Source organism: Bidens hawaiensis, unplaced genomic scaffold (assembly GCF_021521415.1).
Source record: "Bidens hawaiensis isolate Kalapana, Puna unplaced genomic scaffold, B.hawaiensis_p1.1 tig00001016_1, whole genome shotgun sequence".
In the NCBI taxonomy this organism is placed as follows: Eukaryota; Viridiplantae; Streptophyta; class Magnoliopsida; order Asterales; family Asteraceae; genus Bidens; species Bidens hawaiensis.
In genome coordinates, this window is record NW_027491059.1 from 3,849,091 (window position 1) to 3,913,973 (window position 64,883).

General features: G+C 36.3%; 6 protein-coding genes across 6 annotated transcripts; 2 read left to right on the forward strand and 4 right to left on the reverse strand.

Moving 5' to 3' along the window:
- Window positions 1–2,524: 2,524 nt before the first annotated feature.
- On the reverse strand, window positions 2,525–3,904 carry LOC143551869 (large ribosomal subunit protein uL30z-like). Its single transcript, XM_077042218.1, has 5 exons — window positions 3,701–3,904; window positions 3,466–3,563; window positions 3,248–3,385; window positions 3,059–3,161; window positions 2,525–2,825 (listed from the first exon to the last, which is right to left on the reverse strand). The coding sequence occupies exons 1-5, from the start codon at window positions 3,881–3,883 to the stop codon at window positions 2,610–2,612; spliced, it is 738 nt and encodes a 245-aa protein (XP_076898333.1). The 5' UTR covers window positions 3,884–3,904; the 3' UTR covers window positions 2,525–2,609.
- A 2,165-nt stretch (window positions 3,905–6,069) lies between these two features.
- On the reverse strand, window positions 6,070–8,265 carry LOC143551879 (uncharacterized). The gene is made up of 4 exons (XM_077042227.1): window positions 7,907–8,265; window positions 6,816–6,865; window positions 6,467–6,519; window positions 6,070–6,387 (listed from the first exon to the last, which is right to left on the reverse strand). The coding sequence occupies exons 1-4, from the start codon at window positions 8,137–8,139 to the stop codon at window positions 6,085–6,087; spliced, it is 639 nt and encodes a 212-aa protein (XP_076898342.1). The 5' UTR covers window positions 8,140–8,265; the 3' UTR covers window positions 6,070–6,084.
- A 19,733-nt stretch (window positions 8,266–27,998) lies between these two features.
- LOC143551890 (deSI-like protein At4g17486) lies at window positions 27,999–29,329 on the forward strand. The gene is made up of 3 exons (XM_077042236.1): window positions 27,999–28,220; window positions 28,544–28,831; window positions 28,970–29,329. The coding sequence occupies exons 1-3, from the start codon at window positions 28,085–28,087 to the stop codon at window positions 29,191–29,193; spliced, it is 648 nt and encodes a 215-aa protein (XP_076898351.1). The 5' UTR covers window positions 27,999–28,084; the 3' UTR covers window positions 29,194–29,329.
- A 2,283-nt stretch (window positions 29,330–31,612) lies between these two features.
- LOC143551901 (uncharacterized) lies at window positions 31,613–35,201 on the reverse strand. The gene is made up of 9 exons (XM_077042244.1): window positions 35,115–35,201; window positions 33,424–33,508; window positions 33,226–33,300; window positions 33,118–33,154; window positions 32,955–33,038; window positions 32,778–32,838; window positions 32,586–32,692; window positions 31,822–31,887; window positions 31,613–31,732 (listed from the first exon to the last, which is right to left on the reverse strand). The coding sequence occupies exons 1-9, from the start codon at window positions 35,194–35,196 to the stop codon at window positions 31,637–31,639; spliced, it is 693 nt and encodes a 230-aa protein (XP_076898359.1). The 5' UTR covers window positions 35,197–35,201; the 3' UTR covers window positions 31,613–31,636.
- Window positions 35,202–50,117: 14,916 nt separating this feature from the next.
- LOC143551910 (ethylene-responsive transcription factor ERF003-like) lies at window positions 50,118–51,460 on the forward strand. The gene is made up of 2 exons (XM_077042255.1): window positions 50,118–50,267; window positions 50,960–51,460. Exons 1-2 carry the CDS (start codon window positions 50,185–50,187, stop codon window positions 51,384–51,386), a joined length of 510 nt encoding a protein of 169 aa, XP_076898370.1. The 5' UTR covers window positions 50,118–50,184; the 3' UTR covers window positions 51,387–51,460.
- Window positions 51,461–52,223: 763 nt separating this feature from the next.
- Window positions 52,224–53,217, reverse strand: LOC143551984 (uncharacterized). Its single transcript, XM_077042310.1, has 2 exons — window positions 52,764–53,217; window positions 52,224–52,696 (listed from the first exon to the last, which is right to left on the reverse strand). The coding sequence occupies exons 1-2, from the start codon at window positions 53,215–53,217 to the stop codon at window positions 52,224–52,226; spliced, it is 927 nt and encodes a 308-aa protein (XP_076898425.1).
- Window positions 53,218–64,883: the final 11,666 nt, after the last annotated feature.

Consider the following 64,883-nt stretch of genomic DNA (forward strand, 5'->3'; position numbering starts at 1 on the left):
GGTTCGGTTTTTTTCGGCTTTTTAAAAATGGAAAACCGAACCAAAACCGAAAATTCGGTTTTTCAAAAAAACAAAAAATTAACCGTCGGTTAATGCTCCGGTTCGGTTTTTTTGGTTAATTCGGTTTCGGTTCGGTTAATTCGGTTTTCTACTCACCTTTAGTGGAGGGGCGACACCGGTGGAGGAGCGAGGGGTGGTGGCTAGGGTTGAGAGTCTGTAAAGAAGAACGGTGGTTTTTGAGGTTAGAAATCAGTTAAAAGAGATAAAAAGAGGCTGGGCCAAATCTGTAACAAGAAGAGCCCGTACAGATGTTTTTTAATGAAACATCCGCTTGAAAACAAACACTTTCCAGAAGCTCATGTCTGTGCGTGGCCTGTGCGACGCAGACATAAAAGCTTTAGCAGAGTTTTTTTCAGAAAATAAACACCACCTAAGATGTTGTGTCGTAATACGACCGGTATGACTTCTAACACAACGCATTATCAGCATAAGACTAGGTTGTTGTGGTGCGTGAGCCCTTTGGCGTGGCCACGTCATTAGCAAACACCATAACGATGTTTAGCAGAGCGGGGCACAGTGGGTGAGGTTCAAGCTGGCTAGCGCCCAAAATGCGAGCGTTGGACAAGAATTTTTTTTGGAAAACGTGCCATTTAACCGTTGATCGATATATATAAAAAATTCTTCCTTTCTATTTATTAACATATTCACCCATTTCTCTACAATTCATTTAAAACTTTTATAAAAACTTTCCCTTTTCACTCATTGTTACTCCAAAACATCAACCAAAAATAGAATGGAGTTCGTTTACTTCATCTGATTGTTCTGAAGAAGAAGACCTTATTTTCGAAGCGGGCAGGATAACGGTTAACATGTTGGTTGAGTGGTCTCAAATGCGACAAAGGCTAACAAGACAATCTCCTCTTCATCATGATCGAGCGGGCATTAACGAAACTTTGGTATTAGACTAGACGACCCGATGATCTTGTATTAGACTAGTATTATTTGTTGCTTATAATATTTATGCTTTTATGTAATATTAATTAGTTTACAAATTTAGATAGAAAAATGTTTAAAAACAGAAAATTCGTTGAAGCCCATGTTAACTTGAACCACAACAAGCTCAAGCCGATTTAACAGGGGCTTCGACGAGTGTACAATTAGCATACACTTAGCACTTCATGGCACAATATTACAGGATGAATCCGGGATGAGGCTTCAACGAGTGTACAGTTAGCATCCAGACAGCACTGTATAACACAAGATTGCCGGATGAGTCCGGGAAGAGGCTTCAGTGAGTGCGCAGTTAGCGTCTAGACAGCACTGTATGACACAATATTACAGGATGAATCCGGGAAGGGGCTTCAACGACAACACACAGTCTAACATCCGTCAATTTCGAAAAAAAACACAAGTCTATAACGCTTTATATATGCGCTAGTGCGCTACAGATACTGTTCATTGTTAGGTTTATGCAAAAGTGTTTATTCAACTCATCAGCTCATATGCTGTATACTAGCCCAAACATAAAACTAAAAACTAACCACATTATCGGATAGGACTTACAACATCCAAACCGTTAATTACCGACTATTTTATGTGTTGTTGGATGGTTAAACTTAAAGAACTATATAGTTCCTAAAGTAATATAATCGCAACATACATGAGGAAAAAGTAAACTTTTAAACAAGTGTTTTAGATTAGAATGTTCGAAGATCCATTTACATTTGTAAATATTAGATATTGATTCAACTCCTTTAATGACATAACCAAGGCGAGGGTTTACATCCTGCTTTTGCTAAGAGCAACTACAACATTCGACATATACCAAGGTTTGAATCCATGTGATAGTTGCAGACTTGAGGGAGGCAGACTCCATTATTGTAGAAAAAAGTTTGTGCAGCTAGTTCTGTTCGATCGAACTTGAGGTTGACGCATGTTGGATATCTTAAAAGGTTTCATTTATTGACAATCAACAAATCAAATCATATGTAACGTTCACTGTACCTTATGGTTTTCTTAATGGATTGTTTTTTTCTTTTTTTATGGTAAAAAAATACAACGATCATTTTGTAAAAAAATATATAATTCACAAAAAATCAAATACCTTTCCAACAGTCGGTCACATAAAAAAATAAAATACAAAAAAAAAAGGAAAAACAAAAACCTATAGAGACACACTTACCTAAAGTAACTTCTTCTACAAACATAAAAAATGAGCTCTAGTGAAGATGAAACCTCGCAATCCTTTTGTAGTTGCCTATAGACGACTTTTGACAGTTTTGGTAGTTGCGTGAGATGTTGTTGCATAAAGACTATCTAGTTGCTTATAGACGACTCACGACAGTTTTTTTTTTTTTTGTGTTGCTTAAAGGCGATTCACGGTAAAACGCATCACAATAATTGTCAAACATTAAGGCCAAAAATTAGCAGGGGAAAGGTAAACATACAAAATTTCTACCATCCAAATAACCAAGCAGGAAAACCCATAAACAAGAAAGAAAAAGAAAAAAGGTTCCATTGTTGAGTTCAAAATCCAAAATTCCAATCGGCTCACACTTGGTTTAGACAAACAACAAAAGATTGGACTATCTTATGTTTGGGCTACATAATCAATTCATCTTACTAATCAACTCATTTATCTGATCTTCACGGTTCCCAGAATCACCCCCAATCCTGAACGGCTTCTTCTTACCCTGCAACGCCTTTTCGGGCTTGTTCAAATTGAACGGACACAAAAAGTTGCAAACTTCCTTGAAATGCGGACCCACATTCGCAATCTCGTTCACAATGTCTTCGATACATATAATTTTGTGCTCACCAAGTGCCTGAAAAAACCATTAAGGTGAATACTAAATACATTTAAGAGAAATAGAAACAGGATGACATATAATATCTTTAGGAAAAACAGAAACATGGAGACGTATAATATCTAGTTCGGCCAAAAATGTTTCAGATCAATCCGACTCGTTTTGATCAACATGTAAATTACATTTTTGATCCATAACCAACCCACCGAACTCACTCGTTTTAACACCTATAATGAAAACATAAAATATACCTGTTCAATGATATTATTATCTGTCAAAGGGTACAACTGCCTGTTAATTTTTGCCAAACCCTTCTTGTATATCAGCTCATTCACACTCTTTAGATTTGGATACCTTTAAACAGCCAAATGAGAATGAAAACATTAAAGATGATCTTTAAACAGTATTAGGTGAAACCAAAAGATTATGTATGCTCTTACCCGTAAGTGACATACGGTTCAACTTTTTGTAAGATGCTCAGTGTTCTTTCATTTGCCTTGACAAAAACACCGGTGAACATTCGCCTTAGTCTCAGAGAGTACAAAAGCTTCCTTGTTTGAGGATGCATGTCGCTTTTACTATTAACAAAAGAGTAATATAAGAAACAGAAAAGAAAACAAAAAAAATAATAAGAAAGAAAAATATCACCAAAGCATACCCTTGTATACGTATAACGAAAAGAAGCTTTGATTGGGATAAATTAGATGTTTTTATTGGTCTTTTTGCCCGATGTTTCATTTTGATAAGATCAGCCTCCTGAATAAAAATTAAAAAAAAAACTGTTAGTTCTATAAAAGATAAGAAAACTTGGCACAAACAGGTGTAAAATAATGTTAGTTAACTTAATTAATCAAGGGTTAGCTCATTAATCACAAAATAAAATGTAGAATTACCCTGTCACGGTAATCTCTGATAAACTGTTCGGGTTTCTTGATAACAAAATTATCACTTTTCGATTTCTTAACCCGTTGTTCCAACTGCTCTCTTCTTCTAATTGCCCAGTCCTCATTGTTTTTTCTTTTCTTCAAAACAATCTCGGATACATAGTTAAGAGCCTGTGGTTCCTCATCAGCCATGATGGTTGATAATACCTAATAGAAGCACAAGTAAAGTAAGCTGCATTAGTACAATGAGTGGCATTACATTCGTCTATAATAAAGCGAATAACAATTACCAGATCGCCATAACATCCCAAATACATATAAAAATTTAGACATCAATGCATATGTCTAGCCTAATCATGAGCAAAATGTTTACAAGTCTCAAAACATCACCAACATTATTAATCACAATAAGCTAAAGTCTTTTAATCACCTCAAAACTAATGATGGTTAAAAAATTTATGCATATAGGAATGCAAACGAGCCGAGCTGCTCGCAAACTACTTGAGATCGGATCAATAAAAAGCTCAAAACAAGCCAAGCTTTTTTGAGCTCAAGCCGGGCCCAAGCCTCAAATTAAGCTCATGTAGTTATCGAGCCCGAGCTCGAGCCTTGTATGGGAAGCTCATTTAGGTTCATCAAGCGTTAACGAGCCTTGTGTACTTTAAGTTTTACCTCTTTTGGACTTTTGTTAACTAATTTCACATAGCACAGCCGAGCTCGAGGCAAGCCAAGCTTGGACCCAGTAAAGGCACTACACGAGCTCCTCGAACCGAGCTTAGGCGGCTTGTTTAAGGTCTTTCTCAAAATACATAAAAACAATTATAAAACGTATGTAGATTAATTATTAATAAATAATACATAGCTTGATAAATTGACTCACGAGCCAAGCTCGAGCTTTATAAAAAAAGCTTGAATCGAGCCGAGCTCGAGACGGAAGTCTCATAAGTCAAAACGAGCCGAGGTTCAAGCTCGAGCTCGGCTTATAACACAGTCGGAGCTAGGTCGTTTAGGTTCATCTAGATATCATCTATCTTTTATAAATATGCAGTTCATATATCAATTAAAATCACTATGGATTCCATCTATAATTAGTTGATATAATAATTACAACGTGTCGTCTCTCCTGTTATGTTATTTGGAAACTAGGGTTTCATAATACACAACAAAACAAATTTGAAGAAAGGAAGAAAACTTACTGACAAGTTGAAGATGAAGAAGCTGCGTCAACTGGAACAAGAAGAATAATGAGGGGAAAATTTAGGTTTTCTGAATTACACAACTCGGCCCATTATATGAATCGTCAGTTTGGATTATTTACAACTAACCGGCTAACCCTACCCGTTAGGTTTTTTAATTATTTTTTTTTTCTCCCAGTTGTATAACCAAACCGGTTAGGTTTTTGTGCTTGAAAACCAAGTGACCGTTGGCCATCAACCGGTTATTAAATTAACCAGTTTTCGAATAACCGGTTTGTGTAGAGGTGCACAAAAACCCGAACCCAGAAACCGACCCGAAAAAAATACCCAGAACCGGTTTTTTTTTGTACCCGGGTTTTTAATACCTAAACCCGTACCCGACTCTACCCGTAGAGTATGCATTTTAGTACCGGACCCGGACCAGATTTATACCCGGTAATACCGGAAAACCGAAACCGGGTTTTTCAAATGCCCAATCTATACCTGAAAAATACCCAAAAATACCCCTAAACATTGTAACACCTTGAAAGATATACAAGTGTATTATGCGGTTCTTGCAGTTTTTGATTAAAAAAAAAATGTTCTCATTTTAACACTCTTTGTACATTTATGTATTACAATGAATTAAGTCTTAAGGCAGATCATATAATAATCAGGGAGATTTATAATTTGGTACTCCTAGGATTTTGAACACTGCATTATCAAAATAGAAACTTTTGATGAAAAGACTTCACACGCTGAAAGACTTTTTAAGTTTGACATTACAACAATTTTATTTTGATTATGATTATTACTTCGTAAGCGTCTTGAGTCTTGAGCGTCGACAATCAACCATATCAACTCTAATATGATATATACGAGTACCGTAACAACAGAATTTTCTAAAACTAATACATTCCTGAAAGAGTATTGTCAGTCCACAAATCGTAACCATGACCGAGTGTCGGTTACAAATATTCTTCAAAAGGATAATAATTTCATATTTGATACCTCCAAAAAAATTCTTATACTAAAGCTTACCATTTTGACTAGTTATGTTACTCTCTGCGAGTAAAGAAAAACAGAATAATCATTCTATTAGTTACCCGAATTATAAATCTAGACAACCAAAATCACTGGTTCATTCTAACATTCTCCATCAAGCTAATCAAAAATTTTCTTCAAGATATCTAACTCATACCCGAGCCCATTTGCGGTTTACTTCTTATCACCGGTTGACCTGCCTTGTGTAGTGGTCTGACCAACATCCCATTGTGTTTCTTGTTTATTTTGGCTGTGTTCAACTGCAGGGCTAGTTACTTGCTGTTTTTTGTCATCTTCTTTTTGCTCTGAAACTTTCATGTTTCTTTGGTTTTTGGATTCTGTTACCATCTCCTTAACGGTTTTTTCCAAGCTGTCTAATCTCTCTTTTACCTCCATCAAGTGTGGATTAGATTTTAGTACTTCGTCTTCGGTCTCCTTTAACTTCTTGGCTTCTTCAATACGTCTCTTTTCCAGTTCCTGCAACATATTTTATGAGCAGATAAATAACCAAGATATATGTGAAGATTATTAAAGTATACGAGGAGAGTTTAGTTACCGCATCCATTTTCTTCATTTCATGACGAGCATATTGAGCAACCAAATAGACAGCTGTCACAAGAAAAAACTAGCCATTAGATGTGCTGGGTCGGGTTGACCCGAAACACCTTTTGCAAAAAGTTATATATTTTTTTATCGATAACTAGTGTCAGGTATGATTTATCTAATTTCAATCATAATCTAACTTTCTGAAGAAAATGATTTACAAGGTTCTAAAATTAAAAAAAAAAAAAAAAACTCATTGGATGAGTTTTGACTCGTTTTTTCCAGATTTGACCCGTTAGAGATAAAACAAAACTTGAAAGCTGATATATGTATGTGTTATGTGTAGAGAGACAGAGAGATACCGAGTGAAGGCAAGCAAACAAAGAAGAGCTGCACCAGATGAAAATCAAGCCTGTGAATCAGACACTGAAAAGTGTTAATTAAATCACTACGTTACATGTGCAACAAATTCATAAGACCAGATCAACAGATAGCATATGCTTTGATTATTGCCATTGTACTTTGTATAACAAGAATTTATATAGAGCATCCATAACTTTGTCTGCAGCAATTTTACATTTTTATTGATACAGGTGTTTGGTTCATGATCAATCTTGTAGATTGCTAAAAACCATTTGTAGGGTATGACCTTTTATATCATACACTTCAACCATTAGTGCTTAGTGGTTTTGAATCTTGCTTATATTTTAACTCCTAAGAGACTGACAATAAATGGCAAGAAACTAACACAGAAAGTATCATCAGTTGCATAACAGAAGCAGTCTAGTGATCCGCTTATTTTGTTAACTGAAATCTAGTGAGAAAAAATTACTACAGAAAAAGGGAATCTCTAACTAGTACACAATTACACATACATAAGCATGGAGGATGCAAAAAGAAAGTTTCAATTTTTTGTTCTAGCACTATTCATGTGAATAATATTCTTTTGAGTGGGAGGTATAATTAATGAATTTGCAATGTTTATATGTTAACGTGATTGGATTATCTGATATATGTTATACGTGTTTCATGCAACATTTTTTTATTTATACATTCTAAAATTCAAAACATTTATTAAAACAAAGAATTCTCATTTAAGCTTCAATACTTAGTCATATAAAAGATTAAGACGGTCCTTCATGGCATACAGAATTGAGAGTTTAGACAGCACACCAATCTTGATTCACATACACATACATACACATGGCTGATTAGTTTTATGTTTTTAGCTTGTAAATCAGCAGATATTCTTATGACTTTAGCAAATAGTCGACAGAAACGAGTGCCATGATAAAATGAAAAAAAAAAAAAACTGACATGCGTTGTTAGTTTCACGTATGCAATTGCATGCCAAGTGTTTGACAAAATGCCTAAACCAGATTCATACCACAACTTGGCCAAGAACTCAAGAACTGCCTAAAGTTAAAAAAAAAAAAAGAAGCAAAAATGATACCCGAATTTCTTCTTTTTAGGAGGAGTTGTGAAGAGAATCTTGGCAGCAGTCATGAAATCAAGTTTATCCAGGTCTCGATACGAGTCATGATGAGTTAAACTATCACTCTTTTCTCCATTATTATTCGGTTCAACAATAGGTTTTTTATCTGTAGATAAACATTTACCTCTTGGTTGCCTAAATCTCCCCAATGTCACTATCCCTATTCTCCTGCCAACCCTTCGCAGCATCATTTCAACAGCAGAAGATAAAGATAGATTGAACCAGAAGATTCAAAATTTTCTCCGTGCATTAACTCGTTCGTGCGTTAATTAATGACATCATCAACATAGACAAGCAACTTGTATGATTGTTGCTCTCTGCTGCAAACAAGGAATCAAGTCATTTGAGTACTGTTGTAGATCAACTGACAGGGGCATACATTGTGCTGTAAACCAACCTAACGTTCGATGAACTGTTCGTAAACTTTAAGAAGGAAGTTTGTTTATGCTCGTTTGTTTAATAAACAAACAAACATGAAAGAGGAATTTCCGATTTTGTTTGATTAACAAAATGAACGAACACAAACAGATGCCTTGTCCGTGAACGTTTGATAATGTTTGCATTTATGTCCATTTTTCTTCATTAAAAGTTTTTAATACTTTTTAAAGACTTTTCTAATCTTATCATATAAATCCAAGCAAAATTATTAACTATAAAACATATATAAAACAAATAAATATGAGTATTATGTGATTAACTAATATGTAAAATTAGCACATGACTACTAATAAAAAAAACACCATAACAAACTTGGTAGTCGGACCGAACCGTAGACACCGACCACTCTCAATTCGTCAAATCAAATAAAACACTGCTTTTGTTCATGAACCACTCCCGAGAAGTTCATTTCCTTTTGAAACGAACACGAACATGTAGGCCACTAAACGAACCGAACGCTCAGTGAACAGTCCATGAACCTTTCGTGTATTTAATAAACGAACGAACATGAACGCATGTTACATATTAATAGAAAATAGTTAAAATATTCTCTGGACAACTACTGAACGAACCGAACGGTCAGTGAACAGTTTCGTATATTTAATAAACGAACGAACATGAACAAAAAATTGGCGTTTGCTTAATTAAACGAACGAACATGAACACATGTTATCATATTAATAGAAAATAGTTAAAATATTATCTGGACAGCTACTGACCACAATAAACTTCGTTCGGTTAGCTGTTCGTGAAGCGTTCGGTTATCCGCTAAAACTTTAACGGACGAACATGAACAGATAACAAAATTACAGCACTGGTGCATATACGGCAACTCAAAGTGATATTTATTAAACAAATGTGAGCTAAATATAATGCGAATTAAATGATAAAAAACTTGAAACCCTAGCTTATAGGTACCAATTAGAAACGTGAATGAATGACCGAATTGAAAGCTTCAGTCTAAAATGAGGTAAATGATAAGTAATAACCTGATGAGTTTGAAGATATTAACGGCAATGGATTGCGTCTGGTACAAATCGGAAGTGATGAAGAAGATGATGATTCTGCGAGCAAAACCTAATTATTTCCCTAAATATTAGTAACAGTTAAATCTCAAATGTTTTTATTTACCAGCTTATTTCGTGCTTTTTCTAAAAACTCGAGTCCGGCCGGTGACAGGTGAGTTATTTTTCGAGTTCAAGGTTAGACTTGTGTTTGACTCGTTTATTATTTATTAATTAATTTATATATATATTTATTTAGTTTTATATGTTTTGAAATAATAAACCTTAAAAATAGGAAAATTATAGATAAATAATTTCACCTTTTGTGTATTGTCTGATAATAATTTCATCTTTAAAAATCACTAGCAACGGCCCACCTTTTAACTATTTTTGTCTCACTGGTCCTCCGTTAAAAAATACTTAACGTCGTTATGTTTTTTCCGTAGTTTCAAACCGATGTTTTAGGGCTTTTGATTAGAATAATGATATAAGTCGACTGATGTAAAACTTATCTCGAAACGGTAATTCAAATGGCTTGATTTTTGTTAATTGGAAATTCAAGCACTCGAATTGAAACATTGTTTCATCGTTTGGATCACCATTTCGAGATAAATTTTACATCGGTCGACTCGTGTCCTTCTTCCAATCAAAAGCCCTAAAACATCGATTTGAAACTAGGAAAAAACTTAACGACGTTAAGTATTTTTTAACGAATGACCATTGTGACAAAAATAGTTGAAATGTGGGACCATTGGTAGTGATTTTTAAAGGTTGGATTATTATCGGTCAATACACAAAATGTGGGATTATTTATTTCCAATTTTCCTTAAAAATATGTATAAGTTCAGCCCATGCTCGTGTAGTATCTTAAACGAGCCAAAGCACAACTCAAGCTTAATAGTGTCAGGTTTGAAGGAGGGTAGGGTGGTCGACGGCCACCGGCTCAGTCATCTGGTAGGCCAGAATTTCTTTTTTAAATTTGTATATATTTTTATGCAAAAAAAATATGTGTTTTTAATGTTTAAACTCAGTTACTCAAATAATTTAAGCTTATTTTAATAAAAAGAAATTGCATAACTCAAATCACAACCAAGTAAGCTCATTTAAAATTTAATTATTTAAACCCTAAAAAAGCACTTTTACTTAAGGCCCAATATTTTTTCCATCTTCGGCTCAAAATATTTTAACGAATCTCGAAGACGAAACTTTACCGTGTGGTGTGAAATTAATAAATAGAAGTTCATAATAGACAAATCTTAAAAGTACATAAGGCTCGAGCACGGGTTCGATAACTGAATGAGCTTTATTTCAGGCTCGAAAAGATCGGCTTATTTCGAGCCTTTTAACAATCGAATCTTGAGTAGCTTGTGAGCAAAATAAATGTGATGGTCACAAAGTGGCAAAACAAATATGTGATCTAATAATGAAGGGTAAGTTCAAAGTAGGGATGGGCTCGGGATGGTACCGGTACCGATCCCGAAATTCGGAAATAGTTGGTACCAGTACCAGTACCGAAATGTTCGGTTCGGTACCAATACGGTACCGGTATCGGTACGGTACCGTATTTCGTGAAAAATTCGGAAAATACCGATACCGTACTGATACCAAAAACTCAAAACTTGGTACCGACGATACCAAATCGGTATCAGTACGGTACCAGGTACCAACTGGTATCCGTACCGAAAACGATCATCCCTGGTTCAAAGTCAGAACAAATAACACAACCACTATGAAGGTGTGCGTAAGACTTATAGTAAAAGTACATTTCGAAAGCTTTGAATCTTCGAAGACAATGTGAATTTTGAATCATGGTTTTTAATATAAAATGTTATATCTTCGAAGACAATGTACTTTGCAGTAACGTTTTGAATGTTTACCATAAATGATGAAACACATGATTTGTAGAACAAGCATAATTTGCTAACACAATAACAAAATTACAAAGAATTTGAAGAGGTAAGTCCCAGTAGAGCCCAGTTGGACCCGCAGGACTCACCTTGAAGAGAGACGTCTGCGCAGAAACCAACTGGATCCGCAGGACCCACCATGCTCAGAGACGTGACGTCCTTACGCGCAGTATGCAAGCTATTCCCGCAGGAAATGCCTCCCAATGGTGCTCCGCCTGTTCCCGCAGCTGTGGATACAAGCCATCAGGGAAGGCCACCCGCGCAGCAAGGCTACACGCACAAGGCACTTAGCTCTCAAAATAATTCAGTAGTCACCTGAAGAAGGAATGAGCAAAGCCGGGAACAATCCCGCACAAAGGCGGGAGGGGGAATACTCCCGCCCAAATGAGCCAGTCCGTACGATACTGGAGGATCTTTTGTACTGTACCTGACGAGGTATGGGCAAAAGATCGGACCAGAGATACGACAGCTCATTGACAACAGTATGGCGAGCAGCATGCTCTTGTACTGTATGTCACTATTAGCCGCTGCCTACTCACCAACTCCTGTCATACCACGTGCATAGCCTACAGTTGGTGAAAAAGGAATAGTACACAGCAGGCCTGGTCACTGTCAGCCGCTGCCTACCCACCAACTACCAGCATGGCACGTGCGTAGGCCACAGTTGGTAGAACAGGAATACTATTCAGCCGGCTACACCTTCTTGGAAACCTACCTTCGGCTATAAATACCCCAAATGGTATGATCATCGGATCTTATCTTATCTCAAAGAACCATCTTTGCCGGATCTAACCCCTCGTGGGAAACATCTATTTAACCCCCAGATTATCCGTAATCTGCCCGGGGTCACTTAGTGTTTCTTCATAATTGAAGTGAGATTGTGAGAACATTGGAATATCAAGAAACATCACGTATGAACTATGAAGTAGAGAAACACAACCACCATTCACCAAAATGTAATGTATAACAAAGCCGTATACCAATCAGTACAAAATAAGCGATTGTTCAGTTTGGGCATTTATGCTTTAGTTTGACCAGTTTAAACAAAAAATAGACCAAACCACTAACTATACTTGTGAAAGCCGCCATATCTAAACATATTGAACATACATGAAAAGTTAATAGTTGATGGGCCAAAATCGCCAATACGTCAAACTACATGTTGGGCCAAAACAGACAATTTGGCAAACTAGACGCACCCCACATTGCTTATAGATCCATGCAGGTCGTATGACCTACTGACAAACCATAGATACGAAGATCGACCATTCTTGGTTTTAAAGAAAAACAAGAAAGAAACATATAGTATAAATGCATGAAACACATTTTAATCTTACCAAATCAAAATGCGAAGTGTAAATGTGTCGTACCTTTATAACCAATACAAGTACCAAAAGAAAAGAAAATCAACATAATTTAAAGGCGGATGTCGGATGTCAGATGATATCTGAAGAAACACTAACCGGACCCCCGACAGGTTACTGGTAACCTGGGGGTTGGAGAGATGTTTCCCACGAGGGGTTAGACCCTTGGAAGATGGTTCTTCTGATAACCTGCAAAACAGACACCGTGAGCTCGTCACTGAGAAGGGGGGGGTTCCTCCTTGTGACCACCCTCCGGCGTGAGAATCAGACTAGATTGCTCTTTAAATATAAAAGTATATTAAGAGATTGCTAGAGCAGATATCAGGTATATTATGATGATAATGTAATAAGATATGATAAGATGAGATGGTCATACCATTTGTGGTATTTATAGCCGAAGGTAGGTTTCCAAGGGGTTTAGCCGGCCCAACACGCTACCAACTGTAACCTATGCACGTGCCCTGCCTGTGAGTGGTGGATAGGTAGCGGCTGACACAGAGCAGGCGTGTCGTGCACTCTTCCTCTTCTGCCAACTACAGGCTAGGCACGTGGTATGGCAGGAGTTGGTGGGTAGGCGGCGGCTATTGGTCACAGTGCTGTGGCGTGCTGTCTGCCATGCTGCTGTCAGTGAGCTGTCGCATCTCTGATCAGATATTTTGCCCATACCTCGTCAGGTACAGTAAAAGATCCTTCAGTATACGGACTGGCTTATTTGGGCGGGAGTATTCCCCCTCCCGCCTCTGTGCGGGATTGCTCCCGGCTTGGCTCATTCCTTCAGGTGACACTGAACGATTGAGAGCTAAGTGCCTTGTGCGTGTAGCCATGCTGCGCGGGTGGCCTTCCCTAATGGCTTGTATCCGAGGCTGCGGGGACAGGCGGAGTCCTTCACCATTGGGAGGCATTTCCTGCGGGACCAGCTTGCGTACTGCGCGTAAGGACATCACGTCTCTGAGCATGGTTGGTCCTGCGGATCCAGTTGGTCTCTGCGCAGACGTCCCTGTTTAAGGTGAGTCTTGCGGGTCCAACTGGGCTCTGCTGGGACCTACCTCTTCAAGTCCCCCCAGTCCAATGTTCTTCTCATGAGTGTTTAATGAAGTGAGGTGAACTTTTGGACTTGAGCAAAGGGTTTTGAAAAGGGTTTTGTAAGGTTTTCCATGGGGATTCTTTCCGCGGAAGTCCTTGTCACTTGCAGAAATGCCCGAGTTTCCTGCTTGGTCTTTGGGTATGATGCGGGTAGGTCTGTAACCTCCTCGCAAGTCAGGAGCATTGAGTCCCAGTTGTATGTATTTTCCATGAGGTTTTGGTAGTTTTGAACATAGTGATCAATTATGTTAAGACCACCAATTCCATCCTGGAGCTTCAAACAACGTAGTTCTCGATGTTCCCGCTATGCGGGGATGCTATTTCCGTTTCCGCAAGCATTGCCCAGAAGATCCTTCTTGGTTTCAATTCCCAGCGGAGCGCTAGGTATGTGAAGGGTTTTGCCTTAACACTGTACCTGCGCTCGTCTTACGGTTACTTTACTCTCAAGGTATTCCTGGCGTCAATTCTCTGCAGGTGCTAAGTATGTGAAGGGTTTCGCCTTGACACTGTACCCGCACCTGTCTTACGGTTTCTTGGTTACCAAGGTATTCTTGGCTTCAATTCCCTGCGGGTGCTAGGTATGTGAAGGGTTTTGCCTTAACACTGTACCCGCATCCGTCTTATGGTTACTTGTTCGCCAAGGTTTTCTTGGCTTCAATTCCCTGCGGGTGCTAGGTATGTGAAGGGTTTTGCCTTTACACTGTACCCGCATCCGTCTTATGGTTACTTGTTCGCCAAGGTTTTCTTGGCTTCAATTCCCTGCGGGTGCTAGGTATGTGAAGGGTTTTGCCTTAACACTGTACCCGCATCCGTCTTATGGTTACTTGTTCGCCAAGGTAAGGGGGTATTTTCCCGCTTCTTTTTAAATTTTGAATTTTGAAATTCGAAAGGTTGGTGAAAAGATAAGTCCAAACCTTTGAAACGTCGTGCGACGGTTTCTTCTGACTGTGTCAGGACGTGCAGGGAGTTATGGTGACGTGACAGAACATGGTCATTCCAGTTGCTTTTTTCAGGCGCGTGGGCACGGGATTTCGGGCGCGTAGCCGCGAAATCTCTGGCATACGTCCTTGTGACAGATGTTGCCAGTTTGCTTTTGCCACGCGTCATAGTTTCATTGCACCTTTGATTTCTCTCTCTTCCGTATTAAATTCATCGCATTAATTGCGATTGCTATATAAAGGGGGAGAAGGTTATTTGCAATTCACACTTTCTACTTTCATCTCTTCTTCTCAAGTAATTTCCGGCGAATTTTTCTGTTCAGTAAAGCATTACCCTGAAATCTCTTTTCGTCTTTCTTCCACCATGTCTTCTCATGATGCTGATGACCAGAAGACTGCTGGCGAATGCCAGTGCTCTCTTCCTGTCGATCTGTACCAGTATATCATCAGGAAGTTCATGCTCGAGTCTCTCGAGCCTGAGTTTCCTGAACCCCACCATACTGTGTACGATGCCCCTAGTGGCAAGATCGGGGTTTATGCTGCATTCTTTGTCTACGGGAACCTTAGGTTTCCGTTGACAAAGTTTGTGTACCGTGTCCTAGAGAGGCACGGTGTGCACCTGACAGAGGTGCACCCCATGGCCATTGCCAAGGTCCGGCACTTTGAGTGGGTGTGCCGGATACTGGGCCTTGAGCCCCTCGTTGATCGCCTGATGACCTTCTATACATAGAGGTGCATCCAAGGGTGGTACACTCTTACAACCCGTATCAAGGGTTTAAAGATTTGTACCACCGAGCGGAGTCTTCGCTCATGGAGAAGAGAGTTCTTCTTCATATCCGCTCGCGCCATCCCCATCGCCATGAAGTTCAAGAATGGCCAGGCGCTTCCGAACCTTCCCGCCCTCAACTACGAGGAGGCGGAATGGTTCTCGAAGATTTCCCGGGTCCAGTCCCCGGTTTTCCGTTTTCCGGAGTCGGCGATGGTGATGTTGGGGATGAGCCGGGTGTGGAAGGCGGCGAATGCGGATAAGGTTCCGATCGTCCTTGAATATGGTTCGAACTCTGTCCCTTATGGTACGTCTTGTTTCATTTTGCTGACTTCGATTTTTACTAACTTTCTTGTTGATTTCAGAGGGGAACGATCTTCAGTCGCTCCTGAATCCGCGGGAGGAAGATGGTCCCGCGCGGATGGGTACTCGTGCTCTGGATGAGAACGAGTTGCCCATCTTAGAGCAGACCGCGGGTCGGTTCGTGGAGGTTTACCCGCCGGGCCAAGAGATCCTGAGCCACCGACGGCCAGGTAAGCCTATCTTCTACCCTGAACCCCTCAATGCTGTGCCTGCTGCTGGAGTTGACATTTCTTCTTCTGAGGAATCCGCAGAAGGTCCTCCACTGGTGCGGAAGAAAAAGGCTGCCGCCGGGAAGGGTAAGGAAAAGGTGTCTACTGCCGGCCCGGTAGTCCTATCTGACTCCGAGTCAGACAGTGCAGAGGTGGCGGGGAAGCCCGGTGGTGAGGAGACCACCGCTCCGGAGGCTGTAGCTGTTACCTCCGGGGAGGCAGCGACGACGACGGTTACCGGTGTCAAGAGGCTGGCTCCATCGGGTTCGCCCCCGCTCGTCCGTGCGTTCAAGCTCAAGAAACCCCGTAAGTACCCCCACAATTCTTGTCTAGATTTGTTGTTTCAAATAAATTTTTCCAACACTTTTGCTTGTGCAGGTGTGGATGTTGACGCATTCCAGGGTGGAGTTGGAGCAAGTATTCCCTCGCCAATGACGGTAGGCTCGGTCAGCCTTCCCGAGGCGTCGACCCAGGCGCCTGCGTCTGCTTCCGCTGGTTCCAGCCTTCCTGAGGCTGTTCCAGCTGAGAAGGTGTCTCCGCCGGCCGTGAGTGCAATTTTTACAGCATCTTTCACGGAGCCGGCGGTTACTGTTGCTGAGGAGGCGGTGCCAACAACGGCTACCACAGCGGCTGCCACTATACCTGCGCCACCGGCACCGACGGCCGGACCATCAGGTACGCGCCGGGCTTTCCGCCGATCTATGCCACCTTCCCGTCTGCCTGACCTGTTGGATGGATTTCCTTTAGGTTCAGATGATGGGTTTGGCGGCTATCGGCCTGTTATTGACCCTACAGGTACGTAGGGTTCTTTTTTCCCTTATATATTTTTATCATCTTTTCCTAACTGCCTTTGTTTCTTTTGCAGTGTCGGATTCCAATGAAGTGTATGTTCCAAGATGGAACATACGCCGAGGAACAACCCTTCGCACCCCTGTGGAGTGCGTGGACTGGGCTCGCCACGCTGCTCCTCATGGTGCGTTGGGGGAAGCCATGGCTAGCTACCAAGAGGGTAGGCTAACCAATGAGCTTCGGGTTCTCCAGGCCCGGACGCAGCCCCGCGTCGAGCTGCTTTGTCGTGAAAACGACAAGTTAAAAGCAGCTCGCGCCAAAGATGTATCTGAAGCGCGGGCTCTTCGGGAGGAGAACCGGCAGTTGGCCGCTGCCGCAGCCGAGAAGGAGAAGGCATTCAAGGCCCTCGAGGTTGAAGTCCAAGCGCGACTCGAGGCCCGCTCCAAGGCTGCCCAAGCTGTGAATGAACAGCTTCGGCTGGCCAAGGAGACTGCGCGAAACTCAACTGAGAGGGCTGCCAAGGCTGAAGCTGTTGTTGAGCCGCTTCGCGAAGAGAATGAGCAGCTTAAATGCAAATTAAAGGCTCTTCAGCATGCTCATGACGCCTTGGCAATGGAAGATGCCAAGAAGCTGCAGGAGATCCTTGACCAGAGGGGGGTGCTTGACCGCACTGAAAGGAAACTCAAAAGCGTCGAAGAGGCTGCCGCCAAGGAAGTTCAACTTGCCAACCTTGATAAAAACGGAGCCGAACGTGCTTACAAAGAAAGTCAAGCTTCCCTCCAATGGCTGCTTCGAGAAGCGTTGCCTCAGGTGTCTTTATCTTTTTCTTTACGCTTTCCGCTCGTAATTAGAAAATGTTCTAACTTGTATTCTTTTGTAGGTTGCGCGTCGGGTCCTTTCAGAGACCTCTTATGACGATGCGATGAGCGCAGCCCTCAACGCTTCTCATGAGGATGGGGAGAAGACTGGCTTCCTGCTTGGTCTAGGGTTTGCTGAGAGAGGCTTTCCGCCCTCCAACTTCCCTTTATTCAATGTTAATACTGAAGCTGCTTATGACCAAGCTGTGAACCAGTACGCTGCCTTCCCGCATCCAGTGGTGGAGAAGGTGAATGAGGCTGCTGCTGCTGATGATGGGCTAAACATCCTTAAGGCTTTCCTTGGGCAGCCACGCTCAGACGGTGCTGGTCCAAGCGGAGGTGGCCCTGAAGCCTGATCCTGAAGATCTCTTCCCACCGCTAGGATAGACTTAGCTTTGTATAGATTTCTTTTAGGCGGGTAGTTACCCGGCCACTGTTGTAATACATCATTGAAATATTAATCTTTTTGCGTATAAGACTGTTATTTCCTTCTTTGGGTTCCTTGCTTTATAAACTTATGACTTGCATACTTAGTTTAAATTAGCAATTTTCCAAGTGTTCAGAATAAGAACCTTTGAACGTGGTTGATAGTGGGTTAAAGTTTCGCTTCCTCCTTCGTGGTTGTGCGGGTAGAACCGTCACTTGCACTTGGTAGGATGGCTAAACTTTAACTTTTATCTAACCTGCGTGCTGGTTTTTCTTACTTTTTTAGGATAAGTTAACCTTTGAACGTGGTTGATAATAGGTGAAGTTTTGCTTCCTCTTTCGTGATTGTGCGGGTAGAACCGTCACTTGCACTTAGTAGGATGGCAGAACTTTACCCTTATCTGACCTGCGTGTAGGTTTTTCTCATCTTTTGAGGATAAGTTAACCTTTGAACGTGGTTGATAATAGGTGAAGTTTTGCTTCCTCTTTCGTGATTGTGCGGGTAGAACCGTCACTTGCACTTAGTAGGATGGCAGAACTTTACCCTTATCTGACCTGCGTGTAGGTTTTTCTCATCTTTTTAAGAATTTTGTTTTGAACCGTTCGACGCGCGGTTGTCGATAGGTTAGTGTTCATTTTCCTTTCATGATTCATGCGGATGGACCGGCACTTTCATTTAATGGGATGAACTCTTTCAACTGACCTGCGTGAAGGTTTGCCACGTTATTGGGTTCGTGCGGGTAAGACCGCCTTCCCACGCAACGACTTCACGTAATGTGAATGTCGTCACCAGTGTTAACCGTTCGACGCGCGGTTGTTGACAGGTTATTATTCAGTTTCCTTATTGATTCATGCGGATAGACCGGCACTTTCATTTTTGGGTGCTGAACTTTTTCCCCTTCAACTGACCTGCGTGAAGGTTTGTTACGTTATTGGGTTCGTGCGGGTAGGACCGCCTTCCCATGCAATGATTTCACGTAATTATGCGGTGAAAACCGGCATATTAGTGTCCAGAAAAGTATAAATGTAAAATCATCAGCTTCGATGTTCTAGAGAGAATCATTTCCATTAGAAGTGGCTCTTGGCCTTTTCTTTACAAATTGGAATTGATTTACATGCAAACTGTGTAAATGAGCTCCCTTCCATGTTGTTGGGATGGGAGCGCCATCGAGCCGACACGCACCTGTTTCGGGATCTCGTTCTTTACGCAGCATGTAGTCTCTATTGAAGCTGATTTTTTATTCGTGTTTACCCCAGCCGTGGTTCCACACGCACCTGCCTGCTTAGCTTTTATTTCGCCACGAGGTGCGCGAGCGTCCCATCTCTGACGAATGTTTCGACCATGTCTTTTACGTCTATGCATTCTTCAGTGTTGTGGCCTTTTGTTCTGTGATAGTCACAGTATTTGCTCCGATCAGCATCGTGACGATGTCGGATTTCTGGAGGCTTTGGCCATGGGAGCTCTTCAGTAGCAAATATGTCAGTGACGCTTTTGGTAAGTGGCGTCCATCTGGGGTTCCGGTGCGGCTTTACATTATCCCTTTCACCCAATCGGTGCTGTAAGCCGGATGAGGTGTCAAAGTTTACCCTTGACTGCCAAATGCCTTGCTTCCGTTTTTTGTTCAATCGGGCGGTGAGGACGTTGTCCTCTCTCGTCCTCTGGGTGTAAAGGTTTGTGTTCTGCGGAAGGTCTCTACCCAGTTGCTTCTCCGTTTCCGCATAGCGTTTGGCTGCTGTCATGATGCCATCCCATGTGGATGGCATTCCATCTTTACCCGTTAGGGTCCGGATAAGCTCTGGGTCCTGCGCGCCCTGGATGAAGGCTGCGCGAACAAGATCCTCGCTGATATTGCCCAAACTTAACTTCTTTGAGTTGAAGCGAGTGATGAAGTTTGGCAGAGATTCATCTTCTTCCCGTGTGCATTTGAGGATTGTCCATTGCTCCTCGGTATACTTTCGCTGCTGGCTGAAGTGCTGGCTAAACTTCTGCTGGAAGTCTGCCCAGTCGTAAATGTGGTTAACCGGTAAACGATCAAACCAAGCCCTAGCAGCCCCCACCAGCGTCATTTGGAACATGTAACACCACGTGGGTTCCGTCCAATTGCTAACGGTTGCCCCCGCTATGAACCTGTTCAAATGATCGTCTGGATCAGATAGGCCGTCATATGTGCCTATGTTAGGCATTTGTTTAGCACTCTTCGGGGCAATTGCTTCAGCAATGTCCCTTGCAAATTTGGACGTTCCTGCATTTGTAACGTTTGGTCTGAACGTTTTAGAGAAGTCTCGTGGATTTCCATCTATGCTTTTTGGTTTAAAGGCTTGTCCAAAATGCCTTTTCGGTTGGGTTTTCGTTTCTTTACACTTCCCTTTTGCCTTATGACGAGGGTTCGCGTCGGAGTCGGATTCCTCCGAGTCATCCTCCCAGTATTCGAATTCGTCGGCCTGTTGCACGGAACGCAAGCGTTCGTTCAACTCAGCCTGGAATTCCTTTTGTCGTGCCTCCGCCCATGCCTTGACTTCGTCGAGAGTCTGGCGGGGGAGTCTTCGTTTTTCAAACTGGGTATCGGTGGATCCCAGTAGGCGGTCATTTACTGCACTTGCCCCTGCTTTAGTAAGTGGGGTAGTGTTCGTAAAATTTACTTCACTTGCTCCGGCTTCGGTAGCCGGAGTAGTGTTTGTAAAAACTGTGTTGCCGGTATTCCCCCCAATAGCTGGGGTTGTGGTTACCGGAATTTCTCTAACCATCTTTTGTATAAAGTTTTGAAAAAACTGGAGAAAATTGTAGTTCTAGCTTTATGCACGGATGGCGCCAATGAAGAAACACTAACCGGACCCCCGACAGGTTACTGGTAACCTGGGGGTTGGAGAGATGTTTCCCACGAGGGGTTAGACCCTTGGAAGATGGTTCTTCTGATAACCTGCAAAACAGACACCGTGAGCTCGTCACTGAGAAGGGGGGGGTTCCTCCTTGTGACCACCCTCCGGCGTGAGAATCAGACTAGATTGCTCTTTAAATATAAAAGTATATTAAGAGATTGCTAGAGCAGATATCAGGTATATTATGATGATAATGTAATAAGATATGATAAGATGAGATGGTCATACCATTTGTGGTATTTATAGCCGAAGGTAGGTTTCCAAGGGGTTTAGCCGGCCCAACACGCTACCAACTGTAACCTATGCACGTGCCCTGCCTGTGAGTGGTGGATAGGTAGCGGCTGACACAGAGCAGGCGTGTCGTGCACTCTTCCTCTTCTGCCAACTACAGGCTAGGCACGTGGTATGGCAGGAGTTGGTGGGTAGGCGGCGGCTATTGGTCACAGTGCTGTGGCGTGCTGTCTGCCATGCTGCTGTCAGTGAGCTGTCGCATCTCTGATCAGATCTTTTGCCCATACCTCGTCAGGTACAGTAAAAGATCCTTCAGTATACGGACTGGCTTATTTGGGCGGGAGTATTCCCCCTCCCGCCTCTGTGCGGGATTGCTCCCGGCTTGGCTCATTCCTTCAGGTGACACTGAACGATTGAGAGCTAAGTGCCTTGTGCGTGTAGCCATGCTGCGCGGGTGGCCTTCCCTAATGGCTTGTATCCGAGGCTGCGGGGACAGGCGGAGTCCTTCACCATTGGGAGGCATTTCCTGCGGGACCAGCTTGCGTACTGCGCGTAAGGACATCACGTCTCTGAGCATGGTTGGTCCTGCGGATCCAGTTGGTCTCTGCGCAGACGTCCCTGTTTAAGGTGAGTCTTGCGGGTCCAACTGGGCTCTGCTGGGACCTACCTCTTCATAATTTAAAGGCGGATGTCGGATGTCAGATGATATCAAAGATGTATATGGGATGTACTCATGTACATTGGAGGGACCAAAGGGTACTAATCTTGTCTTGTTTCTTGTTATATATTTAACATTTAATTATATTTATTTAAAACGATATTGCACAAACTAAATATGAAAATAGTTTCATTCCTACACGTAACACGTTGTACAACTCTTTAAACAAAACTTTTTTGATCAATCATCGACGCAACTTAGTCATGAATGAGAAACTAGGACGTGCTACTTAACAATTATAGTAAGCAGCCTAAATCAAGCGAATTTTAGCTTAGGCTCAAGCTCAAAGTTAAACGAGTTAGGTTGATACGAGTCATTTATTCTTAACGAGCTGAAGTTTTAACGCGATCTCTAGTTTGTAGTTCGGCTAGATGAGTCGCTTATTTTTCTAAGTTTTGACGTTGGGGTCTACTAATATGCTATACACGCGTTACCCCCAATTAATCCCACACCCTCTTTCAAACGGCCATTTGATGATTAGTCAAACGATTGTTACATGTTAAGATGTCAAATCATAGCCCATACTTTTCAGATAGTCGTTTGACAATCAAACGAGTGACTTCACCCCTACTCTAAATAAGCTCAGTTACAAACGAGTTAATAAAATGATTGACTTCATCACTACTCTAAATAAGCGACCTCACCGCTACTCTGCTTTTCAAATGGTCTTTTCCTAATCAAATAAGCGATGTTAAATCATAACCCCTACTTTTTTATTATTATTATTATTATTATTATTATTATTGTTGTTGTTGTTGAAGCTCCACCCTGCATTGATTAGCATCACACTTCTCCACCACACATAATCATCGGCCTCTTACTTTCTGATTAATAAAACACATTTAATTTATTACTTTATAATATCTTTAAACATCTTTTAAAAAAAGACACTTTTTATTGTGTTCACTAAATTATCAATAATTCACATTGAGACTCACATTTGTATTTATAAAAGACCTAATTACAAATTTTGTCCTTTAAAAAAAGCCAAATTACGGTTCGTGTCCTTTACTTGCAGGCGGTGTCCTTTAAACTTTTTTTTCCTACAAGTTTTGTCCTTTACGCTAACTGGGTTAGAAAAAGTCAGTTAAATGCCCTCACGTGAGACGCATGTGAGGGCATTTTTGTCCTTTCTTATATCTCTGCAACTAAGCCTCTGTATCACTCTTCCCCCTCCCTGTCGATCGAATCAATTCCCGGCGATCAGAAACCTTAAACCCTCGTGTGTCCGACGCGACTAATCAATTAGGGCTTCAATCAATTGCACATCATTCTCAGAACTTAAACACGTAAGATGGATGATCCTCCTCATCCTCCATTCTACATTCGTGAAGCTGATGAACAATCAAATGCTGATGCGTTTTATGGTAAGTTAAAACTTTAGGGTTTATAATTGGGTTTATTTAACTAACAGCTGTTTAATCTTGTTTGTATAGTAAATAATCCACATTTGTTCACGATCAAGATGCACCATGGTGGCAGTTTCACTAAATTTCCAGGACGGGTTTATAAGAGAGCCGTTGTCCATTATGTTGACATGCTAGATATTGACAAGTTTTCAGTTCACGAGCTTGATCGAATCTTGCTTGAATTATCCTATCCTACAGATAAGGTTAGATTCTACCATTATGTAGTACCGGGTTCAGATTTGGATTGGGGGCTTAGAGCTTTGGGAAGTGATGATGATGTTAGGGGATTTGCTAAGTATATTGGAGCTTTTAATCAGTTAATGAATGTGTATGTTGAGCATGAGTTCACCTCTGTACACACATACTTCTGCTCAACCTCAAAGTTTACCATTGAAGAGATAACAAATGAGGAGTTTCTTGCAAGCGAGGTCGTACTAGATAAAGCAAACTCAGTTAAGAAAATGTTGTTGTTGGAATGGCAAGATAGCACAAATGAGGTAGTTGTGGAACAAGACAAACAGGATGCAAATGTGAATGTTCAAGAAGAGAATAATGTTGGTGTTGTTGAACAACAAGACCAGATTGATATATGTCATGAGGATCCAGAATTTGACCCTATGTTTGGAGAGGATTCTTTTGGTGTGCAACCTACAAATGAGGTGGAGATTGATTACAATGGTGATGTAGATGGAGGTGGGGATGGGGGTGGATATGGTGTGCAGCCTACAAATGAGGTGGATATGGATTACAATGGAGGTGGGGATGGAGGTGGGGATGGAGGTGGGGATGAAGATAGTGAAGATTCTTCAATTTCAGAGAGAGATGAACAACCTAAAAAACTTGAACAAAAGGTGTCATCTTTGGGTATCTAAGATCCCACCAGAAACATGGTCAAGGTCACACTTCTCTGGTAAGTTTTTAATTTTGTATCCTTTATTCTCTCATAACTTTCAAGTTTTGTCCTTTATCTGTTGTGTTTTGTTATAATAGGTAGAGCAATGTCTGATGTGTTGACCAACAACATGTGTGAATGTTTCAATTCAAAGCTGGTAGATGGAAGGGACAAGCCTATTATCACATTGCTGGAATACATCAGAGAATATGTGATGAGGAAGATTGTTACTGTGTTGAAGGTAATTGATAGGTCATCAGGGTTACTAACACCATATGCTACACAAATTATGGAGTCAGTGAAGAAGGAAGCAAGCAGGTGAGTTGTATGTGAATATTTACTTGTCTTGTAAATGATGTGAATGGTTTACATATTTGGATGATAGGTACTCTGTGCATTGGAACGGTGAGGATCATTATCAGGTAACAGGTCCATATGGTGATCAGTGTGTAGTGAACATGAGCACAAGTACATGTGCATGTAGGAGATGGGAGATAACTGGGATACCTTGTAGACATGTGGTGGCATGTATTTGGTTGAAGGGTGCACATGACAGATCTGTTGGCAGGCCAGAAACATTTGTCAAACCAATTTACACAATGGATAGGTGGAAGGCAGTGTATAGCTACAAGGTGTATCCCATCAATGGTAAGAGTATGTGGCCCACATCACAAGTCCCAATCCAGATCACAGCTCCTAAATTAAAAAAGCAAACTGGAAGGCCAAAGAAATCAAGGAAAAAGTCAGCAGTGGAAAGGGAAGATGGTGGTTCAAGGAAAAAGTCAAAGGTTGATGCAAAGGGCAAGGGAAAGGCTGTGGAGGGTGAAGGCCAGAAAGTGAAGGCAGTGAGAAAGACAAAGCCAAAAGGATCAAACACTTGTGGGACATGTGGTCAAAAGGGTCACAACAAGAGATCATGCATGAAAAATTTTGCAGATTAATGTGCCTACTGTTTGACTGTTTTTGTAGTTTTTATGACTTTATGGTATGGATATTTTTATGACTGTTTTTGCAGATTAAGTTGTTAGACTTTTTTTGAAGTTTTTCATGGTATGGATGTATTAAGTTGTTGTCTGGACTTATTTTAAGTTTTTCAAACACTTGTATGGATGTATTAAGTTGTTATGGATGTATTAAGTTTTTCATGTAATGGTTTGGCAGTTTTTACTTATTTGCAGATTGTGCATGATGTGCAGATAGATGGATGTGTAGATAGATAGTGCACAATGTGCAGATAGATGGATGTGTAGATAGATAGTGCACAATGTGCAGATTGTGCATGATGTGCAGATAGATGGATGTGCAGATTGCAGATTGTGCATGATGTGCAGATAGATGGATGTGCAGATTGCAGATTGTGCATGATGTGCAGATAGATGGATGTGCAGATTGTGTATGATGTGCAGATTGTGCATGATGTGCAGATAGATGGATGTGTAGATAGATAGTGCACAATGTGCAGATTGTGCATGATGTGCAGATAGATGGATGTGCAGATTGCAGATTGTGCATGATGTGCAGATAGATGGATGTGCAGATTGTGTATGATGTGCAGATTGTGCATGATGTGCAGATAGATGGATGTGTAGATAGATAGTGCACAATGTGCAGATTGTGCATGATGTGCAGATAGATGGATGTGCAGATTGTGTATGATGTGCAGATTGTGCATAATGTGCAGATTCTGCATAATGTGTAGATAGTGCACAATGTGCAGATTGTGCATCATGTGTAGATAGTGCACAATGTGCAGATTGTGTATTCAATCCATCCAAAAGTCCAAAATAAACTAACCAAAGATTCAAAATAAACTGATGATACATTGCTTAAAAGGGATCCAAAATTACATCCAAAATAAAGTCAAAATACATAATACTTAAACTGCATAAAGTCCTAAATTAACTAATAAAGTCAAAATACAAATAGTCAACAACTTCAAATTCAGTCAACTAGTTAGATTTTCATTGCAATTACAATTGCAATGAAAATGATCCAACTAATGACCAATCTGTTCTTCATCTTCCTTGCTTGTTCTTTATAACTCTCTAAACTTTGTTCAACCTTGTTTTTCGACTTCAATAAGCCCGGGATAATCTCCAATGCCCGTTCACACATTGGTGGGTCACGCCATCCAAGAAAGGGGCAATCCGATGTCTGGAAAAGAGGAGAAACATGAAGTATAAACAATTGACTGGAACTTAAATCGAATTACACACTTACCATGTCCGGACAAGAGAAAAACCGACGACCTGGATTTCTATCAGTCCATGAAGTTCGAACAACTGCTACCTTGCCACAAACACAGTAAGCCATCATCAATTGAGCCCTGGTATTTGAATTTCGCATCGAGCCCTAATTGATTGAAGCCCTAATTGAGTCGCGTCGGACACGAGCCCTAATTGAAGCCCTGATTGAAGCCCTAATTGAGTCGCGTCGCCGGAGAATTGAATCGATTGAAGGACACACTGATGGAAAAGAGGGGGAAGAGTGATACAGAGGCTTAGTTGCAGAGATATAAGAAAGGACAAAAGTACCCTCACATGCGACTCACGTGATGGGATTTAACTGACTTTTTCTAACCCAGTTAGCGTAAAGGACAAAACTTGTAGGAAAAAAAAGTTTAAAGTACACCGCCTGCAAGGAAACTTAGAAAAGGACACGAACCGAAATTTGGCTTATTTTAAAGGACAAAATTTGTAATTCTGTCTTTATAAAAATTAAACTTTACCTTATTCTTTTAAGAATCATACATTATATCTATTATTTAAATGTCAGAAAACGCCAAATATGAATTATAGTTCTAGTTTAATTTTGCAAATTTACTAGCCCGGAAAAAAAAAAGTTGGGGTGTGTAGCGTGTGCTTGTCGAGCCGTTCAAAATCAGATCAATAAAAAAACTTGAATTGAGTCGAGCCTTATCATGCCCGAGCCAAGCCCGGACCTTAACGCTCATTTAGTATTGAGAACGAGCTCAAGCATTGTTTGTAAAGATCGTTTAGGCTCGTCGTGTCTTAACGGGTTTTGTGTATTTTAGGTTTTCACTCTCTTTTACTTCTATTTATTAATTTTCCACCACACAACCAAGCTCGAGTCGACCTTTGGCTCGTTTAAGGTACTACAAATGAGACCCCTCGAGCTTAGGCTTGTTTACGGTTTCTCAAAATATATAAAATAATCTAAAACATATATAAATTAAAAATATATATATAAGAGCCGAGTCCGAGCCAAGCTTAAAAACAAAACTCACGAGACGAGCTCGAGCTTAAAAGCACGACTCAGAGCCGAGCTTGAACTCCAGCTATATAAAAAGTGCTCGAAATGAGCCAACTCGAGCACAAGCTCTTATAAGCTAGAACAAGCCGAGCTCAAGCCATGTCAAGATCTGGGATTGGCTCGTCTTGTTTACACCTCGAGATAAAGCCCATATTCAGGCATTATTAAAAATTACTGTTTTTTAAATTACCACGGCCATTTTCGAGCCTTGTAGACTGCGTCGAGATGCATGTTTTCACCTCGTTGTTGGGGTTTCCGTCTACGAGAGGTTTCGAAGCGTCAAATGACCGGAGATGATTGAATTCCGTCACAAGTCGACTAGGAAAAAAATGCTGTTAAAAAATACTGTTTAAAATTGTGGCATTTATGAATAGATTATCTTTTTAAGGGTTGTGGGCTTGTGGCCCGCCAAAAAGCAGAGGATGCTATACTTAATATCTTAACTGAGACACCAACTTCATCGATTCTTTTCTCTCCGGTTTATTATCTCAATTATTAATTCAATTTCAACATCTGCATTCAAATCCAATGCATTTCATATTTTCAAAACATTAGTTAGTTACAGGAAGCTATAATCAGTTGCAACTGAAAAATGTTGTGTAGAGGAAACTCCACAAAATGCCGGAAGGAGGGTTCGGTGCCAGTATACCTCAATGTATACGATCTTACCTCCATGAATGGCTACGCGTATTGGCTCGGCCTCGGTGTATATCATTCAGGCGTACAAGGTTTGGTTGATTCTTTTATATACACACCATCCGGCATCTAATTACACATTGTTTTGACGAAAATATTTCAAACCGTCTATGGTTAGAATGGTCGTCTGAAGATTGTTCAAACAACCGTTCTAACCAATAGTTTTCAAAGTTTGACCCTAGTGGCCATTCGAATATTGTTCAAACGGCTGTCCTGACTAATAATTTTCAAACTTAGATGTTTTTTTTTGGCTAAAGCGGCCGTCTAAGTGTTCTGTGGACGGGTGTAGCAATAGCATGACCCACAAAATATTTTCGGGTTTTTTTTTCTCAAAATTTTGTTTTTGTGATATTAGTTCATGGAGTTGAGTACGCGTTCGGATGTCACGAGCAAGAGACGACAGGAATTTTCGAGGGAGAACCGAAGCAATGCGAAGGTTTCACGTTCAGGAAGCAGATCCTGATCGGCTGGACCGAAAAGACACTAAGAGAGGTAAGAGCAGTTATGGAAGAGCTAACTGATGATTACAAAGGAGTTTCATATAATCTCATCACCAAAAACTGCAATCACTTTTGCAATGATGTATGCATTCGACTCACCCGTAAATCGATCCCTAGTTGGATCAATCGCCTCGCTAGAATCGGTACGAATGACTGAATTGATTATTATTAAATACGGTTCCTTACAATATATAGATATTCATAATTATATCCCACCAATAGCAAATTTATAATAACAAATAAGTCTATGGGCCCCAATATGTTTTGTCTACCTGTCACAGGTTTTATGTGCAACTGCATAATTCCAGCGAGTATAAGTTCAACTAAAATCGGAATTGAAGATAACAAAGTGCATAACGAAGGCGAGACGAGGAAGCTAAGGAGTATGTCGACTTCGACGTGTAGTTTTTCACCGGAGTCTGAGAAATCGTCGTCCGCAGGGGCGAGCAGAAGTCATAGAATCACAGCTTCTCTTCCTCCACCATCACCTTCTAGATTCTTCTAAATCATCCTAACAAGTTGTAATCAAACTTTTGAGTTAATTTCTTTTTATTTAAAGTTTTTGATTGATTTATGTAATCATCATGTTCTGGCTTTGCTTCTCAAAGAAGGCTTTTGTAATTATTATTCTATGCAACTGTTTTTCACCTAACAAGTTGAACCTTGAAAACAAACATTATAACTCAAAAATGTTTTGAAACATTCCATGCAATGCAACTAAATATCGAACTAAAGCTGATGCCTAACTTCAACGGGCACATATCTTATGTGACTCAAGTAGTTACTACCTTCTTTTCAGGAAAAGAGCGTAATGGAATCTACTATTGTGGTAGCTGAAATGATGGATTCTCATGCTACATTACAATACCTCGCTCCTTAAACATTATTTTATAATATTATATATACTGTCAAAGCCAGTGATGGCTATGAGGCAGGGCTAGGTGGTAGACCGACCTGGGCCCGACACCCCGATAGGTCAAAAATTATTTTTTTAAATTATATATATTTTATTTAAAAAAAATATGTAATACCCAATTACTCAACTAATTTAATGCCAAAAATATTTTCACCTTTAGCCCAAAAGTTTTTCACAATTCTCGGAAATGACACTATTCAAACATGGGCAAATCCATTGTCTCCCTCAAACTATGCATTTACATACGGTGCGTATGGTCAAGCGTTATCATTATGATGTATTGCTTAGGCACTGTTTAATGACGTGAAAAGAAATGTAGGCCCGTTCAATTATGCAAAAAGAAAGAGTATAATAATGACGTAAAAACCATAACCTAATGGTGAAAATGGGAGCGGGCTGGGTTGTCAAAAACGATGACAGTTATGAGAATTTTAATCTTCTAAAAGGTTCAGTTCAAGGATATTATTTGGTCATCCCGCACCGATTACTAGAAACCGATACTGAACTTATTCATCTGTACTAAACCAAATGAATTATTTAGGTTGGAATTAGATTGAATTAGTTCCAATTTATTTGACAACCAAAACACAAAAAATGTAAACCGGTACTCAATCCCAATAAATTCTTTAAACCAAACACAACAAAAAATGGAGTTCAGATTCTAATTCCATTGAATTTCATGAAATAAACACAAACTATCATAAACAAGATCAACAATTGGGAAAACCTGAACTCGATCGTTAATTAGTAATAAGGTACCCGATGGTGATTAGATCGAATTTAGAATACGGTTTTACAATCATATACGACTCGCAAAATACCATAGTTTGACCCAAACTCGTCACATTGCAACCTCTAAAGAGACAGTAGCCTCAAAATACAAAATAAAAAAGAAAAAAAAACCTATATTAACTATAAATGTATAGTTGGATCGCAAATAAAAGCTTACCAATCACACAACAATATAATATCTTTCACCATATCTTTACAACAACCTTAGCTTTTGCTTAACTAATATTCATAAATCTCACCCACTGTTGGTGAAATAATTCCTCAAAAATGAATGATATTCCTTTGGTCAGGACCAAAGACACAATAATAGCAAATAATAAGACATTTAAGAAAGATAAATTATTTAGCTTTTTTAGGTTACTCTTACCTACCTCATGTTTCCTTTATTTCTCACTTTTTTTTCCCTTTACCTTTGAAAGCTCAAACAACACATGTACCTGGGACCCACTTTAGGTCTGATAGTTGTAACATCCTTCATAGGATTCCTTTGCTAGCTATGAGTTTTGACCCATGATTAATGAATGGCAACCCATTAAAGCATTGAGGCTCATATGGGGTCTTATTAGATACATTGAGAAACTAAGAACCAATATTGTAAACCAGTTCTGAGCTGACTAAACAAATGTTCGAGGGTTGGCAGGGCAAATCTGACACGGACTCGAGAATTCTGTCAGTCTGTCACACATATAAACCCAAACACGTACAGGTTGACAAGAATACCTGTTTAACCCATGAAAAAAAAACTTATTATATATTTTTTTTTCATATTAATTCTTTAAAATTCAAATTTTAATAATTTTGTTATTTTCTTAACCAATTGCTGTTAATTCAAGATTTTGGCATAAAGAATAGTAACTACTTTATTAAAAAAAAAACATAACCAGTCAACCTGTGAACCCAACGGTTGACACGAATACGACACATTTAGCTAAGCATATTCAGTGGGTTGACCGAAAATGACCCTAACACGTTTAAACTAAACCATAATCTGTACAAAAGATAAAACACAATCTGTATCGACCAAATTAAAAGTACGGCCTATTAAAGACAAACTTGTAGATAATATTGTTGGATTTATGAAAAGAAACAATTCTTCTTCAAAAAAAAAACACTCATTTCCTCTACACAAAAATATAAAATGTTCATAAAGCGATGAGGATGTATTCCATGCAACATATGTTTTAGCAGAATCCTTAATACTATAAAATTAATAAAAACAAACTCAAGAATATTAATTTGATCAGCTCTGTTTTGACTTCACCCAGTCAACAAAGTTGTCCAGAATCAGAGGCCAAGCAAGCTCCTCATCATAATTGTTGAAATCTGGAAAACTTATCTGTAATACAACAATTATTTAATGCCTAGAGAAAAGAAACTAAATGTTGTTAAATAAAATGTGGCAAAAATAATCATATGTTTGCCTACCTCATTGCAAAATCTATAAAATCCCATCCATTGATCCATGTTTATGACCTTATAATCAATCTGTGTCTGCAAAATGTACCAAAATATTCATAATTTCATATTTGCTCCTTTAATTTTCATAATAATTTTTGTATTCGGTTAATTGTATGAATGATAATGTCATAACCATAATTGTTTTATAACAAATGAAACATAAAATACAGGCCTGTAAATGAGCCGCCCGTTCAGTAAACTGTTAGTAAACAGTTAGGCGGGAAGTTCGTTTATTTAATAAATGAACGAACATGAACAAAAAAATTTGTTCATTTAGTTAACGAACAAATACGAACACAAGTGTTGTTCGTTCATATATGTTCACGAACGCCTGTTACATCCGTTCATTTATGTCCGCTAGTTTATGCTTGTTTAAGTTAAAATTTAGGCCCATTACAATTTAGTTTACTTTTATGTGTGGTTTTAATAAATTTTTAGGCCCAAAGTATGTACATGTTTACTTTAAATTTAGGCTTGCTCAATTATGTTTTTCATCTATGTTCGTTTGTTTACATCCATGAACCATACGCTTACAATATTAACAAACGAACATGAACAAACACAAACACACTCATTCTCTTAACGACAAACATGCACAAGAAGACCTCATTCGTTTAACTGTTCGTGTTTGATCGTTTGTTCGACTGAAGTTAAATGACTGAACACAAACATGCTTCGTTCATGTTCGTTTAGTTCATTTACAAGCTTAAGAAGATATATAATTGACTCACCTTTAGATATTGAATGAACAAATCCACCTGCTGAGGAAACTGTGACCCCAAAACAAGCTCCAATAATTCACATATGCTCTCAATATCTATGCTTTTTTGCTTTTCCTCTATATAAGCGTAAAAAAGGTAATAATAAGCAATTAAAATGAGAGAACCATAAGACTTTAAAGCTATATCATAGGTTTATTGTACCTGTTAGGCAATACCGAAATGCATAAGAATAGAAATCGACATAATTCGATGGCCTGCGAACCTTTTAAAGAACATAAAAATAACAAACAGATTAGCATCACAGTTACACATACATCTTTATCATTATCATTATGTTATTAAAAGTGTTCTTAAAAAAGAAAGTCATACGAAAAATACCTCGTTCTCCAGCTCGGGAAGTGCTTTTTTAAGTTTAGGTATGGTATCAGCATGTAACGCTTTCAGGCCTTTTCGCCACTCTTCCTGTAAAAAGATGAATTAATTAACACGAATTTAAAGAATTATCTAACAATGTGTCGTGTAATAAAACTCGTTTTATTACCAGGGTGAAGTATCCCTGCTTTTCAGCCTGCATTTTCCTGGAAAATATAAACCAATCAGTAACGAAAACGACACAAAATATGGTTTTAAAAAACAATGTGGAACATACCAAGCAAGCATCAATATCCGTACATCTGTGTGTTCAACTTCTAGATCAGAGCAGAGATATTCTATTCCTTCCGGGCTGTTCACATAAACAATAATGTATTAAGAAGAAAAATAAAAACTTAAAAATACAAAATACGAAAGAACTCGAAGAAGCAAATATTCTAGTATTCTACTACCAAAACAAAAGGCTTGCACTTACTCAATCATGCCGGAAGACTCGTTTGAATAATTATAGAATAACTGATCAATACGTTCTAACTCCTTGGTTGCAGCCTTTCCCGAAGCTGAAAAAGAAGGTTAAATCTATAACTGCTACATACTATGCTGTTTTTAACAATGTTTAATATATAAAACTGAAGAGTAGAGATTGCATGAAGAGAATATTGATTCGATAACATGAATACAACTAAGATACAAGTTCTAGCAAACAAAATTGCATTCTTCATGGTTATCTGATACTGCATGCATTACAACTTTACAAGTGATCAGTATTCAGTGTATAAAAGCGCACCTGAGGCGCACTATAAAACAGCCAGAGACACCGAGGGTTTTTATGAATCAGAGTAATGCACAACTGGCTCTTTAGGTTGTACATGTATGTTCTCTACAAAGCTTATTTGTACAAGTCGAGCCCGATTCAAGCCAGGGTGGTTTCGAGCTCGAGCTCGAAATTAAACGAGGCAGCTTAGCTAGGCTCTAGCTCGATTTTGAAGTTAAACGAGCCTAAGATCGAGCCAACGAGCCAAACCATGACCCAAGCCGAGCTTAGGTCGATTTTGACTCGGTTACAAAAATGATCCAACTCAGCTCAGGTTGTTTTAAATCAAGTCTTTTTAGCTAGTTTTATTCGAGCTTTTATCGAGCGAGCCACGAACCTGAGCTTCGAGCCGCGAGCTTTTTGAAAGCCCTACTTGGGTATAGTTGTTAGCAGTGCTCATAGCAGGAACCATAGTGAATAGCGTAGCGAAGCGTTGATTCATCGCTATCTGGTTTTGGTGCCTCCATAGCGAATCTTGTTTAGGTGATTTTTTTTTTGGGTTAATAAAGCATATGAATAAAATAGCATGATTTATTATTATTATTATTATTATTATTTTGTTACATATACATATTAAATAGCATATTTGGATATAATCATCATCATCATCGTACTCAGTATATCCCACCAATAGCAAAGCTATGGTAGGGTCTGAGGAGGGTAAGATGTAGACAGCCTTACCTCTACCCCGTAGGAATAGAGAGGCTGCTTCCGGTGAGACCCCCGGCTCGATAGTAGTTTCGCATCAAGCCTTGGACTAAGGGACATGACACTCAACCATCGGGACCCCGGTCGACTGGTTCAGGTACCCTTGTCTTTCGACTATCAACGCCACCACATGATGCCTGATTTACCTTCCGCCACTTTTAACGTTATTTTCACGAGAATAGTAAAATAACGTCAAAATTAGTGCAATTTCACTTTTGCTCATCCGAGGGTTCACACTTATATACCTTATATGCGCGGACCGCCCATATTTGGATATAATGTACATATAAAATATTTAGTGTATCGCTAAACATAAAATAGCCCCCGCTATTTCACCGCTATTGCTACGTAGCGTATAGGCAGCTTGTCACTACTCACAACCATCCGCTATTCGCTATAAACAACTATGGGGGAGCTAAAAACCTATGACATATATAATAAAAATGAAGTCTTGTAGCATATAAACATTGATCCTACCAATTTAATTATAATTAAACTAACAAGCTTTACCTAAATCACCATCAATTATTAATTAAACTATCAACAAATCGAACGAATTAAAGTAAACCCTAAAACGGTAAAACCTAAGCTAAGCAACTTAATTAACAAAATCAAGATTAAAAGCAATAAATAGTAAAGAATACCAGAGCGAAAGAGATCCATGGCGGAAGAATTAGTGGAGGTCGTCGAATTAGCCGAGCCTTTCTTCGACGAGCCACGGCGCATCTTGAGATCCGTCCGATGGTTGATAAACGTTAACGAAGGAGATGATCGGAACGGTGTCGTATAAAAGATAAGTAGGTTGACTGGATGGATGGTCGGTTAATGTGTTGTTTATTTGTTAAGGTTTTGGATGGATCAATGGATTCCTTATTAGAAGAATAATTAATTAACGGAAAATTCCGTTTTAGATAGAGAAGTTTTAAAATAGATCTTTTTTTTCTCAAAATCTTTTATAATTTGTACTGTCAAGACGTATTGGGATTAGATAAAAATAAAGACGAGATTTTGAAAGAAAGTAAGGTAAAAGACGAGATTTGGGGAAATAATGTCGTGCAAGTCCAAATTATTTGTAATCTTGGAGCAAAAGTTCAAATTTTTCAAAAACTTTTTTACTCAAAAAAACCGTCTTGAAAGACTGTATTTTTATGTTTCCTATTTTTCCCGTCCATATTTTTCAAATTCTTAAAAAATATACTTTTTACAAATATACCCCTTAACCACCACCACCACCACCACCACCACCACCTTCCAACTTGTCACGTAATCACGCAACCAGTTCTGATTTCCACCGCCGCCGATCTCCGGTACCATTTCTTCCACCGGTGCTTCATCCTTATCGTCAGAAACAGCTCTCCGGAACCGGTTACAAGTTACACATCCTTGTCGTCGATCTCCCCAAATCATAAACATTTTTTAACGGCGATGAACACACCTTTTAGGGTAAGCTTCATTTTATCTTATCTTTTTTATTATATGTACTGCATCATACTACTTTTTTGTTTTTATCACTCCAAAATGTTGGCTTAATTTTAAGCTTTTGGTCTTTGTTTATCTATGGTACCGGAGATCGCCGATAAGGATGTGTAACTCGCAACCGGAATCTCATAACCGGTTCTGGAGAGCTGTTTCCGGCGATAAGGATGAAGCGCCGGTGGAAGAAATGGTACCGGAGATCGGCGGCGGTGGAAATCGGAACTGGTTGCGTGATTACGTGACAAGTTGGAAGGTGGTGGTGGTGGTTCAAGGTGGTGGTGGTGGTTAAGGGGTATATTTGTAAAAAATATATTTTTTAAAACTTTGAAAATATGGACGGGAAAGGTAGGAAACATAAAAATACAGTCTCTCAAGACGGTATTTTTGAGTAAAAAAGTTTTTGAAAAATTTGAACTTTTGCTCCAAGATTACAAATAATTTGGACTTGCACGGCATTATTTCCCCAAATCTCGTCTTTTACCTGACTTTCTTTCAAAATCTCATCTTTATTTTTAATAAATCCCAATGCGTCTTGACAGTCCAAATTATAAAAGATTTTGAGGAAAAAAGGGCTATTTTGGGATTTCTCTTTCTAAAAGGGGCTATTTTGAGAATTTTTCAATTAATTAATGTTTTAACTTTTTTTTCTTTTTCTTTTATTATTTTTGTATTTGTATTTGTATTTGATTGATACGAGGATTTATTATTATGATAAGTATAAAAAATTAATAAAATATATTTATCGTGATATAATTTATTTATAATTTAAGTTTTTAAATGTTATTTTATTATGTTTTATTTGGTCTAGTTTAACTATATTTGTACTTCGAGCATAAAACATTTTATGAGGCTTTTTTTTATGTGATGAACGACTGAATAGCTTGTTGATAAGATGTCCACTTTTCAAGTCAATACTCGATACGATTTGTTAGTGACTCAATTTTGGCGTCAGAGAGAATGCGTGCATATTTAGTGTTAAGAGGGTGGGAATTAGAGGTGCACAAACCGGTTTGAAACTCAAACCGGTTCGGTTTGGTCAATGAAAATCAAAACCGGTTTATAATCGGTTTTGGTTCAGGTTGAAATCGGTTTCTTACAATGTTACGATTGGTTTCGGTTCGGGTTTTGCCCGGTTTCGGTTCGGTTAACTAGTTTGAAACCGGTTTTGGTGGAGAAAATTACAAATCGGTTCTGAACCTTCGGCTTTAATCAGCTTCAAACCCGTTCGATTAACCGGTTTATTTGCCCACCTCTAGTGGAAATAGAGAGAATTTCTAACTATTTGGTTTAACCGATAGGAAAGTGTATTTACAAGGAGCTATCTTTGGACTTTTCTATTGGGTTGACATGTAGTCCCAAGTCTGTTATATATCGTATTTTCAAATATTTTGTCATTCCTTTAGGCTACCTTATTGAGGCTTTGCTATTGGTTCGCAATGCTAGCCAATGATAATGGCGTGTGTGCTGCCTTAGCCACATATTAGTTATTGTTAGGTTGTGTTGTGCCTTTAATCATAATACATAGTCACAAATATTCGAGGTTGATTACTTTGGATATATGATTTATTGATCTGTTATTAGTGTTTCCGAAGGTGCTTCATATGATCCATGACGCATGATCCTTAACGTGCCAGTGCGTCCGGATGCTATGATTGGGATTAGGGTCGGCTCTAGCATAAGCCAAACAAGACATGTGCTTTAAGCTTCAAATTTTAAAATCTCCAAAATTATGGCTGCTATTATTAATTTTTATGGCTTTAGGCCTTCAAATTATAAGGCGTCCTAAAAAAATGCCCCGGTTTAATTGTTCGATTTAGGCCTCGAGAAGCATTGAGCCAACTCTACGGAGATCTAGGACTCATTGTTCTAAATGTGTTGATTCAGAGTTCAATGCTCCAAAATACAAGTGTTTATTTTATTTGATTCAAGTATCGTTACAAGTGTTTAAAGTAGTTTTATGATTAAGAAAAGTAAAGATTAAGGATCTAAAATAAATTATATGGAAATAGTTATTTATGGTCGAAATATAAAGTTTTTTATTTTGATTTTCTTAAATTCTAATGGATAAGGAAACTACTTATCTTTTTATTTTGATTATTAATACAAGGTTGCGTTTATTTTTATTTTATGCGTTGTATAATGTACTATGATAGAGGAAAACGTATCTTCGTTTATAAAGAGGTGATGGTATATGTTGAATTAAAGAAGAAAAAAACAATTAGTATTATAAACTATGATTGGTTGTTGTCCAACATGCTCCCTTGTTAAGCAAATTGTAATCTATAAGAAAATTATTTTTCAATATAAAACAAGATAGTGTTTTGTTTTTTTAATCTAGTGAGTTCTATTTTATTAGATTCATTGTATGCATTTACAACAATAATTAGGTCATTTATTTACAAATAAAACTTGATATATAAACATCATCTATGTTCCTACATTTTATTTTTCATACTGATTAGCTAATTAGTAAATCCTAAAATGTTAATAAGTGTTATGGGTGTTATTAGTAAGGCCTTAGGTGAGTTCATATATTTTTGAGACAAGGGTACATCTTAAAGTGTAGTGTGTGTCTATTATTTATGTACATGGCACACCTTAAAGGATTTATGATGTTAGAAGTTATTGTTGACGCTTGAACTATGGAATTTTTTGTTAGATTAGGTGATTTAAAGAAAAAAAAAATGGTTTTAGGTAATTTGCCATCTCAGTTAACGGATTAACAGTACATGTCAGCTTATTTTTCACGTGGTTGTCCACATCATCGTCCATGTAGAATCCGCTATCTCAAATAGCAGATTACGCAGTTATCCAGATGGTAATGTGGGAAATGGACTTTGTGTAATGCGCTATTTGAGATAGCGGATTCCATATGGATGACACTTGCTGACAATTGGATGACGTGGACAGCCACCTGAAATGTATGCTGACGTGTACTCATAATCCGTTATCTAAGATAGCAAATTACCTAAACCTATTAAATACTAGTTAACCATCTAAAACCAATTTTTTTTTCTTTAAATCACCTAATTCAGAAAAAATATTCTGAACTATGTTAAACATGCAACTGACCCTACATTGTGAGTTTGTGACCATCTATTTAGGGATGATAATTTAACACTTTAATCACAATTATTTGGCAAACCCTTAGACCCACACAACGTCAACAACTATCGTGGCTCCCATAACCATCAACTCCTTGCTGCTATGATGTTTATATAGGGATTGAGAGTGAGAGACGATGGTGGGTGAACTATCGTTACCCTTTATAATGATACCGAGAAGATTATCTGATCAATTGTAATACCCTTGGCAAATCCTATATCGACCGTGGATATGAGAAATTTTTGGTTCATTAGGAATATTTTGTCTCTTAAGTCATTAATACATTTTGGGCTTAGTTAGTTGTTGAGCATATGAATACTTCACCGTTAATCGTGCTCATGTGGGAGCAGCATTAGAGTGGATGACCTACTAAGGGGGTGTTTGGGATTGCTTATTTTCACCAATTTATAACTTATTAACTTTTTGAAAAGTAATAAGGTGTTTGGGATTGCTTATATTGTGAGAGAAAAAGTTCCATAAGTTACACTTTTGTAACTTATTAACTTGATGAAAAGTTATAAGGAGGTAAAATAAGGAATCCCAAACACCCCCTAAAAAGTCTCCAGTAGGACAACTAAAATAAATCCGTGAGTTCCTGAATAGGCTATCCATATGGGGCAAAGTGAACGATATTGATGGTTAGATGAACCAAATGTTAGAAATGGTATCAGAGCCACTCCTACTACATAAAGTTACATTTTTTTTTGGTTGTAAATAGCTCAAATTCAAACAATTACATGCAAATATGAAATCCATTGTTTCACAAGCCAAATTGGGAGATTTATTCTATAGGATTCTTCATTTCGTTTAATTTAACGTATTGGCAATTCAAATTATATAAAAACATTTCATTCTAACAATATGAACAAGCTATAAAAAAAAGTGAAAACTAAAAGTTACGATGTGTATCCTAAATTATTTCATGAGTTTTAAAGTGCATAAATGATAAACTCGATGTATGAATCAAGCGACATGTGTTTTGCTTTTATTTATATAATCATCTCCAATTATGATGCCCATAGACGTCCTTGGACCGAGTAGATGGAGAGGACATGACAAGGAGAGAGTAAGGGTGAAATTCGTCTTTAAAGACAACACCGGGTAAGAGATGCTAGAGGGGAAGGGAAAAAAGGATGCGCCCGTAAACTTTTAGCTTGGATCCGACAAGGTGGGCTGCCTTTAGGAACGGTATGGTTCTACAAGGCGGAAGATGATATAACACGTTGTAATTATCTAAAAACTAGTTTATACTTACATTACCAATTTGGCTATACTATAAATTAGATATCTCCGTATTTATTTATTTATTCACAAGTCTACAATTTAAAACAACTTTTATATATGTTTCATGAAACATGATGTATATAAAAACTATAAAGAATTAACATGAAAATACACATATGGTCATTGAGTTTGAGTGATGTTGAAGCAAGGTACTTTTGATCCTTTTACAATTTATTTATCCCTTATTTCTTTTGATATACAAAAGATGAAAAATAGGATTCTCATAGCACGCGTGATCTTAACTTTTTCTTCTTTATTTGCAAAAAAAATAAATTTTCATGTAGACTTCCTAACCATTTAACTTAAATTTTAAATAATCCACTCTTTTAAGTTTATATAAATAAGCTTAAACATGAAATTTGATCATTGACAGACTGTAATTCACTTTTAGTGGCACCATCGTGGTTTAATTGGTGGTAGGGGTGTGCAAGAGATCGAAAAAAACAATCCAAAAAAATTGAAAATTTCAAACTGAAAAAATCGAACCGAAACAAAAACCGACGGTTTGGTTTATGTTTTTGTAAAAGCCGAACTTGCAGTCGGTTTTGGTTTTGCATTTAATAAAAACTGAACCGAATTTCTAGATTTTTATTTTTTTGTTTTTAATTTTAAATAATTTATAAGAATTTAATAAACATGCAACCCAAATACTTTTGGCCAAATGTATAATAGTTTATTAGTTAAAAATTAACAAAACTAGTTATACTTAAATTCCTTATTTTCAGAAACTTTCTTTTCGGTCTACAATTTTTCAAGCTCAAATAGAAAAAGCCGAAAAGACCGAAACTGAAAAAACCAAAACCGAACAGTTTCAAAAATCCAAAAACCGGAGTTTTGGTTTTCGGTTTAGTTTTAGCTAAAAACCCCCCACGCACACTCCTAGGTGGTATGTTTATGAAAAAAAACCGAAAAAAGTTACCGGATGGCCAATGTTTCAAACTTTTAAACAACTAATGCTAAAAGCATAAAACAACTTCAAAATCTTTTGTTAATTTTCAAATTAGTTTTGTTGGAATTGGGTTTGTTAAATTATTTTGTTGGTTAAATGATATTAAGAGCATGTTTGGGATTGAGTTTGAAAAATGCTTATTGACTTATTGGTTTTTTCAAAAAGCCATTTTGAAAACCAAGATTTAAAGCTTTTGGAAAGCTAAAATAAAAAAGATTTTTATGATTGTTAAATACATTTTAACTTATTGGCTTTTTGAAAACACCAATAAGCTAATAAGCATTTTTCAAACATGAAGACAACGAAGGCTTCCATTGTTCTTTTATTAAAACTTAGCTTATCTGTTAAGGTTTTATATTTAAACTTAACCGTGTCGAAGTTTAATTTAAGTACGGATGAGATGGTACCCTACCGGTACCGACCGGTTCCGGTCCCAAAAATCCTAGTTCCAAAAACCGTAAATTTTTTGTACCGGTACCAAAGGTAAAAAAAATCAGAAAATACCGGTACCGGTCTCGATACCGAAACTCAAAACTTTGGCCCCCAGATACTTAAATTTAGGGATGAGAAAATTCGGTACTAGTACCGATTGGTACTGAATTTGCTCATCCCTAAATTTAAGTATTGAATTTTGATTGTTGACATATTTATAAGTTATATACATATTAGAAATCAAATAACCATGCAGTATTAATGCAATTGATTTAACAAAATTAAGTCTCAAATCCATATATTTGGTCTTCAGACCATTTTAACCCATTCATTGGAATATCAAGAAAAACAACTATGTGATGAGTTTGTTACATAACACACAATAAATTCATCATATTGTAAGTCAGCAATTTCTTAAGAGGCTTGTGTGTTTGGATGTCATTAGCCATTGATGAAATAAGAATTAATAAAGATTTAGGAATAATAAAATTATATTATAAGATTACATTCAAATTGCAATTGAACTTTTCTTACGCTTTAAAAATTTTTAATAAACTATTGAGTTAATTATACAGATGGTTTATATGAAACGTTCAAATTTTGGTTTTAATTCCCAACTCTGAAAAGTTACAGGTTTAGACAAGTAGTTCCCGAACGTAATACCAACGATCCCTATAGTAGATAAACGTTAACTTTTTTTTTTATCTAATTTGTGCGAAGTGATAAACATACCCTTATATATTTATTTATATAAAATCATTATTATTTAATATGAGAGATATGCAGGAAACAACAATCTATACTTTATCAAAAGTTAACATATAAATGAGTCGAGACAACTTAAATTTTAGAAGGAATTTAAGTGGTATTTTAATAAGTGAGTCGAGACAACTGGATAATTCAATTAAAAAAACAAAAAAAAACATATATAATGGTAGATCGGTAATTGTTTGATAGCAAAAATGAGTAACAAAGCATCTATAAGTGATTTTCGATCACGGAATCTATTGACAACTGAATAAATGACTAAAACTTGTTTTCCTACGACTTTGACACCGGTGCTGACCACCTAGGCCCGTCTTGGGATAAAGTGATGCCTATAGATAAAGTAAGGACATGTCATTTGTGTTATATATACATATATTTTTGTGATGATCTTTGTAATCAGAGTATTGTTCGATGTGATGAATAGGAGCAAACAAAGAAGAAGAATGTGATATTCTGGCTAACTCCCAATGTTTATTAATCAAGAAAATCCGACTAAAAAAACTTGATTACAACCGTCCTTACTCTAAACACGGTATATATAGACTAACTTAAATACACTAGAATATATTCAGGTTTCAATAAAATAAACGCAATAATTATCTCCATCTAAAACTAAAATAATTTTTTCATAAAATAATTATCTATAAATAACCTAAATACTTGCACACCAAGATAATCGGTTTCTTCTATCCCAAGTCACTCCAAGCAATAGCCATAAATCGAGTTGGTAATTCCGAGCACTTTTTATTTATTATTCATTATGTAATTATTGTAAAGGCCTATCAAATATCGTGAGGTTGATTTACCATAACATTACCTTACCCAAGTTGCTAAACACATAAAGCAGGAAACATAAATACAGGCCGTAAAAAATTTGAAGTCCACGACATATTGTGAACATGATTATTGAGGTCCAACAGGAGTTACGGTCAAACATTTCAGCGGTATCACGCCCGCCCGCCTACTAATCTATGCAACGCCATATCTCATTGTGTGAAAAATAGAAAACTGAATAGGAAAGATGTCCGATGTCATTGTCAAACATTCAAGTTCGGATCGCATGTTTTATTTCAAACTGGTTTTTGATGGAAAGTAGTTTTTATATATATAATTTAAAGTATTTGGTGTGCTAATAAAATATATTTGATGATATTCCAAGTGATTTTCATCATTTATTAATCTCCTTTTTATTATAAGTAGGTATAACTTAAGATAAAATTATTCATCTATTGTTATTTGTATATACATAATTTTTAACGACGAATTTCTTTTAATTCTTGTCGTGTGCGATACTTGAACCCAATACCTTTCAAGCTCTTTCGCCCAAAGTGTTTATAGACTTTGTCTTTGCCAATAGTATTTAGTTACATTTCATTAAATGTCTTTTTTTTTCGAAAGGCAAGCTTGAAATAAAACCACACCCGGAGAGAAAACCTAACCGGGACACGACAAAAATTACATGCTAAGTAACGGGTTTTTGAGCCACGCCACCCAGTTCAAATAAAACTTACAATTACGAGATGATAATCACAAGTACGAAACTGAAACAATCGAATCAAATAGAGTGTCTTTGTTATCATTGGGTTGACCAAAAATAATCTCATTCCGAGCTCTCCGAATGGTCCACCATACCGTATAGATAATCACCTCAATTACATCCTTTTTCTTTTTCACCCATCCTGAAGAATCCAAACATTCTAAAAAACTTTTAGGCCCTTTATCACCCGGAAGAGACACCTCCAACCAACGACCGATAGCATTCCAAATCTTTGAAGCAAAAATGACATTTCATTAAATGTCTTAATTTCATTTATTAATTCACTATAAGAAAAATGACTATCAGAGACTAAATTATCATAAAATGATATAATAGTCTTGAATACATAGTGTCTAGGACTAATCTATCAGTCATTGAAAATATTAGGGGACTGATTTTTATGTGATTATAATCAATCGCTAATATTGTGACATCTTATTTGAGACTAAATTTCAATCCCAAACGTGTTTAGAAAATATACGGTTTTGGTGGAAGCTTATTGTCGACTGAATTCCAGTCCCAAACATGTGATGAAAAATTACTCAAATGCATATCGACTAATCGCATGTCTCAAACATAGAAGGAACATATTAGAGATTGTGAGTAAAGTATTAGGGGCTTATGTTTCAGTCTAAGATGTTTGGTATTTAGGACTCTTTTTTTTAGTTGCTGACAGTACTAAGAAATGTTTTTTTACGTGACATATTTTAGTGACTAATAACAGTCGTTAAAATTAAGACACCTTATTTAACACTAAATTTTAGTCTTAAATACTTCTATGTAATGAAAAAATGAGAAAATTTCTTCGAGATTAATCTTAATAATAAAATACACATTACAATACTGAAGTTATCCCAATTCCCAACTAAACAATCCAGGGTTGCTTATTATGCAGTTGAAGAAAAATAATATAATGTCATCAAAATGAGAAACGAAGCAAACCATGTTACCGTAACATGTGATTTTGTTTTATTGATTAGTATTTGATGCAATAATTGATAATGAAACATTTAGAGTGTTTAATAATTGATTGTCTAATTATTAGATAGCGTTTGTTATATAGGAATAGATGGCTGAATGAAATGATCCATTATGAGAGAATGGGAAAAATTGTGTTCGGTTAATCAAAGAAATGAAATGGCTCATTACCTTATCCATTTCATTCCTTCTAAAATACCTTAAGGGGGTGTTTGGTACAGAGAAAAAGAATGGGAAGAAATGGAAATAGAAATGGGAGAGAAATGGAATTGGAGAGAAATAGAAATGGGTGGAGAATTGACAATCATTTCCTTTGTTTGGTACAATAGAGAAATGGGTGGAGAAACGGGAGCAGAGACGTGATTAGGGTTCCGCCTCGGCATCATCATGGTGGAGAAATGGTGGCTCAGAGACGCGTCGCAACACCGCGAACGGAGTAGAGCGTCATCATCATCGCCGCGCAACATCAACACCGCGATTTAGGGTTCCGCCTCGCAACACCGCCTCGCGATTTAAGGTTTCGTTTTGGCTCAGAGACGCGAACGGACGTGGCTGCGGCGTCGGCCGCCGTGCCGGACGTCGGCATCATCATCACCATCGCCGGTCGGAGCATCATCATCATCATACGCGAACGGAGTAGAGCAGAGACGCGATTTAGAAGCAGAGAGAATTCCATTTCTCTTCCAAATGGAGAGAATTGGATTTCTCTACTTTTTGCCTACACCCAATTCTCAGAGAAAACCAATTCTCCGCCCAATTCTCCGCCTAATTCTCCCAAACAAGAGAAACCTAATTCTCCACCCTCAAATCTCTCTACCAAACACCCCCTAAGTTCATTCCATCTATACCACACGTTTTTTTCATTCATTTCTCTCTTTCACCCTACATCACCTCCACCACCCTCCCACCACCACCACCACCCATCACCATCAACACCCACCATCACCACCGTCGCCACCACCAAGCACCACCATTGCCGTCCACCACCGTCATTGTCGCCACCACCGCCACCAACCATCGCTATCAGTGTCAGCCGCCTACCACCGCCACCCGCCCGCCGTCACCATCAACCGCCGCCCCTCACCATCACCACTCGCCGCTCACTGTCCACCACCGTCACTGCCACCACCGCCTGCCACCTCCATTGTTACCGCCGCCACCCATCCCCAACACCACCACCACCCACCTCCAACCACCATTTTCTCCCATCACCCACCACCACCCGTCACCACCAACCACCATCATCTCCCACCAATGCCACGACCGCCACCTACCTCCCACCACCACCGCTACTCACTACCATTTTAATTTTATTTTTTCCTACCTATCAAACAACACAAAGTAATTATTCATTCCATTCTCATGTGGTAACCAAACATCTGATTGGAATGGTAATAATCCATCACATTCCTTTGTTCATTCCATTACCACATTCATTCCATCCCGTCATTCATTCCATTACCTCATACCGAACATACCCTTACACTTCAAACCATATAAAATACATTCACACGCTATTTTCCCTATAGCTTGATTAATTATAGTCATTCCCATTCTAATGAGATGGTAATATTGTTAAGGTATAAAAACAATAGGTTAAGGATTCAAGCACTGTAAAATTGTAACATTTAGCCATTCTAAAAAAACAAAGCTTGATTAATAATAAGTTTTAACCTTTAATATCATACAACCACTTTTAAAATACCAACATCCTTACATAGTTGCATATATTATACATGACCTAATACTTTCACATGATATATTCCCTTATGATTGATAGTTATGTCTTAATTTGTACCAGTGTTTTTACTAAAACCAAAAGCAAAAAAATGGTTAATTATTAACATCTACTTTAAGCTATTGGTAGCAGCATATACGTCAACTAACTTATCTGGACCCATACCTTATTATTGTTTCATATGTCACTACCTTATATAATAAAAGACCAATAAGAGATTTTAATATTTATTATTAGATCTCTTGTTTTTTATTCAACAGTACGTATATTACACAACATTATTAGATCTCTTGTTTATATATTCAACAGCATTAGTGTTCCAAATAGTCTGCAAGACAATATCATGCAGTATAATGTGTTGCACGACATCCATGTTATATGTTAATTTAACTTCATTTAGACTATATTTATAGTGAGGGCTACAAATTAGAAGCGATTTTTGACACATGATGCCACATCATCAAATGTGTGTATATATATTAAACACACATATAATATAACCCAAAACACACCATGGCGACAGGTTCATGCCCCCCTCCCTCCCTCCTATTGGGGAGGGGGGGGGGGGGGTTGTTAACTTGTTATCGCCCCACGTCGCCTCTATTTGTCGCCCCACTACATTTGGTTGATAGGCATTGTTTAGTAAAATTACTTATATTACAGATTGAAAACTTGCTAATCAGACAATTTAATCATGTGTAAAACAACGTGTTTATATAATATTGTTACATAATAACACTTTTAAGACGTTATATTACACAACATTATTAAGAATATCATAGTTCACTTGTTGAATATTTTGTGATCGTTTAACTACCAGCTTTGTTATAAACCTCTATTTTTAATTTTCTTGAATGACAAACGGATTTTTTTAATGGGCTACTGGTAAAATTTATCAAATCGGGATACATTCATCTTTGGATCCGGGAAAAAGAATTACCTAAGGCCAAAGAATGTGAACACTCATCCGAATAATGCACAACAATGCGATGAGATAAAACTCATTCAGTTCAAGGATCCAACTAGTAAAAACCACATATTCGCCTAATCTTCCATCATCACCTTGGTGCCTCTGAAACTAAATGATGGGGGCAAAAATCGAGCTTGGGTCACATAGAACACCAAGTCTCTCCCTTACCACTCTACCACTTGCTCATTTATTTTGTTAACTTTTTTTTACCTTTTGTTTTAAAGAAGTTTAAAAAACCCAAAATAAATGGTTGCTAATGAGATAGAAGTATAGAAACCATCCTTAGACCGTCCGTAGTCGCAGAGTTATGGTAGCGTTTTGAGCCAAAACACTGGGGAACACACCCCCCCAGACGTTTTGGGGTATTTTTTGGTACCGACGTTTTGTACATAACGTTAGTGTGGCACGAGTTTTGAGGGTCTTGTGAGAGAGGGGATGAGAGAGAGGTGTTTTGGGGGCATTTTCCCATTACGCCCACTTTTACAAAACGCCCAAAAGCTGACTAGACGTCGCATGGCATGAAATGCCCGAGTGTCTCGTTTTGACTACCCATAGTTACCATCACTAAAATCAAACCTGAACATGTGTATGCATACATGTGCACACTGGGTTTATTACAGAAAACTAAATTATTAAAAAAAACAAAAATAAACAACATAATCGATAAATTTATTAATTATTACATTTAAAGATGGTAATGCTTGCACTATTTATGTTTAGAAATGTAAAAAAAAGGTATTATAAAATAAAAAATGAAAAAAATCCAGTGTGCATCGAATATGGTATAGTTTTGTACCTTGACCTTATCAATTAAGCACATGGGTTGTTTCCTATAATCAGGAAGTTTAACGTGATGCATGTATCATGTTCTTAAACTGTTGATAAATCATATATATCCGATGGTTGGTTTGAACGACATTCTCTTGATTTTATTCTAAGAACATATGTGTATGCTTTATTAGATGATGATCAAATGAGACATTTTAGTTGGTAGTATGTTGATTTCCATCCTCTTAACATCTGGGACATAATCATTGTTTGGGGATTCTGGTCTGATGTTGCACCATTGACTAGAGAATGTAAAAAATTAATGTTAAGAAGATGAAACTTGATTTTATAATCTTATTGGTTATTTTTTTAATCATAAATAATGATTTTCCATTCAAACATTAAAATAAAATGGCAGGTAAACGGGCAACAAGTTACGCACTTGAGCATCAACCCTCTTTTGTATAGCAAACCCGAGATAATACTAAAAATAAAGCTTTGAATCGTAGGGGCCGGAAAATTACTATGTGGGACATGTTGGACGCTATTACGAAATTCCACGTACTCCGAAGCTAGGGAACCAAATATATTGAACCATCGGTTTATTATTCAATTATGATTTGATTGTTTGATTTTTCTTTTCCCCTTTGGAAAGTATGGTGTTAACATAAGTTAGTTAACCTCACTAGCTTAGATGTCTTTTGAAATTTATGATTTTATGTTAAACCATATAAGATAAAGAAAATAGTTTTGCATAAATAACTTTGTTATGAATAACAATATAAAAAGTATAGCGATAATGTGAAAATGTAAGAGTTTTTGTGATTGATGCAAAATTAAAGAGAAAACGTGTGTTTTTGAATAATTAGTGACATCTTAATGTATCATCTAACCGTAATGTTAGCGTTGTCCATGCAATTTAAAGTTAAACAATTTTTGACACGGACATGTTAACACGATGGGAGATGGCACGGAGTTAACCAAGTTTGGGTTTGGTTTAACATATTTCATGTCTTAAAGAGGCGACATGGTTAAAAGCGTGTCCAAACAGATTAAAATATGAAAACACATGAACGACCTGTTTAAACTTGTATATATATTTTATTTTTTAAATAAAATATATGACATATGTCTTAGTTACCATAGGCCCGATATTTGGATTTTTCTATTCAAACATGTTAAAAATTATGATTAATTAAGATTTTTATAAACGTTTGGCAACTTTTGTTTCACGGCATAGGTGATATTTATCATGTCCCTAAACAAGTCGTATCGTATTTATAACAAGCATCACAAGTTAATCGTATCTTACAGTATTTTATATATGACTTGTTATACCGGCCCTATTCCATACATGTAAAACTTATACCATGCAAAAGTGTCATAGTTTTGGATAATATTCACTTTTCCCATTTGCAGCAAAGAGGAACGAGATTATTCCCATTTTTCTAAAACTACTGCAAAAGTAAACAAGTAGAAGTAGTCAGGGCCCATGGGACCCACCTGGCCATCCAAAGTAATCTACAGCTAAAAAGAAGTGACACCAAAGTCCCTATATATAAAAGAAGGCCATATATATATAATATTCCACTATCAGCTAGCAAAGCATCATCACTTATCCAAATCCTTAACTAGTGTTCTCTCGGAGACATTTTCACAAACACCTTCAAGACAACTCATTAAAGTCACCTGTAATCAATCAAACCACCATGGCTAGGTCCCAACAACGATACAGAGGAGTTCGTCAAAGACATTGGGGCTCTTGGGTCTCCGAAATTCGCCACCCTCTCTTGTAAAGTTCTGATCTTTTACGTCATTCGTTTAAAGCGCGTAAACTGTTCGATGAAATGCCGCAAAGAACAGTTTTCTGTGTCAGTTTTGGGTCGATCCAAAACTGACCCGTTTAACTAGACGGGTTGGGTTTGGGTTTACGGGTTGACCTGTTTAACCCATTTATTATTATTTTTTTAATTTGTTTTATATAATAAATTAATTTACTATGTATATATGTTATGTCAAAATTTTAAGCTAAAAAGGAATTTCACATAAGATTTTATAATTAAAATTATTTTAATATAAATTATTATTCTTTTGGTGTATAAATAGAAATTTAAATTATTAATATGTGAAAACAATAAAAAATAAAAACTTTTAGTGGCCCAATGGTAGAGACAAAGTCTCTTAACATCAAGGTCTGGGTTCGAGTCCCACTACCAGTAAAGACATTTACCTTTTCAAAAAAAAAAAAAAAACAGGCCATGTGTGGGTTGAACCGCAAATATGTGGGTTATGTTCAGCTCAACCTATGAATACGTGGGCTGTGTACAGGTTCACATGTCTTAATTGATTTTCTGTTCATGTTTTTGCCAAATTTTTGGGTTGATGTCGGGTTGGGCCCGTCAATCTGCAAACACGGCCCGTTAACACCCCTAGTTTCTAGCATTTTTGCTAATAATTTTGTTTTCGTTGATTTTGTTCCAACAGGAAAACAAGAATATGGTTAGGCACATTTGAGACAGCAGAGGACGCAGCACGAGCGTACGACGAAGCAGCTAGGCTCATGTGCGGTACAAGAGCTCGAACGAACTTCAGTTACGACGCCGAAGGGCCACATCCACCCTCTACAAAGCTACTTTCCGCAACTTCGAGAGCTAAGTTACATAAATGCCACTTGGCATCTCTTGGAATCGCTAACAAAACCGCTGCAGGCAACAAAGAAGATAAACAAACCCGGCCGCAGTCTCCATGTTTGCGTAGTGGCAATTGTGAAAATACAGTGAATTGGGAGGGTAAAGTTAAAACAGAAAATATGCAAGATTATAAGTCTCCTGAAGATGAGCATATAGAACAGATGATTGAGGAGTTGCTTCATTATGGGACAATTGAGTTTTGTTCTGTTATGCAAAACTAGGCCAATTATTACTGTTATTATTTTTTTGTTCGGCCCGACATGTCGTACGAGGAGTAAATATGAGCAACGTCCGACTACATGATCTTCGGATAGAACTGAAAGTGTGGCAACGAGTCAACGACAAGATAAATTCAATAGAGCTATGAAGTATCAAGTATATTGTTATTGTCATCATGGTTATTTACTTCACTTCACTCTTTGTACCAAAGATTAATAATTGAGTACTTGAGTATCATTATAAAAGTACCGTATGGTCCATATTATCGGATCGTCGTTCCATGACTTGTAAGGCTAAGTGTAGTGGGGCTTGATCCAAGCCCAAATGATCCAATATATTTACGACACGTAGGCGGTGACGTGGCACAGGATCAAGCCCAAGGATCAAGCCCTAGAGGGTGTAGTGGTCTAGGTGATCCGGGGCTTGATTGAATTTTTTTTTTTAAATAATTTAAAACATTACATTAATAATAATATAAAACATTACATTAATAGTAATTTAAAATATTACTAGTCTAATACAAGATTATCGGGTCTTCTATCCCACAAATGCTCGACCAACTCATACCGAAGGTTGCCGTGTATCTCACGGCTCTTGATGATATTTAAGTTGTCGAGTCGTTGTTCATTGGTGATCGTCGATTCTTGTCTTGGAATATTACCTTGGTAGTTTTGACAAATAGCGTGACCCTCGTCTTCTAGTATCATGTTATGTAGGATTACACACGTTTAGACGACTTCCGTTATCTTCTCCCTTGTCCAAAATTTTATTGGATTCGCCAATATTGCCCATTTTTTCTTTAGGACTCAAAACGCCCTTTCAATATCTTTTCTGGCCGATTATTGTCTCTTCGTGAAGTACTTTCGTTTGTCAGAAAGTGGAGACGCATAAGCTTGAACTAGTGTCCCCCATTCGCTGTAAATACCATCAACGAGGTACCCGTACTTGAAGTGTTCTCCATTTGCAAAAAAAGCTTGAGGGGGTTCAACCCTGTCGATAAGGTCATCGAATATCGGTGATTGATTGATAACATTGAGGTCATTATTTGACCCGACAACCCCAAAGAACGCATGCCAAAACCAAAGATCCTGTGACGCCACCGCCTCAAGTACAATAGTAGGGCCGGGGTGATCACCTCGGTGGAATTGACCTCGCCAAGCAGTAGGACACATAGCCCAACCAACATGCATACAATCGAGGCTACCAAGCATCCCGGGGAAAACATGACTTTCATCGTGCACCTCGTATATGCGTTGGATATCATACATTGTTGGTTTACGTAAATATCTCCGCTTGTATAGTGATATGACCCCTAAATATAATTATTTAAAATTATATAAATAAATGTAAATAATAAAATTTTAAATAAAACTATATACCTTTACAAAAGTGGTTAAGCGAATCGCGTACGGTCTTTTTAGCCATTTGTAGATACTCGTCCAACATGTCCGAGCCAACACCATACGCTAGTTGCCGAAGAGCGGCGGTAATTTTTTGAGTAGGCGTGAACCCGGGATGACCTCTAGCGTCATCCCTTTGTTGAAAATACTCAAAGTGCTTCGGCAAGTCATTTGCTAGACGCATGAATAATCGTCTAGTCATTCGAAAACGGGTTTTAAAACTTTCCTCACCATATGCGGGATCGGGGCTAAAATAGTGACGTATCAAAGTTTCATTAGCAGTCTTTCGATCACGAAGACGTGGTTGCCGGAATAATGGAGCTCGAGGGCGTCTTTGATCGATCAAAAAATTTATTGTCGTTTGAACCGCTTGACAAATGAGTTCCTCTTCTTCGGAAGAATTGGAAGACGAAGACAATGAAGACGATGCCATTTATAAAAATAGAGAGAAATATAGTTTTGGTAGAGGGAAAGTATGGTTTTTTAAGAGAATAAGAGAGAATGGGGTGAGTTTTAATTAAAATGGAGTGTGTGGATTGGTATTTATAGGTTAAACAAAAAAAAACTTTTTTTTAAAAAACCACCCCAACGGCTATATTTCCCATGCAGACTGCCCCGTGCCGGCCAACCGCGCCAAGGTGGTAGCGGTGTTCGCGAGCCAGGTGGCCACGCCGGGCCTCCGCGCCCCCATCCATGAGACGACTACCCTTAGCCTAATATGCTTTATAGGGCTATTTAGCTTCGAAAAGGCAAGCGATTGTTTTATCAAATCGTCGTAAAACTTTTTTTTGGTTTTACTTATGGTTAAATTAGCAACATGTAAATATATTGCCTTACATATTATACTAGTTTGAAGCCCGTGTATTACACGGATAATTAATGAAAATTTTAAACCTTAACCATTAAGTAAAATACAGTCAATAAAATGATCATATATTGTCAATACAATTATAATTTACATTAAAATTACATAAATTACATAATTAAGATTACAAAAATATATTACAAATAATTATATGTATTTTTATTAAAAACAATATGTATATTTGATGTTTAAACACAATTACATAGGCACTTACTTGGTCTAATGGCAAATGAGTATTACTAGCAATCAAGAGGTTGTGGATTCTACCCTCACTTGAGACATGTTTAATCCTTTTTTTATACAAAAGTTTTTTACACAATCTAAATTATAACTAAGTAAGCCCATATAAAAATTATAATGTTTAAACACAACAAAATACTTCTTTTATTTAAGGCTTAAAAAGATTTTCGCCTTCGGCCCAAAAGTTTTTTTGCTTTCTCGGAGCTGGCCCTGTATAGCTTTATTATTTTGAATATAAACCATAATAAACACTTTCATTATGCACTAACCAACATATAACACTAACGTAAATCCAATTCGTTGTATTTGTATAAAAATAAAATTAATAAGTTAATATAATACTGAAATTATGTAAATAACTAAGAAAAACGATATTTTATATTTCAATATCTTAAATGATTTTGGAAAACGTAAATAGTGGAATGAGATTGAAGCAGATTTTTTGGTTTAAAATTTTGAAAATACTTTTAATTAAGTAATTTGTCTTATAAGACATATTAAATTAACTATATTTAAATATATAAAAAATATATAAATCAACTCATATAATATATGTTTATGAAGCATTTTGATATGAATTATGCAATAAAATATTGAAAACTAAATATTAATCTTCTTATTGCTAAAACATTTTATGCTATACAAAAAAGTCATATAAATAAATGATTAATTTCATATGTACATTTACAAAAGAACAGATAATTTATATAGTAAATCGTTATACATAAGGATTATAGTTATAAATTCAACTTCAATGATTTAATGCTAAACATCAAGATATATATAATAGGTATTCTCCATGTTTGCAATATTTATACAAAATATTTGAAGAAAATTAAGAAAATACACATTTTCTTGAGTTCAAATGCATATGAGAAAAATATTAAATCCAAATTTGAAACCAATCTTATATAAAAATATTATGCATTATTGCTCGAATCTCAGTTTAAAAACAATTTGTAGTTTATCATACAAATCCAAATTTTTTGACAATGATGCACATTTATTTTATTTATTTGCAATTACCCGTGACTTTTAAATTTTATTCTAACAGACCTGCAACTTCAATTTTTATATCTCAATATTTTCTTATTTCACCACTAATGTTAATAAATGAATCAGTTAAGATTTACATTTAATAAAAATATTGAATTTATTTATTAAAATGACTTAAAAGATAATGACCATATATTAAAATTGGTTGAAAAAAATATAAGGATGACTATAAGATTGACAAGTGGCAAACATGGTAGTCTTTTATTAGAATAGATACATTTTATGAAAGCAATATTTACAAAATTGGTAAAACATTTAAGAAATTTTAGCTTCAATAAAATAAGTTTGATATAAGGGTTGAGTTATTCTACAAAAGGTCAACAAAAATGAGAAGTATGAGAAGCCATAGTTGACTGACGTATGTCAATTCCCCCGTCATTTTAAAACGTCCATAACTTTTTCATGCAATATTTAAAAAAAAAATTCACCACAATAACAAGCGTTTTTTATCTTTAATATGAGTATGACTTTGTTATATAAAAATTAAAAAAAAAATTACGTCATTGTGTCTTTGTGTCTTTTCGTCATTGTGTCTTTCTGTTTGTATTGTGATTTTTTCGTCCTTGTGTCTTTCAAATCATTATTGTGTTTTTTTAAATGCTAATAATACGTAAATATAATGATAAATAACAACAAATTATCAAATACATAAAATACAATGATGAATACATAATAAACAATTACATGAAACGTAAAACACAATGATGAATACATATAACACAATGACCAGAAAGTAAAACACAATGGTGAATACATATAACACAATGACCTGAAACGTAAAACACAATGAAAACTACATATTACGCAATGACATGAACGTAATACATAATTACTAAAACACAATGACAAACAAAAAGACACAATGACGACGTAATCTTTATTTTAATTGTTATCTTTAATATGAGTATCAATTGATAACACAATTACCAAAATCTATAACATAATGCATAGAAAAACCCAATTAAAAATCATAATGAACAACCAATAACAAAATATAAAAACCTACTAATTTTTTTTATTTTTATATAACAATATGATACTCATATTAAAGATAAAAAACGCTTGTTATTATGGTGAAATTTTTGTAAAAAATAATGTTGCTTGGAAAAGTTATGGACGTTTTAAAATGATGAGGGAATTGACATGTGCCTTACATGTGGAAAGAGAAAGTCAATAAAAATGGGTTATTACCTTTATACCCTTCTCATCAATTTATTTTCTTAAATTAATCTCCACAATTAAAATCTAACATCAGTGAATTAGATTCCTTCTCACCCTTCTCATTTTTGTTGTGCTTTGTATTTTAACTTTACCCTTGATATAAATATTTATGAAACTCAAATGATAAAACATGAAATGAGTTTTAGTAAAACCATCTCTTATAGAACTCAAAGTCAAGCTTAAATTAATTAGCTTTACCACAAGCTAAAGTTTAGTTGTAAAAAGTGTTGTCGTTAAACCACTCATCATATCTCAATATAAGACAATGATATTAGTTTAAAATACGATGCCACTAAAGTTAGTCAAAATGTCACAATTTTGAATGCGTTGCAAGTTTCATGGCACAAGATTAGTTAAATATGATTTTACATCACACACAATGTTCCCTTTTTGAAATGCAAGTGAATGTATTGTCAAAGATCTCATAAAAATCTAGGTGTTACATGTAGCCTATTTGTCTATTACAATTTTGTTGATGTAAAAATCATGTTAATAGTTCTAAGGTTTTAATAATATCTATAATTTTGTCATATTAATATTTCTAAGGTTTTAATAATATCTATGCCACGCAGCGTATTTCTCCATTACAATGTTTTGTTCTAGTTCAGCTTCTTGCTAGACTAGCTATTGTTGTTGCTAAAAAAAAACTATAAAAATTGTATAATACGACAAAGTTAATCAATAAAAATTAATAATATGTAATGATTTTGTTTATTTGGGGATTCGTTCCTTCCAAGCATGAAATTGAAAAGGAGACGATACCAAAATGAGAAAATATGTTACGTATGGCCCATTTTCATCATCTCATTTGATTGGTTTGGTTGATTTGTGACATTAGTACACTATATTTGATTATTTTTCAGACGACTATTAGATGTTTTAAACTAATCATAATATAATCCATACAACTAACATAAAGGAGATTATTAGTTTTTATGAATAAATTACAATATCACTATATCAAAATACTGACTTACCATTCGTTTCCCTCGTGAAACAGTGCTATCCTAGACTTAAATCAGGGACCCTAAACTCATAAAACAAAGCAATCGTACAAGCAACTTGCAGGAAAAAGAAGAAAACAAGTTTTTCCTTATATTATAGACTTGTGTTGTTTTTTTCTTTTTCCAATTTTTGCTATAAAAAATCTTACATCTGTTGCAACTTTTAGCGGATTTCTTGATTTTATTTAACCTTTTGTTTAGTTTGCACAATATCATTACTCTATGAACACCAATAATGTTGTACCCATCAAGAATTTAAAAACCCTAGTTAGCACATGTTGCTTTAGGAAACCATGTGCCCGAAGTTACGTGTTTTTAACAAGACGGTGTATAACTTTGACATTAATTGTCAGCATTTTCCACTTCAAATTAGAATTTCAAAGTAGATTCAAGCATTCAATGGTGTTAGTTGTTAATTTTTCCTGTTACGGTGAGACTAAATTCGAACCAGATATAAGTAGATATTTAATTGTCTCAACTTTGATACACCAAAAAAATAATGAATAGAATCTCCAGAGCTATAAAATCACACGAAAATTATGAAAAACTAATGGTGAAGTTAAAAAGTGCATTCTATAAAATTAAAGGTGTTCAAATGGTTGTTTTGGTATAATGAATAATGATCACTTGGTTAACATACTATCATAACTATTAGTTTTAATTATATATTTACATTTATTAAATATGTAGAGTTTACAATTTACTTTTGACCAAAAAAAGTATGTTCTTTTGACTCGTGTATCATACAATATGGTCACATGTTACATCACCTTATATTAAGTCGACAAAAGCCAAAAGGAACAACTTCTATTGCTTGCCTCTTTTTTACGATAAGAGACAAACTTTAAAACCCCTTTATTATATTCTATTGTTTTCTAACAAGAAAAGGCTATAAGTTAAATGTGTTAAAAAAAATATCAAGTGCATAAAAATTCTTATTTCTTTTAATATAAACACAAAAACAAGAATGCTATAGTATATAAAGCTTTTATGTTTCTTTTTATATATAGCTAATTTATGTTCAACTTATGAGTCATGTGTGTAAACATGCTATCCATACATATAGACTTAAGGAATCCAGGAGGCACTCAGCATAATGTTATGTTGAAATATATGAATATTTTAATTTAATAGCAAATAATATTGAAAGTTTGAAACTATTTAAGAGGATATTGTTGTAATATAATTGTGTGTTGTGTTTTTGTTGGGATGGGCGGAGGCCCGAGAACAAACTGGTCTGACCTTGCGCTTGCTAGAGCTGGTGGGCTGAAATTTGGCTCACCGTGGGCTTGGTTTGTGGGCACGCACGCTAATATGTGTTGACATAATAAATAATAATTAGATAGAGGGTTGGTGTATTGAAAAACAGAAGAGATGTAGGGTTTTGATGCTCATAAGTTATCTCTCTGTCTTATTTCTCAGAGTCTTCTTCTTCATGTGTTTGTAAAGTTTCATCACATTGTTGATTCTGATTGTATACGTTTGTTTGTCAGGTCATTATATTTATGGTTTGGTTAAAATCAAATTAAATTACATGATAAATATAGCAATGATAAAATGGCCAAAATTAGAAACAAAACTTATATAATGTGATTTTCATACTCAAGTCTCAACTACTTAACTTAAGCAATGTTTTCAAGCCCAAACCAAAACCTTATTGCCTATTGGGCTCGGTTAGCCCATATCTGAAAAAACAAAAAAAACTCATTGTAGAATCAGTTATCAGGCCGATGGATTAGAGACTGGGCCGATAATCAGAAACATTTATTGGGCCAAGGATTTCAAGTGCCAATCTGTTTGGACTCCAATTTTTGTGTTTGAAGCCCAAGCTTGATAGTTTGTACAGTATTTTTCACACGTATCTAGAATCTAGATCATTTCTATTTTAAGAGATGCCAAGGTGCTGAACCCGACTTTCGATTCTTGTATTGTTGTTGGGTTAGCACTAGTGTAGAGTAGGTTGTTTCTTTCGGGTCTTCGCTTAGTTAGGGGGCATGTCCTGACTAGCTAAGAGGCCTTGTTTTGTATTGTCTTTTTTGTTATAAAATTTGCTAAGGTCATGGCCTTTTTACCATAATAATAATAATAATAATAATAATAATAATAATAGCGCATTGTACATTGTACTTTACATCTGATAGACTGATAGCACAATCATGTGATTATTAGAAAGAAATTTTGTTTATCAGAACATTTAAAAATTAATATAAAATAACTATAAACATATACAAACATGAATGTAAACACTCTTCTAAATGTCAAATTGTTACTTTGGAAGCACTTTTTAAACCTAGAAAATATATCTTTTTAGCTATGTAAGATATGGGTCACAATATAATTTAAAATAATAAAATAAAATAATTATAACGATACTCATGTTATACAATAGAAATACCATAGTACAATACCGTGCACAAAATCAAAAAGAAATAAATATAAAGTGCAATTTATATTAATATAAAGATTCATGTCGATGTCTTTGGTGAGAACTTTAACAAAAACTTCTTAACCCGAGTCTTCCACCCGTTGGGTATTTTCACATTCGTCTTAGTTTCCTTGGTGTGGCTAACTCCATTGACTGAAACAAAAGATGAACAAAACAATATATATATATTGAGTGTGGTTGAGGCACGTATTCAATACGTTTCCCTTAAAACAGATTTTGGGTCTCTACTAAAGAGTCCGCCTATCTCTCTAGGTACAACAACCGAAACAGTGTCTACTGCCAGAGATGGCACTCGCACCAGTGATTGCATTAAATAAAGTGATGTTGTTGAAAAGAAATAGGAAAGAGTAAGATGGCGATGGAAACAAGTATAGAGTAGGGATGGGCAAATTCAGTGTTGGTACCGGTTGGTATCGGTACCGTACCGGTACCGGTACCGAAATCGGTACCGAAATCGGTACCGTCGGTACCAAATCGGTACCAAAGTTTTGAGTTTCGGTATCGGGACCGGGACCGGGACCGGTACCGGTATTTCCCGATTTTTTTACCTTTGGTACCGGTACCGGTACCAAAAATTGGTAATTTTCGGGACCGGGACCGGTCGGTACCGGTACAGTCCCGATCTCATCCCTAGTATAGAGTACTCATCTCTATAGGTTTTCACATATGTGGTCTTCAAGTGTTCTCTCTTCTCTAAGAATTCTTTTTGTTTAATCTCAATGAGACACATAAGAGTTCTTGTATATAGAGCCATGCATTGATGAAAAGTCTCTTGTTAATTAGAGACTTAATATTAGACATTTGAGTTATTCTACAAAGGGCACCAAAAATGAGAAATGTGAGAAGCCATAATTGATTGACATGTGTCAAGTGAGAACCAAAGGTAAAAAGGTATAAAAGTGATAATGCATATTTTCTCTCTCTGTATGCAAATCACATGTCAATTTCCCCATCATTATTAAACGTCTATAACCTTTTCATATGATATTAGTTTTTAAAACAAAAATCATCATAATAACAACCGTTTTTTAATCTTTAATATGAGTATGACTTTGTTATATAAAAATTAAATAAAAATTACGTCATTATGACATTGTGTCTTTTCGTCATTGTGTCTTTCTGTTTTTTATTGTGTTTTTTTCGTCATTGTGTCTTTCATATTATCATTGTGTTTGTTTAAATGCTAATAATACGGTTGTGTAATAATAATACGTAAATCTTACGTCTAATCTAACTATATATTAAAGCAACATGATTTTTCTACATTGCATCATTCTAAAGCTTCCACGTAAGATGCCACATAGACGTCATGTGAGCAGTTTCCTATTTTATAGATAACATTTTGTAAAATTTTGAAAAATAAATTATTGTGTGATACAAGTCTCAAACCCAAAACCTCATGTTTCAAACTAAAGATGCTTACCAACTCTACTTAAGTAGTTATTGTGTTAAATTTCTTGACTTCTAAATGATATATTGTTAATTCACTTATAATTAATATATTACATATAATAATTTTTTATTTTTATTATATTTTTCAACCGTGTGAAACACGGGCTCTAACCTAGTTAGAATATAATAACAAATATTTATTGATTATTGAATTAGATTTTTATTGGTTTCAACAAACATTTATCGGTACCTCTAGATTTGTTTGAATCCATATAGTAGAGAGTGTAAAAATTGAGTAGAAATGTAATGTTATTAATTTGTTTGTGTTTATGTTTGTAGAGATTGTGTAAAAAATGGAAGAGATAGGTGAATTTTTTTTGAAATTATTAATGCAAAATGGTGAAATAAATCTAATCTAATCTAACTATATATTAAAACAAAATGATTGTTTCACATGGCATCTAACTAGGGTTTCCACATAGGATGCCACATAGATGTCATGTGAGTAGTTTCCTATTTTATAGATAACATTTTGTAAAATTTTAAAAAATAAATTATTGTGTGATACAAGTCTCAAAACCAAAACCTCATATTTCAAACTAAAGATGCTTACCAACTCCACTTAAATAGTTATTGTGTTGAATTTCTAAACTTCTAAATGATATATTGTTAATTCACTTATAATTAATGTATTATATATAACAATTTTTTATTATTTATTTTTCAACCGTATGGAACACGGGCTCTAACCTAGTAAGTAATAAAAGAAAATCCCTAATGCCACATGGTATCTCCTAACACCTCTATATCCTATCTGGCACTACATAAGGCTTTCTAATCCCCTACTTTGCTACATATGAAGTAATAAATACAAATAAATAATAAATACTCATAATAAATACAAACTAATAATTAATAAATACTAATAACAAATATGAAAAAAAAATAATATTATTGTTACTAATATTATTTATATACTCATAATAAATACAAACTAACAATTAATAAATACTAATGATAAATATGGAATAAAAATAATATTATTGTTACTAATATTATTTATATCATCATTATTACTATTATAAGTAGCCTTTTAGTAATCAACAAAGACGTGTGAAAAAGCAACAAAGTATCTAAGAAAATAAGGATTGATCATCGGAATTTTATAAGTTTATGAGTGCAAAAGAGTTTTTTGTCATGGTTATTTTTTTACAATAGATTAGTTACTGAATCAAGGGTTTGGTGCAATTTGGGAAAAAATGTTTTCAGGTTATAATATCTAGCAGGGGCAGTTTAGAACAACGTTTTTTTACTGCAAAATATTGTTAATTGATTCATAATTTGATAAAGGTCGAGGTGGTTTTTAAAATAATATTTATTTAAAAAGAGTTAACGGGCCAAATTGTGTTTCAACTTTCAGGTAATGACTTTGATGACAAGTCTTTGGGGTCATGACTTTGGTGACATATTAAAAGACTGATTTGGAAATTAAAATTTGGTTTTGGGTTAGATTTAAAGTCAATATTTTTTGTCATTATATTTTTGATTTGATAGAGGTCAAATATCTAAAAATAATATTTTCTGCATCTTGGTTTCTTTTAAACTACAAATGGGTCAAAGAAGAATCAATCTGTGCAAAAGTTTGAAGAGGTACATATGTTAGTCTATTTAAGTTATATGTTCGCCAATAATAATATCTCATTGTATGTATAATTTGTTGGAGTTGTTAAAATTTGTAACATGACGTGGTGACATAGGCCACAAGAAAAAAAAACTGTAATAATGTCATCGATTTACAAAAATATGAAATGATTTATGATTTAAATGTAATTTGGGGGTATTCATGTTTATTGAACATTTTATATTTCTTGAGTTTCTTGTTGCTTATATAATTTAAATTGTTAAACCTGTGTAATACACGGGTAGCTAAGCTAGTATAATGATAAAATAACAACAAATGATCTAATACATAAAACACAACGATGAATACATATTACACAATTACATGACACGTAATACACAATGATGAATACATATAACACAATGACCTGAAACATAAAACACAATGGTGAATGCATATAACACAATGACCTGAAACGTAAAACACAATGGAAACTACATATTACACAATGACATGAATGTAATACACCATGACTAAAACACAATGATAAGTAGAAAGACAAATGATGAGCATAAAGACACAATGACAAATAAAAAGACACAATGACGTAATCAATATTTTAATTGCTATCTTTAATATGAGTATCAATTGACAACACAATGAATAAAATCTGTAACACAATGTATAGAAAAAACCTAATTAAAAATAATAATAACAACCAATAACACAATATAAAAAACCCACTTATTTTTTTTATTTTTATATAACAATATGGTACTCATATTAAAAATAAAAAAAACGCTTGTTATTATGGTGGATTTTTTTTAAAAAAATAATGTTGCATAAAAAAGTTATGGATATTTTAAAATGATTGGAGAATTAACATGTGAATTGCATATGGAAAAAGAAAGTCAGCAAAAGTGGTTTATTAGAAGGGAAGGGGCACTCATGGGTATTACCCATACACCAGTCAATTATGTACTGACACCTCATTTCTACCATTGATTACCCACAAACCACAAAGTTACTGGCAACACCTACCCACAAGTACCCTAGAACTTTATTAATTAATTTAATTCTTCAATGGTTAACAATGAATCAATTTTGTGTGGCAAACCTTTGCCATAGAATGAAGCCATACACGTTACCCACATGGGGTGGGATGGTGTTACCATGTGGGTTGGAAGCCATACACCCTACCCATATGGGTGCCCCTTCCCCTCTTACCTTTATGCCCTTCTAATAAATTTATTTTCTTAAATTAATCTCTATAATTCAAATCTAAGATCAATGGATTATATTCCTTCTCACCCTTCTCATTTTTGTTATTCTTTGTATTTTAATTTTACCCTAAACCTCTAATAAAGTAGCATAAATACTCTAGTTAAGAGATATAATTCAATTCACCACTTAAAGAGTCCACCACCAAATATCCATTCACCATATTTTCCAATAAGCTATGCATCCATATTCATAATGTATTTAGATAGGAATGGTGATGGGTTGGATATCGACGAACCTTGTTAAATCTAGTATTTTATGGCGTTTTGTGGTTAAAAATTACCTATTGAATGCATATTATGTGTAAATCGATTACATCTCACCTCAAAAACAGACTTAATAATATAAAGAGTATACATTTTTATATTTTCAACCAAGTTTTTTAAAAATTTCATCATACTGGTTATTACATTTATAAGTGTTGGCCCTGGGATAACAATGCTTAAAATTTAATATTTGGTTTTGATAATAATCAAGATTATGTTATCTTGTAATGTTAGTTCATAACTGTCACATACATGTCCCTATAAACTTAATGGTAATTTAAGTTATAACAACAATTTAATTTATCATGTTGATAGCATCAAAAGATGGATTAACTCTTTAAAGGATACAACATAACTATGTTGCGAACTTGGAGAAATTAAAATTAAAACTAAACAAACATGATGAACTTTATAGAAATAAGATTCTATAGAAACAAATTGTTTTCAAATATATTGGCTAAGGATTTTATAAATACTTTTATATAAAAAAATGGATTAAAAAAAGAGAGAAAAAAATGTCAGGACATAAAAGAAGGAAGCAACCTATTTTCCAATACGCTAAGGTTACTCTTTCAAAAGTGGTAAAAAGTTTCTTGAAAATAACTACATCAAATGAACATCTTGTAAGGTCAAAAAGAGGTCTAAATCTTAAAAAAATGGACTTACAAAAGTGGACAAAACTACACACAATGTTCACAAAAGACAAC

Bases quoted from the DNA above. Each gene is read 5' to 3' on its own strand.
- LOC143551910 (XM_077042255.1), top strand. From the start codon at position 50,185: ATGGCTAGGTCCCAACAACGATACAGAGGAGTTCGTCAAAGACATTGG. The intron at 50,268-50,959 runs GTAAAGTTCTGA...TTGTTCCAACAG, and splicing joins GAAATTCGCCACCCTCTCTT to GAAAACAAGAATATGGTTAG.
- LOC143551869 (XM_077042218.1), bottom strand. From the start codon at position 3,883: ATGGCTGATGAGGAACCACAGGCTCTTAACTATGTATCCGAGATTGTT. The intron at 3,386-3,465 runs GTATGCTTTGGT...TTTTGTTAATAG, and splicing joins TTCGTTATACGTATACAAGG to TAAAAGCGACATGCATCCTC. The intron at 2,826-3,058 runs GTATATTTTATG...TGGTTTTTTCAG, and splicing joins ATAATAATATCATTGAACAG to GCACTTGGTGAGCACAAAAT.
- LOC143551901 (XM_077042244.1), bottom strand. From the start codon at position 35,196: ATGCGCCGTGGCTCGTCGAAGAAAGGCTCGGCTAATTCGACGACCTCC. The intron at 32,839-32,954 runs GTATTTTTCGTA...GTTCTTTAAAAG, and splicing joins TTCCCGAGCTGGAGAACGAG to GTTCGCAGGCCATCGAATTA. The intron at 31,733-31,821 runs GTAGGCAAACAT...GTTGTATTACAG, and splicing joins TTTATAGATTTTGCAATGAG to ATAAGTTTTCCAGATTTCAA.
- LOC143551879 (XM_077042227.1), bottom strand. From the start codon at position 8,139: ATGATGCTGCGAAGGGTTGGCAGGAGAATAGGGATAGTGACATTGGGG. The intron at 6,866-7,906 runs GTATCATTTTTG...TCTGATTCACAG, and splicing joins CCTAAAAAGAAGAAATTCGG to GCTTGATTTTCATCTGGTGC. The intron at 6,520-6,815 runs GTATCTCTCTGT...TTCTTGTGACAG, and splicing joins TGTTTGCTTGCCTTCACTCG to CTGTCTATTTGGTTGCTCAA.
- LOC143551984 (XM_077042310.1), bottom strand. From the start codon at position 53,217: ATGGCATCGTCTTCATTGTCTTCGTCTTCCAATTCTTCCGAAGAAGAG. The intron at 52,697-52,763 runs GTATATAGTTTT...AATTATATTTAG, and splicing joins GCTTAACCACTTTTGTAAAG to GGGTCATATCACTATACAAG.
- LOC143551890 (XM_077042236.1), top strand. From the start codon at position 28,085: ATGTTGTGTAGAGGAAACTCCACAAAATGCCGGAAGGAGGGTTCGGTG. The intron at 28,221-28,543 runs GTTTGGTTGATT...TTGTGATATTAG, and splicing joins ATATCATTCAGGCGTACAAG to TTCATGGAGTTGAGTACGCG. The intron at 28,832-28,969 runs GTACGAATGACT...TACCTGTCACAG, and splicing joins CAATCGCCTCGCTAGAATCG to GTTTTATGTGCAACTGCATA.